Genomic DNA, 70,178 nt, shown 5'->3' on the forward strand with positions numbered 1-70,178 from the left:
ACATGCGTTTCTACATTTCTATCGGTACTATGTGTTACATTAACGCAGAATTACATCAGAACAGTCTGCAAAATGTAATCAGAAGAAAATGGATAAAACGAGTGGAACTAAGCGAGAGACATCGTTGTATACGCCTGTCAAACCAGAGTGCGTTTTGTTTAGTCCCACTCGTCGACTCAACGCAGACAGTCGGCAGAGTTGAACCTCTAACTCTCCCGACTGTCTGCGTCAATGTTTGCGTTAGTCACGATGAAGTGTTTCCGTATCGCTGCGTATTGTCGGGGAATGATCGGCGATGCTCTTGGCGTTTCCTTTTGTCGATAAATCAGGTTTCATTTAGTTTGTATCAACGAAATGAAAAGGTTCACTGAGAGAAATGATCGAGATCCCACCAAGAGGCCAGTGTATTGCAATTTGTTGTTACGTTTATAATGTTTTGTTTTGGCAGAAAAATAGACAGATTCAAATTCATAAAATACTCCCGAGAGATTCCCTAGTCAACAACTCGCAACGTGACCGTGTATTAACATTCGATAATGCCCGCTGCGATTTGATAATTGGCTGCTACGTAAAAAAGTGCCGGCACCTGGATACGAAGAGTTTCTCCATTCTGATTGGTCAAGAGTCTGTGTGCGCCTCGGCACTCAGGTCTCACCACGCACGCGTTAAGTCCATGGTAGAAGAATCCTAAGCCGTGTCCTAAACAGGGCTTGCAGAGGGCTCCCAGTTTAGTGTCCTGTATCTTACTAACTTTTTAATTCCAACGATATACGTACCATTTTTAGTTTTGCTGTATATTTTAAATGCATAAACAGTATGCATGTAAGTTTACGATCTTTTAAGATATTATAATGTTGATATAGCTTGGTGGTTACAGTACGGTAGATGAGACGACGGGGGTCGTTTGGTCAGCTTTGGGCGCACATACCGCCAGACAAGAATATATTAGCGGATATTGTCTGCGCTATATCAATCTGGCAGCCAAAATACAACTGCAATGCATTCATTTCATAGACGTTCGTAAACCAGCGAGATGCAGTCCCCATCCATGTGGACTAAGTCCCCGTCCCTATTATATATAGGAACCGGTAGCTGGCTGGCTCTCTGGCTCTGTGGTTCAATTCTGCTCTATATATAGAAATAATGTTCATATCCCGTTCATGCGCATGACAGACAAATACAGTATCGCCACTTAAAGCCTTCTCAAGACACAATGCCCGCTTTGGTTTCAAATGACAATACTCAGTGTTTCGTCTGGCACTGACTTTCCAAGGACGTCTCCGGGGTTATCGAAATCGCTGTTTCCGGATGGGTTATATCCCTCATGCGTCCATGCATCTAGAGAGTTTTCCAAAGTTTTGTCACGTGAAGGTGTTGCATTGTGGAAATCGATATATACTAATTTTTTATTAACATAAAACCGGTAGGATTCGTCCGGAATCATTACCTGCTACCTGTCCCTACGCTTGGAGGACGTCTGTGAGACGTCTGGAGACTACGTACGGGACGTCCAGCTCAGGCAAAATTCGCTTGTCAAGCTTAAGAACGCCCTGTCCTATTAAACACATTTGACTCACTGACAAGGATTTTGCATACCTAAAGATGTGATTAGATATTCTGCGGTTTATCTGCGATTTTCTATTATTTGAGTAAATGATAAAGAAAACATATACTTAACATAATCAAAATGTTCGAATATTAACTCCATTATTTTACTTAACTCCCTTTTATTGAACATTAGGGTACACTCGTATACAACCACCCTTGCTAAAACTAGACTTACTAGACTTTCATTCTCGAAACAAATCTGTTATAGACAACAGCACGATGACTTAATGGGTGTGCACATGGCTTTACCTACTTAGCAAAATACTTAATCTATCACTAATATTACTGGAACACAACAACGGGTAATATTGCACCAGGAGATATAAATTGCCTCATAGAAATTTTAAGTTACAATGGTGAGACGAAAATGAGAAGAGTTTATTTCCAAATTGCGATAAGTATCATTTTGATAACTTTCGCAAATGTACCCTCTGTTGGTTGCCTGCAGTCAATTTCAACAGCTTCTAGACAGATATAAATGACAACTTTAACGAGTCAACAAAGTGAAACAAGAAGTTTAGGGACAGATTGCACACTGCTCGTACTGTACACTTCCGCAGTATTTCATAATTGCGAATAAATTGCAAGTGTTTCACTTTGACACTTTGTCAAACAATACAACATTACATTACCACCACCCCGTAAAAAAGTCATGCAAAGCCTGAGCTGGCAAAAGCGATTCAATCGAGCCAACGGCAATTTAGAAATCTCACGAGACAGTTATATCACCAACCTTTACAGACAGCACAAGACAATGACATTGAATCTACGGCCACGAGCACAAAAAAGACACAATTTTGAGAACGGACCTAATCACCGCAATTAAATCGCACATTAAGCCGCAAGTACTCGAAGAGGTAAATACACGAAGAATCAGGCACTTTAAAGGAAACTACAGAAACTGGGAATTAACGCCTGCTTTATCAAAAATATATGCAGGACAAACCGTTCGCCGAGTTGAAAAAGATGTCGATTCTTATAAATTTTAGACGACTATAAAGGTCAAGTTCAAAACGGAAAAGCCCAGCGCCGAGACTAAACCAGGCGTTTTCACATGAACGAGTAAAAACAGCGTAGATATTTCACAACATCAAATAAAAGAATCGTTAAACCAACAAATAGCCATGCGTCTCGAAGACGTGGAATCTCGTGTGCAAGGAGGCCCGGGCTCGGTGTTTAAGAAAAGTCGTTGCATTTTATATCAAAGTGGTTAAGTATAACCCAGTAGGAGCGACTTACATTCAACTTCCAAAATATTTACCAGACAAGAAAGCAACCATCAACATTCAAAATAAAGAAGATAAAGAGTGCATTCGTTTGGCGTTAAAATTATATCCAGACCATGTCAAAAATCAACTCGAAACCAACCCAAATTTTACGATAAACAACGAGTGCACCTCGGCGTACACCAGAGACGACGGCTTAAATTTCACAAACTTAGACTTTCCAACACCCGTGTCGCAGATTACACAAATAAAATTACAAAACAACTTAGCCATTAACGTATTTGGTTACACGGAGAAAGGAGGCATCTACATACTTTATAAAACTAAACGCATTGGCAAGCCCATAAATTTACTCTACTTTACCCGAGGTGAAACGAGTCATTATTGGGAAAACTAGCCATAAACATGATCAAAAGGTTAGAATGTTAACTCAGTGTCAGTTCCTTTCGATTTTTGTTCAATTAGACCTAAGGTCATTTTATTAAACATTTAGGGTACACTCGAATACACTCACGCTTGCCAATACAAGAGTAACTAATGGGAATGAATGGAGAGCTATAAAAAGTTGTTTATTTGATTGACCTTATTTCTGAAAAAAATACACTTGAAGATGAATACATGAGGAGTTTACGGTAAATGGGCACCTGGCTTTGTCTAGGTAACAGCATAGGTAATCTATCGCTAATATTACTAAGACACAAAAATGTACAATATTGCACCAAGAGACACAAATTACCGTGATAGGATTTAAGCTACAATAGTGCCGTGAATATGGGAACAGTTTATTTCAAAACTCTGACTGTTGCCTACAATAATTTTTACAGCTTTTAGACAGCTAAACAAATATACAAGTCTACAAAGTGAAAAAGACGTCGAAAGACACATTAAACGCTGCTTAAGTTCGTCAATATTTCCTAATTGTGGAAAATCTGTCATTTTTTCAAGGAATAATTGCATTTAAAAACAAACCTTTTATTTGGATAAAAAAGACATTCTTTCAAAACACGCTTAATCTTTTATCTAAGGTGTCTAAAATATTTACAGCAACGAAGGGGGATCATATTTATTTACAGAAAAAGATTGAAACAGACAAATTTAATATTTTCCTTCTCGGTGCTATTGTCTAGCATCGCTTCACTCATTCTTCGATCACACTGCCAAAAAAAGGACAAAGGACAAACACAGGTTTTGTTCTTGCACGTTCAGAGTGTTTAACTGCTTTTGGCGTATTAAACTATCCAGACTATTTGTGTGAAAGGATTTTATTGATTGACGTGTAACCTTATATATAAATAAGAGCCTCCATTTGCAGAAAAATATTTCAAATTGATAGCAATTTTCTTCCTTTTAAACGTTTTGAAAGCAGCCGAGTTTTACTCTTCATTTCCGCTATCGACCAAAGCTGCTGTTATATACATCGATTAAACGTTTCACACTTAGTACGGTTGCTAAAATGTCGCGTGTGCTGACGTCATGACCACTAAAAGTTGTCATTATACTAACCGTGTGCACTAAAAACCTCGCCAATAAATTTATCCCCAATCAACCACTAGTTATCAAAATGGTCCCTAATCAAACTTGCACAGCTCAGGAACATTTGAAAATTTTCTGCTTTTCAAAAAGTCTGTCTGTTCCTCGACACTTAAAAGTACGAAATTCCTTATTTTTGGGTTGGGTTTGCAGAACTGCTGGAAAACAGAATTTTCATTTTTTTCAGTAATTTCACGTTAGATTTATGTTTACACATTTTTAGTAATAAAATCACAATTTCAACACAACATCGCTATCTACGATCTTTTCGTGCACGATTTCAGACCCAACCAGCGTACAAAATTCTGCCGGAAGTGCACTACGAGAAGTGCATAGAGAAAAGGATTGATTGTCGAGTTACACCACAACAAATAGTTCATTGCTGTCCAGGTGTTATGAGAAATGCATTCCGGGCATATGGCAGAAAGGATTGACGCAATGTAGAAAGGCAACCACATTGCTACGAAGACGCTTACCAGAACCGACAGTGTCACCGCTGCCTTCCTGTGCCGCTTGAATTCTTTACGTGTGCCTCTGTGAACTTGGTCGGGTCTAATGTTCTGTCTTGTTGTCCCGCCCCGTTCCCGAGTTTCCTTGACGGCAGCCATTGGACCCCCTGCATTGTCGGTCAAGCAAGTATCAGCCGGCATCTGGCTTTGATCTGACTGAAGATGGATAATTATGTCTTCAAGTTTCCCGTCAAACCCTGCGTTACTATGACCCTCTGCTGTTCTCAGGACAAGCATTTCCTGGGGAGGGAAATTATCGTTGCTCGCTCTTTGTTCGTCTGTCGACTGTTCTTGTGTGTTGCTCCCCTCTCGAAGTGTTGTTCTCGCGGTTTTGTGTCCGGCCGGCAAATCGCCAGACTGCCGAGGCTTCTGAAATATACCTTGTGATCTGCGCTTGATGTTGATGTATACTCGAGCATTGAAGTAGATTATGATCAGCAACGGAATGAAGAACTTGGAAACTATTTCAAAAACCTGAAAGCCCAGGCTTTCCAAAGATTCAAGTTCACAATCGTAGTCATAATCTATTTTATCACCGCCTGCCAACGGACCCCACAGAAAAGATACCGTGGAGTAAAACAGCAAGTTGATAAGCCATGACGCAATGATCATGCTAGCTGCGCGTTTGTGCGTCTGGAAGGAAGCATAGGCGAGTTTTTTGGTCAGCAACCAGTATCGATCAAGGCTGATGAAAATGATCGTAAAGACGGCAACATGGACTACGGTGTAGTCCAGAGCGAGCCATATCTGACAGGGGATCTTCCCGAAGGGCCAGTGGCCCAGGACGATCCATATTGAGTTCAAGGGTAGTGATATTGCACCAACTGTCAAATCGCAAACCGACAGATTCAGTATAAATGTATTTGCTACAGTAGAGCTGATGCGTCTGTCTTTGATGTAAGCAACAATTACAAAAATGTTCCCTATGACTGTCATTGTGGAGATGATACCGAGTACAATGGAAAGAGTTACCGTTCTGGTGAGACAAAACACCGGTGTTTCTTCACTGCAGGTGTTGGTGTCGGTATCATTCAACTCCCAGGACGATGCATTGCCCATGGAATCCATTTGTGCTGTTCTCAGTGGCTTTCGAACAGACTTCACATCTCAACTATCCACCTATCCTTCGTTCACCGCTCTCTTCAGCTCACTTGGCGCTTAGCTGACGCATTCCTTTTATAGCTAGAGACATAGGCCTACCTAGGGTTTATCAAGCCACGCCTCGTCGGTATATTACATCCTGTGTACAACAATGACTTTCTCGATTGGATTTGACTGTACAAGCAGTTGGTATTGCAGTGATTGACGACAGTTAATTTATCTTAATTGTGACACCTTTCTAAAGGTTCCCTAGGGAATTGGTAAATTAATTCAAACGATCTTAATTCGATGTCCTCGAGTGCTGGAGCCATGTTGATGGAAATTAATCGAGGAACCTCAACAACACAAATTATGAAAAAAGGCATTGGACTTCGCTGTCTTAAAATTGAAATTAAATCTGTCGTTTTGAGGGACGGCTTCCATTTATTGGTTAACGAAGAAAAATAATAAAACCATGCTTTACAGATAAGGAATTCATAGAGTACATTTTGTTTTCTTTAGCAGTTTTGTTTTCCCACTTTTGAAAATTTAGCAGTTGCTTGTTTTCAAACGGAAAAAAGCTGGACAAGTGGTTAAATATTTTTATTTGAAATGTTCGTGATAACTACTTCTTCCGTATGTTGGAAATCTGCATTCTGTGAATAATATAAACCAAACTATTCAGTTTCACCTGGAGTGAAGTTTATTTGCTCTTCAGCAATATTTTGTGCATACCCAAAACGAATCACTTGTGTTGAAGGAAGCTGATTTTCGAAACCAAACGCAACTTGAAGGAAGCTGATTTTCGAAACCAAACGCAACTTGAACTGTTTTAAAATTCCATGCTGTATCCACGAAGTAACATAGTCATGACCTATGACCTTCTCGCTTATTATTGGCGACGTAACATTGTTTATAATGCAGTATCTGCGGTATCTACACCGAAAAACATTACCCATCACCCAAATGACAGTAAACGATTCCACGTAATGGATAACTATTATTTGTGGTTTAAAAGGACTGCCTGCTGCTATTTCCCTTCAGGCAAGTAAGATGAAGTGGCGTATACAGCCTTTTGTGGTCGGGGGAAAGGGCTAATTCGAAGTCGAATGCGGCTTCGAGTAGTTCAATATGATTTCGGGGGAAAAATTCAAAATTCCTACTGTCTGTCGTGGTGTTGTGTTCTAAGGCCTTTAACGCTAATATTTGATGAATAGGTCTACGAATTACTTTCTTTCCTGCTCAACTATGAAGTATAAAAAGATTGGTCGTGGTGTTGTTTTCTAAGGATTTTGGCGCTATTATTTGTTATACTCAAACTCAAAAAGAAGGAAAGCGGGCAAACCATTTGGAGTGTGTGTGTGTACCACAGCTTCGATATGGATTTATTCACAAACTCCACCAGAATACCAACATATTGGGCAAACCGGTACATGAGGCAGCACCTGCGGCCACCTCGCATAAAACCATTCACATTGAGCTGAAACCTGTGCAAAAGTGATACCCATGACCACGAGAACTCCCCAAGGCACAAGTTCCAAGTAAACGCCAAATGATACCCACGATCACTGAGTCGAGAACGTCCAAAACGGCTCTTGATTTATTTAATACCAGGCACAATATGATAATTAGGTACTATCAACCTAAAGAACACAAGAGTATAATATTTACTAACGCTAGTTTTTCATGCATAACATAAAGAAAGAAACTTTTACGAATTGACCCGGTACTTGTTTTAAGAACTGTAATAAGTCAGTAACTTACATTATCATGCAATCTAAATTTCCCACTGCTGGAACATGCGGCCGGGTGTAGCCCGTGTGGAACGTCACAGGCTATTAGTAAGATACATATGTGTACTGGTATTAATAAATTGAACTATGATGTTCAACTCCCCATGGTCATGCCGTGTGGCACATCACGGCGCTTTACACAATTAAACTTACATTGATGTATAGACCAGGTAGCTTGTCTTTTTTTTTTAACAAACGAATGGTGTTCCATTCTTATTCCGAAAAACTGCCAAGCCATAAATAAAGCACAAAGCAGAAACGAAAAACCCAGCCACAGGGACCGGGAGGCCTATATGGGGGAGGAGGTGGCTAAGGTAAATCCACGTTGTTGGATCGCTCGAAGCAGCGACGAAAGTGGCTGGCGAAGCATGAGCGACGCATGCTGCTGATCAGCTCACTCGCATTGGCCTAATAAACCCATGGAGCTGAATGGCCAATGAATCTGGCGGGCTGCCCCCCGCAATGATTGGAAATCTCTGGATCTTCGTTCTGGCTCAATGCTCCACCCCATTTCGCCTAGACGCTACTATTACACGACAGGCGCCCTTCGAATTTCAACACACAATCTACACTCAGCACAAACATGTTTTCTTTTTTCCTAGAGTATAATGAATTTTATCGCTAAGGTCGATAAAATGTCATAAATAGGTAAACCGATTCCTTTCTTTCCTACTCAACCATGGAGTGTTTAAAAAAATCGACGGGGACTACCCCCATTCCCTCTGCTGAATACGCCACTTACACGATGGGTTAATTACTGCCTCAGAACAATTTCGACCAAAGCTTCGACTGAAACACGAATCCCTGAGGTTTTGGCTTTAAGGTTCGGTAAACACTTCTCCTGCTTCAGTGAAGCAAGCAAATTACTCTTAGATGGCTAAAAAAGGAAGGAAATTTTAGTTTTGGGCAATGTGTGTCTATTAATTTAGCCCTTGAATCAACATGTTACAAATCTAGAGGACCACGTTACTTTGCCAAATATGGTAAGTAGGGTGATTTGCTTTGAAATTGGCCAAATATCTGTTCTGATATAAAATAAAACAAGTCTCAAGTCTCCACTTCGGCTGTTCTTGCAATCACTGGGAGACTAAAGTCAGGCTAAACTCAGTAAGCCGTTTTGATGCAAGAAGATATGATTTACTGCTTATCCACAACGAAAGGCTAGAACGTTCTTCGTATCTCATCATCCGGATGGATCAAATGAACACTTTTTTAAAATTTAGTGAAGCCTCATTGCTGAATCAACAGCACAATTGTGGCACTTCTTGAAGCCAACTCAAGGAGAATTAGCCATAAGATTCATCTTCTTCGATCGGGCTATGTTACAATCAGTGTGAATTTGTAGACATAAAAAAAATGAGGACGCGATTACAGACGTTATCGAAATGGAGATGCACGAGCCAAATCCACACAGCCCTTTTATTTTCTTTTTTGACCAAAGGTCACAATACCGCCACGTAACAGCGCAAGATGGAGAACTTCACCGCCAATACGCACGTCACGGTAGCGGAACGATCGTGCACGTATGATCATGCCCCCGAAGACAACGTTCATTTCAAGCGCGCATGCGCACCTCATTTTCAGGAGACAACATTTTTTTTATGCAAGCAGATGCCGTTATAAAGCGGAGTTTTTCAACGACTGACTTTGAAAAATACCAAAGTGTAGAAGCATAAATAAATTTCGGGAGGATCTAAACGCTACACAACTAACAACACACAGTTTCCCTCCATCAGGAAGATTTTGAAATAAATGTAAATCTCAGAACAGTATATAAAGAGTGGATTTCCCAGACCCTCTCTCACAACGAAAAAATCGAAACTTGTGAATTTAATTAGAGAAAGAAAAAATCGTTTACAGACATATATACAAGGTACTGTAAATTGCAGAATACTTGACCTAGCTGTATATAACTAAAACACAAAAATACACAATATTTTACAAGAAGACATCAATTTCCGTAATAGAATTTCAAAAGTGCCAAAAGGAACGACGATGGATAAGGCACAATCTTCCTTTTTTATGTTTTCTTTGAACACACGCTTAATCCTTGATGGTAATTATTTGAAAATACAGCAATGAAAGGGAATATTACCATAAGGCCCCTATCACATTAAATAATTCAAAAAGTGAAATTTCTTTTTTCCTCTGGTACCGCCGTCTTGCACTGCTTCACACATGCTTTAATTCTACTATCTTGCAACTGAAAGGAAGATGTTACACAGGTTTTGTTCTTGCAAGTTAAGAGAGAGTTTTACCACTTCTCGTCCCCTTAGACCGTATTCAGACTCTTTGTTATGTAAGGATTTCGCCTATTACTCTCGATTGCGTTTAACCTATCAGAATTGACAACCCCCAGTTGCAGTCAAAATAGACGCCTAAAAAGTTCCACAAACACAAGGCAAGTTTAATTTCAAATGAATGGCGAGTTCATAAACTACCAACGGATGGTTGTTATTTTTCTTTTGAGAAACTACTGGGATTTTTCTGTCCATTTCTCACTTGGGCACAGTACATGTACAACATCAGTATGTTTTTACAAATGCACAGGTTGGCTCCAAGAACACTAACGATGTAATTTATACTACTTTAGGATGGAAGGGCCATGCTAAGAAACGGCGATCTCGTGCTCACAGGAAAAAATCACGATTATAAAGTCTTTTTACAGAGCAGATTTGAAACTAATGGCAAAAATGATGTAGGCCTAATAGGATTTTCTGAAGAAAATACTGAACAAAGCTGCTCCTGTACCATTTCAATGGCCCGCTCACACGTTTTGCCGCCAAGGCCATATTTGGGCATGCGTGCGTAATTATGAACTTATTAGTGAAAAAGCGTATAGAAAACGTGTGCAACACCTAAAGAGAAAAGTGGCAGCTATAATCTCATGTCAAGCGACCCCTGATGATGTCATTATGACGATTTCGTTCTGAAGCCCTCTATCATTTTACAAATTTCAATCGTTGACAGTTCTTAGGGTACAGTCAAACACAGTGACGTTTGCCAATAAAGGTGTTTATATCGTGAATGGGCAAAGAGTTAAAAGAAAGACATTCAAAAACAAATGTCTGAAAATCACTTAAAGGCGAGTGGCTAACGGCTGATGTGTGCAGGGTCTTATTAGGTAGCAGGATACTTAATCTATCCGTAATATTACCAAAACACAAAAATGCTCTATATTGCACAAGGAGACTGAATTGTCGTGTTAGAATCTAAGCTACAGTAGTGTAACGAATATGTTTGAAAAACTCGCTTAATCTTTGATGGTAAGCATTTTGAACAACATTCGTTATGTATAACTCAAAACAGAAATTTAATATTTTTGTCTTCAGTAATGCTGTGTAACATTAATGCACTCATTTTTCGATTCTATTATCTGGCAGCTGACATGGGAGATTTTACAGAGTTTTATCCTTTCACGTCCAGAATGTACGAGTGCTTTTGGGCCGTTGCAAAGTCCCAAAACCTAATCATGGTTTTTCACTCTTAAGGTTCTTGACCCGAAATTTTCAATAATGGTATGGGACGTCAGCCGCATTGGAGGAATTGGCAGCATGAATGATCTTTCTCCACCATTTGAGCTACATTATCGGCAAAATCTGAACTCGGACTTGTTTGTAATCCTTAAATACACTACAGTGAAATATTTAACACAGGATAATTATATGTTAACTCTAGCATAAACAGAAGTTAATTTCAAAATTGAACAACAAGTCTGAAATTCGAATATTGAAATTTCTTCACAATAAAATCATCATAATCACTGAGTAAGTTAAAGTTAATCTTCTCTTGCTTCAATTAGAACCCCCCCGCCCAAAACGTGTCCACACAAGATGCCCCAAATGAAATATAGGCAGTGCCGAAACTGGCCCAAAATTGCACACCGAAATTCGAGTACAGTGCCCACAGTATTAAATTACTATTTACAATCACCAGGAGTGGGAGGAGATTATCGGTAGTTCCCGCCCGTATTTGAAGGGAGTTTTCCTGGCTGTTTTTGTCAGTTGCTGGTCCGCAGTCTAGAACGTATAGAGAGAGCGCGCGAGAACTTTTCCGAACATTGTTAATAATCTCGTCCATGCAATATGGGAGGTAATTCCTTCAATAAAATTTTGATGACCAACACTTATGACCAATTAACATAACAAAGTTCAAAACAACACCAAATAGTTATAAAAACAATTTTACAATGGGGCACGACTTGGAGTTAGCGGAGGGAGACACAGCTGGATCCAGGTGACCAGGTTTCCCTACCGGCCTCTGATGATTAATAATGACAGCCCTCGTCCGCGGAGATCCCCACAATACTATGGAGACAAAGCATACCCTTATCTCTACTATACATTATCTAGCCCGCTAGAGTCCGAATTCACCTTAATTAGGACATCACTTATCATTTAATAGGTACACTGAGTGAAAGGAAGAAAATTTTTCAACAACTGGCTTTCTTCATCTGAATCTAAATAACTCAGCTGGGAAGAAAGTGACTTAAATACTTTCCTGTACAGACACACACCAAAATAAAAGAACCAAAATTCTTAGAGGTAAAGTTTAAGAAAGGAAAAAAAAGAATTTGCTCAGGACAATGCCCAATAAAAGTCACCGATATACCAATCGTGAGCTCTCAAAATCGCACCAATACATTTATCCCGAATTAAAAAAATAGTCCCTAATTGAATACGGTTCCGGAACATTGGACGGTTTTTGTTTCAAAAGGCGTATATTCCTTGACACCTAAATGTACTTGGTTCATTACTTGGGAGTTTTGTTTGTAGAACTGGTGCAAACCAGACATTGTGATTTTCAGAGATTTTTCTTGCAGATGTATGGTGGCACGTTCTCACCTGTAAGTTCGCAATTCCAACACGTATATGATCATTTCCTGCAAGATCTAAGTCCCAGAAAGCGTAAAAAATTCTGCCGGAATTGCACCACGAGAAGCGCATAAAGAAACGGATTGATAGTCGAGTTGCACCACAACAGATAGTTTACTACTATCCAGGCGAGATCAGAAACACATTCCTCGCATATGGCAGCAAGGAGTGACGCCACGTAGAAAGGCAACCACATTGCTACGAAGACGCTTACCAGAACCGACAGTGTCACCGCTGCCTTCCTGTGCCGCTTGAATTCTCGGCGCTTGCCTCTCTCTTGGTCTTGTTTACTCCTCTGCCTCGATGTCCCGCGTTTCTGGGTTTCCTCGACGTTTGCTAGTTGCCCTCCCTCGTTGTCGCCCAATCCAGTGTCAGCAGGCGGCTGGCTTTGGTGTGACTGAAGACGGATGGTTGTCCCGTCAAGTTCCCCATCCAACCCAGTGTTACTATGAACCTCTTCTGGTCTCGGTAAATACGTTTTCTGGAATAAACAGCGACGGGACCAAACGTTGCTTGGTGTGTTGTCGTTTATCGACTGCTCTTGTGACTTACTCCTCTCATGAATTCTTGTGCTGACGTTTGGTATCCCTACCGACAATTCGTGAGAATGCCGAGGCTCCTGAAATATAGCCCGTGATCTGCACTTGATGTTGATGTATACTCGAACATTGAAGTAGATTATGATCAGCAACGAAATGAGGAACTTGGAAATTTCAAAAGTCTGAAAGGGTACATTGTCGAAGGATTGAAGTTCACAATTGTTGTCATAGTCTATTTTATCACCGCCTGCCAACGGACCCCACAGAAAAGATACCGTGGAGTAAAACAGCAAGTTGATAAGCCATGACGCAATGATCATGCTAGCCGCGCGTTTGTGCGTCTGGAAGGTAGCATAGGCGAGTTTTTTGGTCAGCAACCAGTATCGATCAAGGCTAATGAAAATGATCGTAAAGACGGCAACATGGACTACGGTGTAGTCCACAGCGAGCCATATCTGACAGGGGATCTTTCCGAAGGGCCAGTAGCCGAGGACGATCCATATTGAATTCAAGGGTAGTGATATTGCACCAACTGTCAAATCGCAAACCGACAGATTCAGTATAAATGTATTTGCTACAGTAGAGCTAATGCGTCTGTCTTTGATGTAAGCAACAATTACAAAAATGTTCCCTATGACTGTCATTGTGGAGATGATACCGAGTACAATGGAAATAGTTACCGTTCTAGTGAGACAAAACACCGGTGTTTCCTCGCTGCAGATGTCGGTGTCGGTATCATTTACCATCCAGTGCGACTCATTACCCAGTAAATCCATCTGTGCTGTAGGATATGGCTGAAAAATATTCTATCACACACATACACAAGCTGTATCCTTCATGTGACCTCTCTCTTGCTTGTTTGCCGCTTAAATTAACTGACTTACGCGTTTTAATATACCTGGAGCCAAAGTCCTACCTGAGGCTTATGAAGCCACGTCATTTCTAATTATTTGATACAAATAAAGAAGTAAATTAAAAATGAATGGACAAACGGTTCCTGGGCTTGGACGAAGATATGACACACAACAGCCAATTTATTTAAATAAAATATGCGACGGACATTTAATATTTTCCCTAAAGAATTTGTCATTATTTTAACTCAAACATTCAAAACTTCACTCCATTATAGGACATGTAAAATGTGCAGGTGGGTGGTGGTGTGTGTGTGTGTTAGTGTGAACGTCTAAACGCCTTCAATCATGGACCTGTAACAATAGGTGACAATAGGGTCCACAGTTGCCAAAGAGTCCACAGTTGGAAAACGTGTACAAAACATATGGGAGGTCTTCCGAAAAAGCTGGAGTGTGAACAAAAGAGGAACAATAGGGAGTCCACACTTGGGTGTGTGTGTGAGGGGTCACTTTGCCCCGTCCCTCCTCCTGATTCTGCTCTTAGTAGTCGTGTTCCTCACGAAAGGTGTAGCAAATCATCAGTAGTTGCGTTATCAGCATTCTGCATCGCGCATCGCGCGGAGCGTTTTCGAGTCGTAAATCACATTATAAATTTCTTATTGCCATGTTTGCTTTTGCAAGGTGCTTCATTGAGCACCTTAGGATAAAAAGTAGACCGGAAAACCCCAGCATTTAATTTCTAAATACAAATTAAACCCAAATCAGTAAATTTTAAAAAACATTTTGACACGCTTAAAAATACGACATGTTAATATGATGAACACACTATTTCCATCTAATAAATGCAACCTATGTTTATGATTAAATATGTGGATGTGTTTAGCATATGCAATTATAAACCCTGTGCATTTACTACTTAAACGCCTAAACATGTGTAAAACAGGTTGAAACACTTTGTATACATTTTGTATACATTTTGACTGCACATTACTGGGCAGTGGCAAACACGTGTTCAAGTCATATGCAGTGACGTGAATAGTTGCAAGCCAAATGCTACTTAACATGGGAGCAAAATGGTTGAAAAATTATTGGCAGACCTTTTTTATTTTTCAGAAAATTATCACCCTACAAGATCCTGATATATGTATGCACGTTAACCTATAAGAATAGATGCAACTCCTTACAGTTCGATTTCTCTACATTTGCAACTAACATAATCCAGCAGAAATGTGTAAGGGACGCAAAAAGAAATCGAAGTGCGCATGCACGTGCGTGTACATACAGCGAATGCACCTCGTGTCTTCAACGCTGGGCGGTACGCGTAATTTTGTTCCTAGGAAGGTTGGAGTAACTATAATAAAATGGGCAAGGTTGGGGGCAATTATCATAAATGGAGCACACACCATTTAAGCATGAGACACAACAAAATTATTTTTCTAGCCGACTCGATTGGTAGCTCTATTAGAAGAGCGTGTTACGAGAGGGTTCGATCTATATGTAGTCCCTTTTTTCTTCAGCTCTAAAGAGTATTGGCGGAAATTAATGAAGTTCACGTTATCAGCGGCTTTAAACAGGCGTTTAATGTCCTGGTGATTAACACTTCACGTCTTAAACACATTCACGTCTAAACGCACTGCGTATTCAAGTGTTTAGTTAATGTATTTAGAATATAAATTTATCAAACGTTCTTGGGTTATACAGTGGAGGTAGACTAATTAAGGGAAAATTGAGCAAAGATAAGTTATCAAGATGTTCTTTTTGTATAAAGGTTGTTTGGGTGAAGGTTTACCCAACGGTCGGAAACCCTGTGCCCAGAAATGGAGAAATTGATATCTACACCAGTTTAGGGCAAACCTTGGTCAAAATGCATCAATTTTTACAATGTCGGCTAAAATCCATTGACGTCACGCTGGCGGTGCGACATTGGCAAATGACAGACAGTAGAAAATTGCACCTAATGGATAACTCTATAATTCATGGTTCAGAAATTACTGGGATGCAATTTACCCTGCTGGTAATTGGAGCTATTATGGCGTGTGGGTTAATACCTGGCAATAATTTTGACCAAACCTTGGACAAGTCAAGTCCCCAGCTGGACTAAATACATTCCGTTGGCTAAATTAAATACCAGAATTAAATTTTGACAATGCATTTCTACGAGGTCCTGAATTAATACGTCACAAGGTTGGAAATTTGACGCCACTTTGCGAGACGCGATAAATAGAGGTAGCAGGCAATGGGCAGTGCACACCAAAGCAGTCGCTACCAGTCTGCAGTGGACAGCGTGCAAATTATACATCTAAATTGCTCTACCTGCAGTTGACTGCGGAAATATGACAAGGAAGCAACAGCCGTCGACCGATATAAGGACGGAAGAACCAGGCATTAATATGGGTGACTCACATTGCAGTGCTCCACCAAGAGTTTGCCACAGACTAGGAACTTTTCAAGTCTACGGTTGACAACTGAGCCATAACTTACACCACAAAAAATACTTTTCACAAAACACCCATTTTCCCGCTCACAACGTAGTTACTGAATGAGACTCTCGACTGTTGTATCCCTTAATAATGCACTACGAAAAAATATTTCCATGACAACCTTTGGTGAAACACTGCCTAATGAATCACAGCAGACGCAGAATTTATATATCTCTGGTAATGTAAGGCAGTTACAACCCTATTAAAGAGTTTCAAAATTTGGACACATCTTTCACATTATGTTTGAAGTGTTGTTGTTTGAAGTGACTGCGCTGCTAAATGCTTTTAAACCAGTACCCATAACTGTCTGTAGTTACCATAACCGTGACGTAAATCCTAATTTCCACAATTAAAGTGTAGCTGCGATGAAATTTTCTTTGACCCAATTTTTTGTTTCTTTGTACTTTTTTCAACATGTGAAAACTGTTACACAATCCTATAGCGTTAAATGCATCTCATCAGTGGGGAAAAGCTCCTCAGCGCTTTACCACTATTATTACCCCTGCTCACTGGGCCAATTAAACACTCCAAATACAATCTCAGCTCCCAAACAAGTACCACAGCTCGACTCAGTCATTTTCGGCGCAAAACAGATAAACCAACCACGATAGCCATCTCAACCCTCAGGGTTACCCAATTTCTCCTGGATCGAGATGAGCGACAAAGTGCCCTACCCAAGGGCCCACGCACTATGAACCCAGGCAGCATTCGAAGCCGCAACCTAGGGCTTTACCCGCCGACTATGAATCCAGTAATCTGAACCACTTGGCCATGGCACTCCACACTCCACAACTTTCTTGTTCAAGAAAGCATTGTGTACACTGCTTACTTGTTTACCCCCTCCATGGATCTGGATCAACCCTTGCTTCCACCATCCTCTCAAAGTCTCTCATTAGAAGCTAGTACTGTCAACGCTTGTTGATATATTTGCGGATTACTTAAAGATGTCCTTAGATGTTCCGCAGTTGATCTGGAACTTAGCATTACTTATGCAAATAATTAAAGGGAAAACTAATTTAACAAAATGAAAAGGTTAGAATGTGTACTCAGTTCCTGTCAATTTTTGTTAACTTAATGTCCTTTTATTAAACATTTAGGGTACACTCGAATACAACCACGCTTGCCAATACTAAAGTTACTAGTGTGAAAGAGTAAAGAGTTATATTATTTACTTGAATAAAGAAAGACATTCATTCTTAAAAAAAAAACCCAAAAAACAACACTTGAATGCGACTGCATGACGACAGATGTGTACATAGCTTTGTCTAGGTAACAGAATACATAATCCATTAGTAATATTACTAAACCACAGAAAAGGCACAATATTGCACTAAAATACATAAATTACCTTCATGATATATTTTAAGCTATGTTAGTGCGAAGTATAAAAGGAGAGTGTATTTCCAGCCCGTGATAAGTGCCAGCAATTGACTGACTGTAGTCATTTTCTACAGCTTTCAAACAGCTAAACACAACTATAAATGAGTCAACATAGTGCAAAAGAATTACAGGAACACAGTTCCCATTGCTTTAGGCCCTCGATATGGCATAATTGTGGCTCATTTTGGAATTAACCCTTCAATTGATAAATCACATTCTTCCATTAATGATTTCTTTGAAAAACTCGCTTTATCTTTGGCTTACAGTCATTTGTAAATGTTTAGGACCACCAATACAAAATATACCAACCTGAAGACAAACACAACCTAAATCAGTCAATCATGGCAGCTTAGGTTTATTTTCAGTATTTAACCATAGTATATTTGTTAAACCTTAAAGTGACTGCATTTCTATAATTCGTTCAAATTTGGGTATGCAGCATAACACTGATGTTATGCACCACTGTAAAATCATGTTAAATAATCATTCAATGAGACAATGTAATGCAGGCCCAGTGACAATAAAATTCCAGGTGGTCTTAAACTTTTGCAAATACATGTAGCTGTAGTTATTAAACTAATTTACAGCAATGAATTAAAAGAGAATATTATTACATACAATAATTCAAAAATTGAAATTCGATACTTTTTCTCCTCAGAACTGCTGTAACCACTTCACTCATTCTTTACTTCAGTATCTTGCTGCTGGCAGGAGAGATATTACACAGGTTTTGTTCTCGCACATTCAGAGTATACGACTGCTTTTGGTGCATCATACCTTTCAGACTATTTGAGAATAAGGATTTTGTTACGTTTGGCAGTTACGTTTGACGTCAAATAAAGTACATCCTCCATTTTCAGTCAAAATAGACGAGTCCAATTTCAAATCAGTTGCAAATTCATAAACTATCGGACAATTAGTTTTTTGTTTACTTTTGTTCGTTTTGAAAAGCTGCTGGGTCTTACTGTCCGTTTTGGACTTACAAGCAGCGCCGCTGTTCTCCACGTTGATCACAACGATCAGCAATCATCTGAGCGCGGTTATGTAATGTGTATGCGTAACGCGATGAGCTCTAATAAAGTCAACATTGCACTAACTGTGCGTAATGAAAACCTCGCCATTATATTCATCCTGTATCAACCACGAGTCAGCATAATAGTTCCCAGGCTAATCAAACTTGCTCAGATCAGCTTTATAGGTACATTTGAGGATTTTCAAGTCTTCAAAAAGTGCATATATTCACTGACGCCTACACCTACCAAATTCATTATTTTGGGTTTTGTTTGCAGAACTGGTGGAAACCAGAAATGTTGATTGGTCAGAGATTGCTCTTAAGACTAACAGTGAGACATTTTCATTACAAGGTGGCAATTTCAACACGACAAGATCGCAATCCATGATCATTTCGTGCACGGTATCAGTCTCAACCAGCGTATAAAATTCTGCCGGAATTGCACCACAAGAAGCGCATACAGAAACGGATTGATCGTCGAGTTACACCACAGCAGATAGTTTACCACTATCCAGGCGAGATCAGAAAAACAGTTCTCGCAAATGGCAACCAAGAGTGATGCCATGTAAAAAGGCAACCACATTGCTGTGAAGACGCTCACCAGAACCGACAGTGTCACCGCTGCCTTCCTGTGCCGCTTGAATTCTTTACGTGTGCCTCTGTGAAATTGGTCAGGACTGTTGCTCTGCCTTCCTGTCGGGCGTTTCAGACTTTCCTCGACGGTAGCTTTGTCAGTTGCACATGTGACAGTTGCATTGTCGTCCAATCCAGTGGCAGCAGGCGACTGGCTTTGGTATGACTGGAGACTGATGGTTATGTCTTCCAGTTTCCCATCAAACCCGGTATTACTATGACCCCCTTCTGTTCTTGGAACGTGGATTTTCGTGGAATAATCGCACTCAACGTTGCTCAATCTCGTTTCGTCCATCGACTGCTCTTGTGTTGCATCTTTTGATATTGCCTCGTGATTTCTTGTGCTAACACTTGGCCCTCCGAATGACAATTCGCCAGACTGCTGAGGCTTCTGAAATATACCTTGTGATCTGCGCTTGATATTGATGTATACTCGAGCATTGAAGTAGACTATTATCAGCAATGGAATAAAGAACTTGAAAACTATTTCAAAAGCCTGAAAGGGCAGACTGTCCAAAGATTCAAGTTCACAATTGTTGTCATAGTCTATTTTATCAACGCCTGCCAATGGGCCCCACAGAAAGGCTACCGTGGAGTAAAACAGCAAGTTGATAAGCCATGACGCAATAATCATGCTAGCTGCGCGTTTGTGCGTCTGAAAGGTAGCATAGGCGAGTTTTTTGGTCAGCAACCAGTATCGATCAAGGCTGATGAAAATGATCGTAAAGACGGCAACATGGACTACGGTGTAGTCCAGAGCGAGCCATATCTGGCAGGGGATCTTCCCGAATGGCCAGTAGCCCAGGATGATCCTTATGGAGTACAAGGGTAGCGAGACAGCACCGACTATCAAATCGCAAACAGACAGACTCAGTATAAATGAATTGGCAACGGTAGCGCTGATGCGTCTGTCTTTGATGTAAGCAACAATCACAAAAATGTTCCCTATGACTGTCATTGTGGAGATGATACCGAGTACGATGGAAAGAGTTACCGTTTTTGTGAGAGAAAACGACGGTGTGTACTCGTTGGAGATGTTGGTGTCGGTATCATTCACCTCCCTGGCGGATTCATTGCCCATGGAATCCATCTTACCGGTTACAAAACACCCCACTGCTCAACTGTCCACCCATCCGTCATGTGATGCTCTTTCTTGCTTAACTGTCGCTTGACTGACGCTTGCCTGTTAATATACCTAGAGCCATGGTCCTTCCTAGGGCTTATCAAGCCACGCCGGGTCTATTTATTAGACGCAAATGACTGAGTAAATTGAATAGGGCAGGACAAATAGATTCCAGGCAAGGACGACAAAATGAATAACAATATCCAGTATGTGACGCACATCGAATTCTCGTCTGGAGAATTTGTAAATTATTTCAAACGCCCAAGTTACCATTTCCATTTTGATGGGCAGCGATGTGGACTGAAGTCGTTTAAAAAGCCTTGACAGAGCAAGGTGTGGAAAGGAAGCAATTAATTACAGTACTTTTACACACTCAGAATACGAAAAAAATTGATTTCATGTGCCTTTGATTTTTTTGCAATGGCTAACCCCATTTTGGCTGGGAACGTGTTAGTTTCTTCAAATGTTTATTTTCAAAGACATCACTTTGATAAATATTATTTAGTGGAGTGGTTGTTCCACTGGTGGCGGAACGATTTTCAACGGGGGGCGGGGGGAGTTGTGAGACCTTCAGATGTAATAGGCCAATCTCACCTCATTGTATGATCTGCAAAATGGATGTGTGTGTGCGAGGGGGCACTGGCCCCGCCCTCCGCGTCCGCCGCCAAAGGGGAGAATTTGACTTTAAGGGGTACTTCAGGTCAAGTCATTAGAAAAATAAAATGTTCCTCCAAATATAGTTGTTCATAGGTCCTACTGAGTGGAATGTAAAAGACATGTATGTATATACATGTATACTAGCTAATTACATGTAATTATTCGTAATAATTTTCTTAGGGTAAGCACATTAATTTTATCGAATATCATCTCTGGGGGAAAAAGTAAAAGTATGCAAGCCTAAATAGTCAATGCAAATATGTTACAATGTTTCCAGCTAGTTAATTATTCATATCCAGCTAATTACCTTTTCATAAGTGCTACTAACCTGCATCGAGTGATTTCCCCTAAGGGTGAAAGCAGACTTATTTTTTCCGAAACTCATTTCCAGGGGATACAGCAAGGTCATAAATCCAAAATATAAAAATGTACTGGTCTTCAATTACACTATTAGTTCAAAAATAGCTAATCATTTATTCGTAATCACTGCCAACTTGTGTTTTGGACAAAGATGGATTATTCAGATGTTGGTGTTTCTTAGTACACTTCTCAAAAGAATTAAAGGAACAAGAGAACAGAATGACACGCATGATTGCATGCACCAACATTGTCGAGTATTGTTGGAGAACCAATAGACAACACCTCACTGATTTTCACATAACTTTAATGCCTCTTGATCTAACGGCAGCCCACCATGACAAAAACATTCTGTTCTCTTGTTCATTTAATTCTTTTAAATAGTCTATAGAAGTAGGTTGAGTAAGAGTTTACCCAACAGATGAAGGCATGTGACCAGAAGTTAGGAAACTGATATTTACTCCAATATAGGCCAAGGCGTGGGTCATATTTGCCCATTTTTTAACAATGTACGAAAAAATCATGGACGTCACACAAGTAGATCTTCTTCGGTGCGGCAGTTGCAAATGATGATAGACAGTAGATAATTGCGCGTAATTGATAACATTATAACTTGTGGTCCAGAAAAAAAAAACGTAGGATGCAATTTACCATGCAGGCAATTGAAGCTATTATCGCGTATACAATGGGTTACTACTTGGCAGTAAATTTCACCAAACCTTGGACTGAGCCAAGACATGCCTAACGTTCTGGCGTAGGGGTCCGTAACCAAATCTACGGCTGACAAATTACATTCATGTGACCCCAAAAATTACAAGAATTTAATTTTGGACAATGCGTTTCAAGAGATACCTGAATTGATATGGTAGAAGTCTGGAAAATTGACTTCACTTTCCGAAATGTGTTAAAATACAGCTACTTCCTTTAACTTGACCCAAAAAAGTCCCAAGTCGACGTTTCAGCTATTCTGTTTTAGTAGGCTATGAAAGGCTAAATTCAGTTGTTTCGATGTATGACTCTGTAACTCCAGCGAAGAACGTTTCATGTATTTCATCACACGAATAAATCAGACAAACTCAACTCTCATATTTACCTACAAAGCTTCAACCAGCATTTCTAAGACAACAGTATAAGAAAAAACTGTATTCGTAAGGCAAACATTATTTAGACAAATTGTCAACACAAAAGGAAACTTACCAGCTTCTTGTAAATGCAACATTATCCTACCTATAACTCACTGCATTCACAGCGGTTTCGAGGAGGATTATGTGGAAATAATTGGTTTTAAACCAATAGTTTAGCGACTTTTTTAAAAATTTGTAGGTATGTTTGTGCAAGTAAATTCCACTGCTATATTTGAACTATGATAAAATGGACACTGAAAACCGTAGCGAATCTGAAATCCCCAAAGACTTGACCAAGCCGAGATCCTCTGTGATGTTGTCGGTGTGTATGCTTTGGATGTAGAGGCTGCACACGTTACTTGCCTCGCACCCTCTTGTGTCCACTGTTACTGTGAGAAACCTCGACTTGACGAATCTGTCAACCGTTTGTACAAAGCGTATCAGCTCATCTACCAAAATTACCCAACAGCCAACTTAATTGCCGGACTTGTTTTACATCGTTCATACCTGCATTATAATGAATGAGTCTATACGAATCTGACTACTGTGATTGGTGGAAATTCAGTATATGAAAGATCATGTCGCATATATGCAATTATGGATAGTCATATGCGTACCTCCGACGGGGTCCGATTGTTATCTGCCAGTTCGGACTTTAATACTGACTGGCGTTATGCATATGACACACGTTGTACGATAATGGCTATCAAATTAGGGCGCCTTTTATGAGAGTAATGTGACGTGACCTGTGTATAGGCTGGTGAAAAGATGGCTGACTGGTGAAGAGCAGCGTAAGTCCAAATTGATTCAAGTCCAGAAAACCCCATTCATGCACTTTTTCATGTGCGCGTCAACACTTGCGTCAAGCGTTGCGTATCCGTCAAAATCGCTTTCCGGGCGTTTTGTTCTACAAGGAACTGAGTGCTTTAATTTAAGTAGCGATCGAGATTGACAGTTACACACAAAGGTATACAAAATTCACAACCACCTATAGTCAAAGGAATCTCTGCAAATATTAGAATATTGAGACAAGCACCATTGGCAGTTACTGCTTGTGAAATTTCAAAATCTCGAATTTCAATGGCATTACGTTCAGTCGATTGTCGAAAACATTTCTCACTAATGAGATTGATATTTGCACCAGAGTCCAACAGACAAGATAGTGACTTAGATCCTAATAGTACATCAATACAACAGCCTTGCATTGTCCTATCTATCCCATGATCATTATTTACCCCTTTACCTACAACTCGACGACCAGATCTTTAGTTTGTATCACAAGTAAGAGGGCATCTTAGTTTAAAGGATACCCTTGAATGTGAAATCTAGAGTAAAACTCAAATTGTCTGTGACCCAGTTTACCATATCGATAACAAATCAATCTACTTATTTGGGAGTATCGGTTTAATGAATTGCCATTACAATACTGTAGCGAACGCCCCAGATTAGCTCCATCTTATATTTAACGGAATATTTAAATATTCAAAATTTAATAATAAGTCACTTGATGACGTTATCATGACGTAATTATTTTAGTATCATCATTGCCCTAAGGTGTTTCCTTGGTGTAATTTTGATGACGATCGGAAATAGCCGATTAAGCAAATTGATGCCTCGAAAACGTTTACAAAGTCAATGGGCTGAAATAAATATTGAAAAATCAATAATAAATTACTTGATGACATCTTCCAAAAAAAAAAAAAACACACACAACAAAAAGAATGCTTTTTTGGAAAATTGCGAAAACGCCAAAATATAATAATAATAACAACAACAAAAGGTGTTCCGGCTCTTGCAGCAACAGCTAATTAAGAGAATCACTACAATTGAGCATAACTGCACACTTCACATTTTTAAATATTTGTACTCGCTGTTTTATTATTTCTAATTCTTGATTTTCAAAGTAACAGTGAACATGTAACACCGGTGCAAATCCAAAGTTGATGGTCAGGCAAACCATTGCAAAACCGCTTAACGGAGTGAAAAATATTTATAGGCCTACATCTGGTGTCATAATCCAACCCAAAATATGAACGACGCTTCAACCATGTCATTATTTGTCTGCAGTGCAGTCGATATTCATCTTTTTTATAATGTTAACCCTAACCCTCTTGAATCCTTCACCTGTTGGAGGATTGAGGAGGGTTAGGGTTAATGAACAGTCACAATTCAACCGTGGGTCGGGTCACACTTAACAATACACAATACAGTTATAGTCATGCGCAGTAACATACAATGACGTCAATTGGGGGGCGGGGGGGAATTCCCAGTTGGCCATCTCACGCTTGGATGCTTCAAAATAGTTGGTAGTGTTGGGATTATTCGAACAAAGGTAGTCACGTTGATACCTCTCTATTGCAGCAATATTCGCCGTCAATACTTCCGTGTGGTAAAATTTCCAACAGTGAATTTCATCTTCTCAAACCAGGGGAAAGACAGATTCTGAAGTTTTATTCAGACCTATTTGCCGTTTGGCGTGATCAAAGCGCAGCCCAGAGGCTCGTCATAGGAGACAACAAACGCAGTTTGCGAGGTAAGCATAAGCATGCAGGTGGTGGTCAAATAAATAAAAGTTTAAAAGTATCAGCATATGTAATGTTGGTGACAAATTCAACGCTAGAACCTGTTTGCTGCTAAATGAATGATGACTACCGTTCCATTTCTTATCAAGCAGACGAACGACTTTTTGAAAGGTGTAATGCGTCGGTGACAGGCCTTCCTTTATTTTTAGAGCGATGATTAAGAAAAAAAATAATATTAGAATGTATGCAACAATTGAAAAAGTCACTACTCATGGCTTAAAGATTTTGCCTCATGTTTAAGGAAATCAAACACAATCATGACAGATATACTTGTTGGAATGCAAAAACGTTTGGTCTGTATACAATGAAAGAGGAGTATTGCTGTAGAATCGCCAAAACTTCAATGTTTGAAATGGTTTACTTTCCATATTTTAAATGCCTACCGGAACTTAAAAGGCAATCATCTCTTTTTTAGTTACAGAGAAGTGATGAAAAGGCTGCGTTCGTTTACATCTGACGCGGCAACCATTTTGATACTTGGTTATGCTTTTCATGCAACGAATAGAAACTATACCGGTATCCATCAACTTCTGTATGCTGTCAACATTAGACTGGCAGACATGATTGCATTCGGAAACCCCGTAACATCCTAAATCGTGTTACGTATGCACCACCAATGCGGAAGACTTGACCAATTTTGTGGAAAGAAATACTCATTGTGGTCCTGGGTTTCAGGCAGGTTTAGCTAGTAAAGCAAATCGTCCCAATCACCGGCACCGTACCGCGCATATCAAGGCAGCGTACATGCAAGCCGCTACACGGCACGCAAGGTCCGATTCCCTCGCTTTAGTCAGTACAAAGGAAGACATCCAAAACTGCTGTTATACAGTTACAACAGTTCACCTATATACTAGAGGCATGTTTTTGCCTGTTCGTTCAGTAAAGTTCTCAAAACAACGAGAATATCCATACATATATGTTGAAATTTGAAGAAAACACATGGCTTATAACTTTTGTGTAAACAACGGTTTATCCAGCTTATAGGTGTTGGGGGGGGAGGACTGAAAAAATAATGCAGCTTCAGGTAAATCAAACATGACGTTCGGGGAGGAAAAAATCAAAATCCTTGCTCACGGTTCCTAAGTTATTGCTTTTATTCCATGGTGTTGTTTTCTAACGGTTCCTTTGGTACTATTTGATAAATATACCCATTATTTTCTTTCCTTTTTCACCAATTAGAGCACTCGGGAAAAATGCATCCTTTTCGATGTTTACAATTTGCTAAATAAGTAGCTATTCCCTCCACGGGGTTTCTCCTTATCAGCTGACTGAGTTGTATGTTTTGAACCTTTTATTTTTAAAACATGAAGGTTTTCAAAAATGTGTGTGCTCAATAACAGGCACTTTTTAATTAACAGTGCAGTGATTTCAGGAATTAGGATAGGCTTACATGTAGAAAAATGTTGACAAGCACTAATTTGGGGAGGGAGCCTTAAATAATAGCACTCGTTGTACCGTACTGTGAAATGTTGAAATTTTTGGACGACCCCTAATTGCAATATGCATTGCAACAACGTGTGTGAGCCTGCCTGGAACTAACCTTGGCCCAAGACGTCAGTGATCGATAGTTGTTTTATTTCTGTTGAAGAGCACCCCCGCACAACTAGTTTTTACTTACTCTCACTAACGTCTAAGGAATCTTGCAGGAATGGGGGTGCGGTCGTATTCAATATTTATTATCCTTGGTATTATAATTATGTTCATGTACTTCAAAGTTCGAACAACATGGCGGCTTCACGCGAGCAAGTACCCTGTCGATAGTGTCTGGTTTTTGGGAAGAGATTAGAGACATGCAAGACATATTTTTTCACTCCATACTAGACATGAAATTGCCGCTCTTCTAAAAGATATCATTGGGGACTACAGTTGTGCTGCATTGCATCATGTTTGCAATATCTGTGGCAGAGAAATTGGGAAAAACAAAATCATTGTCTAATGCCTGACACCACGCAAGAAACACGTTGTCGTTTTTTGCAACTCAAAAACAGCACGCTGGGCCTGATGAAGCTACTAAAACAAGCGACACGTGCAGCAAGAAAACGACAACCAACTTGCAGTTCGGGTACTCCGTCCTCGAAGGTTAAAGGTCTACATGGTCTCTAAGGACACTTTAGTCAGCTGGGAAGGGCATACAAGCCGTACATGATTATGGGTCATCAAGAACAGCATCCTCTGTCATGACCCACGCCTACTCCGTGCCAACTCTTTACGAGCGTCTGTGCTGTCTGTGTTGACAGGACTGCAGACAGCCATGATGCATGTGACCTTACCAGGGTGCATTACTCAGGTCATCGGAATTTAATATACATGCAATTTAGCGAGTGCTGATTGGTTCCCTGGAAAAGTCGAGGGAAAAATAAAGAACAAGTTAAAAGGCTGCTGCAAGATTCCCAAGACGTTAGTGCGAGCTGGCGCAAAGTATAAATATGAGTCGTTGGGGGACTTGCCAGCTCCAGCCTGTGCTCATGTTATGAATGCAATACGCAAGGAGTAAATCTACTTTAACCAAATCGAACCCTGTTATATCTCGCTCAGGTGTAGGCAGCTTGTGTCTTCCCCACCTGTACAGATTAAATCTATTGGTGATTTGTTGTCATTGTTTTGGACTTTGGTGTGAAATTACTCTCAAAACGCTAGCGCCTTAAGAGTTGGCGCTTTTTTCCAGCCGATTTTCAGGTGCCGATGCGATTGTAATCATTATACACACCGGGGTGACTTGTATTTGCGAACGTTTTCGTTATTACCTTGCAACCACAAAACATTTAAAAATATTTAGTTGAAATGCATTTGATGAGAAGGTTTAATAGCGTTCGTGGCATAAGATCTGGCAAATCTACACTGTACACACTCCACACCGTGAGCACAAAAATCCTTTCTCACCAAACGACCTTATTCGGAATGGTGCATGTAATCGGAAGAAGAACTATTTTTTCTGGCCTTCCTCCTTAATTGTGTCCTTCCTCTATAGCCTAAGTAAAACCTAAAAACAGACCAAAAAAGAAAAAACCCAAAAAAGAAATATCAACTCTGCGGAGTTACGCATTTCTAATGTATTAATGTTTGTCAGGAGTTTGTAGATAAAGACGACCTGATGAATGGGATGACACCTCCTTGATTTAGTCTCCAACTATCCCCATCCACTCATCCCATCACACAGTTGGTGTTTGCAAGTGCCGGTTGTGCTGTGTCCCATTCACACTTGGACCTTTTTGCCTTTTTTTGCCAAACCAAGGCCTCAAGTTTTCCGTTCCGGTAACTGTTGTTGGATCGATACTGTACAGAACGGTCCTTTATATCTTGCTCCATGCAGCCTCTGATGAGCAAACGCGCCAGCCGGATACCAGGTTAGCTAACCAGTCGGCGGAATGGTTCGCTAGCCCGGACGGCCCCGAGTATATTTTATTTGTATTCGGTGTGCGAAATAGAAATTCGCTTATGAGATCTTATTTACGACCTCATACGCGAGAACTTCACAAAACGTTACATCGAAACTCTTGCAATGTGCTTAGGGAGATTTAAACTGAATAAAAATCCGCATAAGTATGGTAAATAATGCAACTTGAGTGCCAAATTTAAAATCAAGTGGTTGTTAAGATAATACAATATTTCCATTATGACCTATCGATTTCTTTGACCCTCACTTTTCTGATTTTAAAGGTACTTCTGAACAGTTAAACAGACATACGACTGACCAGGAACTAAACCTACAAAATCTACACAATTTCATCTAGCTAGCTTTATTTTAGACCATCCATATATTGTTTAATACGCGTTTAAAATTTGTGCCAAAAAGGAAACAAACCGCTTTTCGCGAATATTCCTTGGACAAAAATCACCGGCTTTGCTCATTTAGTCATTATTCCTGATTTTGTAGAGTGAGAATTCATGCAATCTCTACGTAGTTTTGGATGATATGGAAATGCACCCAGTCGGGAAGAGAAAAAATACCCAACACAAAAACTCACCACATTTCTCCGCTACAGTATGCTTTGGAAAATTCCGGAAGCTTCATTGTTTTGAAACATTGTGCCAAAGGGTAAACAAAATCTCATCACGAAAAGATTTTGGTACATAAACACTTATTTGGCTCATTCTACATGTAATTTTATTTCCCAATTCCATTATAACGAAATACTTTAGAAACGCCTCAAATGCTACCATGGTTGCCTTGAATTGTTATTTCCAAAAGTGAAAATAGCCGAATATTTCGTACAATGAAACAGCTGCTTGCATGGCACGAATCTACATACAACAGTCATTAGGCCTACGCATGCGAATTTCCCCCAAAATGGCAGATCAACATTTTCCCGATGAAACATACGTGGCCGTGCCCTTTCACGCTTCAGAAAACCTCAACTTCCTGATCAGACATGGTATCAAAGCGAACTCCTTTCTATAAGCGTGGGTGTGCTGAAAAGATCTACGTATAGGCGCGCATGTGTGGGGAACAACAGACATATAAATGCATTGACCGCCAGTCTTACACGTACAACCGTGATATTGAAAAGTATGGGCAAGCAGTGGGCGAAACGGTGGACGGCAGAGGGCATTACGCGCAACGCACTTACAATGCCTGCATTTGTTTATGTGACCGGACGTGGGATTCTAGGCCGCCTCTGGTAGTGGGGTGGTAGGTCCATCCTCCAGTGATAGAAGATGAGGCACTCTCCCTTGACTGATTCCCCCAAAGAATTCAGTCGGAAACCGGATGTTGATTTAATTGATTGATTGATTTAATTATTATTTGTGGCTTTCATCTCATCAGCTTCTTTCGGTAAACATTTCCCTGTATGCAAAATTGTTGCGTAAGTGGTTACAACCAAAGATATTTATTGTATGCAAAATACAACACATTTAATATACTTATACATCTAGTGTACACAATGTTGTAAAAATGTCAAGTTGAAACATTGTATCAACACTCTGTGGTAAATAATTACCCTGGTGTGGTGGCTTAGCAGTGATGTAGCCTAAAGTGGTGCAGGAACCCTGTGGCAGGCAAGTTCCCCAAAAGCTTGAGCTAATACAAACATAATTCACATTATGGCATGATAAATACTATTCTTAACTACAGGGATTATAGAACTGCAGTATGAATACTTGTATAGAATGCACAGCGCATAAAATATAGACAGCGTACCCCATCTTGTAAGTAAGCACACTATGAAAAGCAATGGCCGCGCGACCCACCGATGCGAGTCGTACACAGCCCCAAGCTCCAGACACAGCGCGGTGTTGCACACACGAGGCGTACAGCGCACACCACGTCCAACGTAAATGTAACGTAACGTGCTTTGTGTGTATACATATACACGTGTATAACGTATGCCACACAGCAATCTATCGCAGAAGAATCCCCAACAACATGATCATAAAACCACTCAAAAAGTGAATCAAAATCCCACTATCCTTATGTTATAAGATCAACTGACATGCTCTATAATGATCAGCGGTTATGATGATGATAAGCCCTGTGAGGGTACTTAACCACAAAAAGTACAGAAAGCGAAGAATTTTGGAACAAAACTTTCTTACCTGGGCGTTGCTCGATCAGCAGCGAAATGGCCGCACCCGAGAAAGTTCTCGAACGACCAACGCCCACAGCCATAAGGCACTGTTCATAGCGAGGATCCCGGACATATTGCTCCGCCATTCATAAAAAGTGTAAATGCGGATCATTCCAAACCCAAACTAAGGTAACGCATTGGAACTTCCCATGGAACACTAGCAAAACAATGTTTACAATTAGTTAATTCATAATTGAATGTCAATTAAGGGGTATAACCTTAATTGGGACATAAATCGTGATTCCAAAAGGACTGTTTGTTATGGTGAATGTTCAGGCTTATGTCATGGAAAGTGTAGAGTGGTTTTCGGGCTGCATAATTAATTAGATAAATAGTTTTCCATGCGATAAATTAGAACTACAAAGTACTGGTCACTACATTTACATGTGCTTCCAAAATGCCTTCACCTCATATGCTCTTCGGTACTGTTATCTCTTTCCATCAACTGTTGCAACCGCATTGTTTTGGATCCCTTTGGGCCAGATTGAGTAAATAGAGGATAGCAATAAAAAAATGGCTTCATGGAATTGTATGGATGGAATTCTTGTGCGTACATTTCCTATACCGATCAAAGAGACCTAAACACGAAAAGTAAAAACAGTGTAAAATCGTCAGAGCATTTTCAGTGTTTCCAAGTTTTTGGCATTCACCATTGGAGGTACCCCACGACAAACTCTATTCATTCAGTAAAACTAATAAACACATAACGTAGTTACACTACTCACTTTGAACGTTTGAACGCACATGTCGTGTAGATTCACTGCAGGTCTTCCATTTCCAAGCCCTACGTATATTCCAAGTCCTTCGATAAATCAAATGTTTCCATAAATGCATGGCACAGACAGTCGATCAAACTGCATTAGGTGCTCCAAATTCAAATTCATTTAGGTTTCGTCCTTAACTGTGAATTTCACTGAGCTGTATTAATAAATATCGCAGTCGAGATTTGAAGCTCATTCATACCGAATCGATATAATTACCATAAGCCTTTTAAGTTTTTGTTCATTCTTCAATGTGAGCTTATTATGATGATTTTTATATTTCATTAAGCTTTCAAAGAGTGTTTTTAATTATAAAAAATATTTTTATACGCTATGCATCCATGTGCGACCAGACGGACATGTGTATGAGATGGAAAATTTGGAAAACTAATGGAAGTGGATCATTGCTTGGCTGCTTTAATGCCCATAGGATTATTTGCCATCTCTTATGACCAAATCAGAATGATTGATTTGTTGTACATGATCTGTATTTATTATTACAGAGTGATCTATATCATCCACTCTGCCAAGTGTCCGGTATCGTGTCCTAGTGTCATGCCTACCTCCCTTGTGCACCATGCATCTTGGCTGGTACTCGGCATTCTAGTCGTGTCGTTGCCTGCTTGTCACTCCCAGAATGAACGAGTTGTGCGTCGGCTTACACTGCCCTACGCTCGTAGTTCCTACTTATGTGGTAAAGTTCACGGATTTCGTTTTATCAAGGCTGTACTTCAAGGGGAAAAAGCTTTTTTTATGTCGTAGCTTGCACTGAAACAGCAAGTACACATTTCCATTTTTTCACTGGACTAGGCCTAATGCCCCCTTTGCGATGCCCATGCTGAGGTCATGGTCTATTTTCCAACAGTACAAACTATATATTAAACCATACCAAACTTCAAATGACTACTGTAACATTACTTCATTTCTGATCTGAAATGAGGTATTGCAGCATACTGATTCCACTTATATCGCATTTACTTGAAGGGGGTCACTCTTTACATTTACGCTCTTCCAAAAATAAGTGTTGGATTTCATAAATGCACGTCCACCCGGACATATTTGTTTGTTTGTTTGTTTGTTTTTAATCCAGAGTAATGAGAACAAATAATTCTAACAATAATTTTAAAATCAGGTTCTGAAAACGACAAAATTCACCTTTCTTTTACTCCTCCGTTTAACAAATGGAAAAGCTACAGTTTGGCCTTGGTAAGTTAGAGATAATATTGACAATTTATGCTGATTATCTTTCAGATATTTCTTGCTCGGCAACCGCAGAGGGACTTACTGAGGGCAATTATTATCGCACCCTGACATTAATCGATGGACGACTCTTCGTGGGGGGAAAAGCTCAGCTGTTTTCCTTCGATACCACCAACCTGAACACGGTGAAGCAACTTAAAACAAACAGCACAAACGTTGACCTCTCCTAATCTGTGTATCACTGGCTCATCCAAATCAGTGACAGACAGTTTGTATATGTTAAAATAGTTGATTTGTATCAGGCAGTGTCGCAACACCGATCAAAACCATCACAAGTCTTTTCACAAGCGGTCATAAGTAACTAAGTGAACAATGACAAAGTAATGTTTTAACTGCTCATTTGAATAGCTTGCGAATTGGTTTAAGACTGAATGACTTGTGACGGACATAGAGGGGCTTGCAGGTATGAACCCGACTACAGATATTGTGTCAAACAAGTTTAGCAATAAGATTACTTCATTAGAGGACCTAACCTATCTTTCAACCTATCAAAATCGAAAACTATTCTCACCTGGATCACGTTAAACCGATATTGGTTTCAACAAGAAACTGTAAAATGCCACTCCCATTTTCCACTTCATAGATTGAATCCGTTCCTGTCGAAGGATCGTGCGTCGATGCCAGTCTCGTACGTAGAATATCTTTTAACTATTGCAATATTCACTTTGCCAGTTTGATATTTTAACTTTAAAAAATAATATTGGAACCTCAAAAACAGAGGAATCTCGTTCAAGCCTTAATTTTTGAAAATGGTTAGAAGACACACAATCAATTTAACAAGATGGGCGAAAATATTCTTTACATTACGTTTACAATCGTTTCGATTCTGCAGCATGTTATTTTGGCAACTCCTGTTTATGGGATTGGGGTTGGTATGTGATAAAATAGTTTATGTACAAAGGTGTGAGAACAAGTAAACTTTTGCGAATGTAAAATTGCTTTGTGAAGTGAATTACACATATTTGGGGTCAACATGCAAATGAAGGTCAAAATCAGAAGCGTAAAATGAGTGGGGCTGGCGAACAATAAGCAGCTATAGATTTCGATGGCGTCGATATCAATGTACACTGTTTATTATACATGTACATACTCTGGCTTTGGAATAATGAAATATGCTTATGAACGAACATCAATTGTAATTGTCCGCCATTTTATTATATGCAGAGTGCTGACAGTCCCTCTCGTTCATAACTTCGTCGTTTTTGATTGATCTTACAGTGTGAGGATAACTACATTCGTGTGATCCAAGAGCTACCGAACGGAAATCTGCTCGAGTGCGGCACCAATAATGCCAATCCCTACTGCCAACAGAGGTCAACTCAAAATGTAAGGGCAACACTGCCATGGATCTCTCTTAAATGGGGCAAATACCAACGATTCGATTGAAGGACACATAAGCTCACTTAACCGGGAAACTAAAATAAAAGTATCACTTCATCAACAACTGTGAATAGCAACGCTTGCAGTCATTATTCTGGTAGCGACAAAATGTGAAATTTACACCTAAACAATTGAATTGTAGAGTTTTGGAGGTTAATTTTTTGACAAATCTCATCCGGTCTCCAGATTATTGATTATTATGATTATTAACAAACATAAATACATCTACGACTCTTGTCAATTCATCTGTCGTTGTAAACATGGCCGAGCACTGTCTGGTATCTTATTTCTTTTATGTAGGTCGAAAATTGCCTCTCTTAACACTCACTTTTTGGCGTAAGTTAATCACAGAGACCTTATTTTATTATCAGAATAATTTTTGTAAAACCTTTTTCAGTTATCGTCAATCGGACCCATGACCTCAATAGACCGAGCAGCTAGTATCGTGCCCTTTATCTGGAACCAGAATTCTACTGGCTGGTTACTCACCGACGGTAACAAACCACAAAGGCTTTATGTGACTTCTCTGAGAAGCTGGCTTATAGTAACAATATGTTCTGTGCTGTATCTGGAGCAGGCTTTGACTTTGAACCCTGCAATCGTCGAATCTACTTGGAGTGTTACTTTCACTTGTTAATTGTTTACTGTTTTTCTTTTTGTTACTTAAATATTGTTTAGACATTTTCTCGATTGAAACTTACGTGGAAAATGAAATTTATAAAGATTATCATAAAATAATTTGATCCGACGTGATACTTTGCTTTAATAGATTCATTCAGATCTGGTCAGAAAATAAACATTATCAGTGTTATCTAATTTCCGTTTCAAAAATGCTATTGACAAATTGCTAAGAAAACGGTTTCATCCAGATCCTGGGTCTTGGTTATTATATATTCTGTTTCTTCAACGTGGTTTAAATGGAAGGGATAAAAAAGATAAAAAAGACACTCAATTAACTGTCTCTCCTTTCTCGTAGAAAGACACATATTGGAAATGATAGACATTGGTATGAGCTAATTTATTTCAAATTCGCATACGTTGTTTACACACAGATCTTAAAATATTGGTCGGAGCTGAGTTGCAGCTAATAGCTGGTGCTCCAGGAAGACCGGCCATCTCCAAGTCAGTGCTACAGCTGGATTCATCTCAGAATTTGATGAGCATAAGTGTGGCTCTATCGACTAAGGATGAACTCACTGTTTTATATGCAAATGGTAACCTCCTGAAAAAAATGAAAGAATTTAGTACAAACACGATAAAACTCACATCCTGCATTTCCAGCGTTATTTCTTCAAGTTATTTAGGGAGGGTATGCTGGTCTGTCTCTGATAAAGTAATGGCGGTAGGCCGCACATTTTCAAGATAAGTCGTCCTTTCATAGCATGGGTCTTTAAATACACTCTGATAAATACACAACAGAAGCTGGTAAAGCAAGAGAATTTATTTCTCGTGGTAAATTGACAATCATACATTTCAGTCAACTGTTGATATTAGCTTTATTGAAGAGGTTTTTTGTCAACAGGTCCGCCAAATCAGCAGTTTGTTGGGGACCCTATCAGCTATAATGGACGGATCTACTTCTTTTTCCGCGAAGTGGCCGCCGAGTTTGTCGTTGATAGAGCTATTTATTCAAGAGTCGCTGTCATATGCGAGGTATATAGGATTAGCATTTGCAGTTTTATTAGGATCTCCTCGCCCCTACTTTCTCCCCCCTTTCTTTTCTTCTTATCCTTTGTCATTCATGTAACGGGGAATATTCTTTATGCTTTTCAAACAGGATGATTCAGGAGGTAAAGAATTCAATGAACGATATGGCAACAAAGACCTCGTGACTTTTGTAAAGGCGCGGTTGGAATGTTCCACAGGCACAACATTTCCATTCCACTACAATGAAATACGTAAGTCTTTACAATATGCCTCATTAAGGGTTTGCCTTACCAAGGAAAAGTCATCCTTTACCCTTGGCTTGAACCATCTCTCAGTTATGCTTGTGTGACGTCATTGTTCCTTTCGAACGAGAACCGAAGGTTAGAGTTTGTTTAGCGCTGGTTCAAAATGGCGAAAAATTGTATAATTTTTGTTTCCTATAATTGAATTACTCTTTCACATTTTTTGGTTACATACAGTGAATCGAAAAAGGTATTCTCTTTCAAAATGATAAAAAAGAGATCAGTACTGTTAAGAAATATGCCAAATAAGGAGTGAAAATGACGTTCATTGCTTCTTTGCACTTTGGTTCTGCTGTCTCAGGTTCTTTGCTTGTGGCCCGCCAACATGTTCCTGATTATTGCTTTGAGGTCACAAACATGTTTCTGTTTAGGGTTTGCCAGAACACGCCCCAGATTCAAGTAAAAATGCTTGAATGAAATGGAATACGTATGACAAGCTCTGCCAATGCATTCCTGTATTAATTAATCCAGATGCAGCCGTCGTTGCTGTACACATCGGCATTTCATTAGACTTATGATCAATTAGCCTTTGAAATGGATTATAATACCCATTAGTAAAATATATGGGGAGGGGAGGGTACGGGGCACGTGACCCCCAGCAGTCGCCCAGGCTCCCTGGTGCCCCCATGTGCACCCATTTGAAATCTATGAACAATGCAGCTACAGTTTATTTTATTGTGGTACCACTGTAACATATTATGATAATTTCTCCTTGTTTGCATCGACAGAGGATATTTACTACTCCAATGACTCCAAAGTTGTGTTTGCAGTTTTTGCTACACAGCCGTAAGTAAATAGTGACATTTCATAACATAGTACCTTGTAGTTTTCCACGACTAACAATTATTAATGCAAGAGAAACAAATAAAAGGGGAGAATAACTTAATCAACATTTGTGTTTATTTTGTCTGAATGATGAGTTTTTAGCCATACTTGTGCCAAGGAAAGAAGGGGAAATTTTGTCAAGGGAACAACCAACGGTGGTTAATATTTTTCCTTAAATAATTATTGGGAGCAATGATCGGTTGCGTTAAGTAATGCAAATACCTGTAAAAGAATAATAAAACCAACACACCATAACCACAACTTGCATAATGATGTTCGGGAAAATGTTGTTCAGGAAATGTATAGCAACTCCTTGTAGGCAAAATTTACTCCTGGAGTAGCAGGTCAAAGTTATTCATCCGAACTTAACAGACCTCTGCACTAATAAATTCATAATTATGCACGTATGAGCTTGAATTTCGTTGGCGGCAATAAGCCGGTCATTGAAAACGTACATTGATGATCATTTTTTTTTTTGCTCAAGTATTCTGTCTTTGTTCAGATTTTTCTTCAAAAAATTCGATTAAATCGTTTTTTCATTAGTCTCTAATCCAATCGGGATTTTTAGTGCTTTGTAAAAGGACTTTACAATCGTGTTTTTTCCTGTGTGCACGAGCTTGCCGTATCTAAGCCGGTCTCTTTTCGTGCTGTTTTATAGCGCATGCATGCATAATCATGAATTTATTAGTGAAAAAATTTATAAGTCAATGTACTGATGACGACACACTTTGTTACCTGCACAAATAGCGGCCAGTAAGGCCCAAAGTCCTCTGAACTTTATGGAAAAACACGCACATAAACAATGTGTGGCGTCATTAGAACAATATCCTAGAAGTTTGCTCACAGTACTCAGTATTTCAGTGGTTGCTTTCACTAAATTTAGAACGTAACAGCCAACTTTGAAACAGTACATTATGCTGCAATACGTTCACACCAAGCAGTGTTCAGCGGTCAATCCAGTTCTTTTTTTAAGGAGGACATGAATGAATGAAATTGGCTCTCTCTCTTTCGATAGTGGTTCATGGCCCCAATGCCCCCCCCCATCTCCCTTGAAAAGATTATACAACCTCCCAGCTTCAATTGTCAACTGTAGTCCAAACATGAGTGAAAATTCACTTCATCTTTGAGTGCAAGCCCTAATAGGACATCGATGGCTCTTATAAAACTCCCCACTGGTACAACCAATTCCACCCCCATCGCTGTTAAACCTAACATCGTCGTTCTTCAGTTGATCAGAACTTCAGATTTTGTCTTCCTTTCTCTTGAATATTTTGAACCCCAAAATCGTAGGCCTGAAGTGGCGAGTTCCGCTGTCTGTGCCTACCGGTTGGATGAAATCGAGGCTCTGTTTCTCAGTACGAGTAAATTCAGGGCGCAGTTTAGTGATGGCGAACTCTGGAGGGAGGTAGACACAGAACCTGTGACTCCAAGACCTGCACAGGTAGATGTAGGTCCTTAAGGACTGCTGATATCTTCTTTTTGGCAGAACAGTCTGGAAGGCATGTACAAACCAGGAATTCCCAAGCTCTCAGATAACCAAAGTAAACTATGTCTACCATTCTGAATGAACAGTGGTCTCCCTGTTACGTTGACTGTAGCAAAGCATTGGAGGGGTTGTTAATGTTACATAGTGTGTCTTTCAAAACACCACAAGAACTTTCTGTTGTCTGTTAACCAGCCCAGCCCGACCTTACCCACCCAACTCCATCACTAGCCCCAACCCCAACCACATCCACAAACCAGCTCTAGCCCACCCAGCCAAGACCCACTCCTGCCCCGCGCCTTGTTAACATCCTTATGCTTCTGCGTTCATATTTTGGCTCATGTTTTTGTTTGATGTAATTTTCTCTTTTATTTTGTAAAATACGGTTTTGTGCTGCTTCACAGATTTGAATTTATTTATTTGGACAATTGTATTCAGTGCCCAGATACTACCAGTTATACCGATGCCCAGTACTCAGACATACTTGGTAAGATGCAGCTTATGTTTGATACAGCTGCCAACAAGCTTCACTATGAGAGCCTAGGTGGCGCTAGAAGCAACCCGCTGCTCATGATAGACGGAGAACGTTTCACACAGATCGTTGTGGATGAAAATGTCACCCACAACACGGATGTTATGTTTATTGGTACAGGTGAGTGCGATCAGTTGTTAGCAGTTGTGCAGAGCAGGGCAAATCGATGTCGACATAGAAACATTATGAATTTATAATCAACCATTAATTACTCCCTGGCTAATGAAAGCTTTCGTATTCCTCTTTAAACATCATGAGTCAATGCTTATTCTTCTCCCGTAATTTTAAGCCAGATCCAGCCATCCCACAACGAGTGTTTATTCAAACATACATGTACGTTGTACACATTATAATTAATGCCACGACGACGGAAGACGGCTTCCAGAACTTGGGTATGGTTTTTAAACTTAGGTCACGTTGAATAGAACTACATTACGGGGCAGCTATCTTGTTCTACCATTTAAGCAGTGTACCAAAACTGAGGCTGGAAGAAAAGTGGTCTGTTTCCTAGTCTCAAAATATGTAAATTTCCATTGGTTTTGTAATTTGACTCACAAGGGCAAAACAAATATGACATGATCACGATAAAGGTTTTTCCTGGTCACATCTTATGTAAGTTCCAAAAATAATGAGTGCAGAGATAATCTTCTGTTTAAAATCCGATCTTTTCGTTGGCTGACTTTTCAACAGAAAAAGGGACGGTTTTGAAGGCTTACCTGAAAGACGACCGATCAGAAGCCAAAGTCGTGGAGGAGATTATATTGAAACCACACAGACTAGTAAGGCTAGCTATTCTGTTTTTTTCTTTAAACCACATGCAGATTATACAGTCCCCATAATTTTGTTTTAATTCCAACCACCACCTCGGTCCATCCAAGTACGGATGCGGAGAACTGCAATTGTAGTTGTCTAGCCAGATGCATTGTTGCCTTCCACACATGAAATCTGCATGAACAACGAACTGCATTTCAGACAAAAGGCTCTCGATCTTGAAAAAATGAAATGATGGATACAGACAATTCATCAGTCTTACAGACAGTATCACCGATGACTAAAATGAGGGGAATTCGACGAAAGTGTAAAAACCAGGCACTAAGTGGGGTGAAAAATACAGATAATGACGAAAATGGGTCCCAATGAAAAACAAAGTGAATTTCAAAAAAGTTTTCCTCCTAGAAGTAATAAACTTTTTTGTTCATAAGAGTTACTAGTCGTTCATGTGGCATCAAAGTTATTTGAAGGCAAACCCGGCAAAATTGTGAAAATTAGACACAAAGTTAGGCAAAATACCTATATAATCTTTTCATAGTTATTCTCTGTCGTTAATTGACAGTTTCCTCGTCTTGATTATTGTTCAGAGATATTTCTAACAAAAAGCTATTAAAATATCACTATTTGATAGATTCTTGGCAATTTATTTACACACAAGGTCTTCAAGGGAAATGGTGGTACAAATCCTTTAAATGGGTCATCACCAATAGAACGGACAAACTAAATGCACGCACAGTCTACTGGGACTGAACATACGTGTGCTCTCCGTAAAAAGATAACACAAAATGAGCCACAAGATCATTTCTTGAACGTAATTTTGTAGTAGTTCAAAGAACAGGCTGAGCTCCATTATTGTGACGCATTACTCAGTTTGATATCCTCAAGAAAATTTACTCTGCACCAGATGCTTTCGAAGGTATTTCCTTCAAAAGTGGCTCCGGCGACATTCAACTGATTTTTTTTCGGCTGGATCTTGCAGTTGAAGATTTTACTTCATGTGGTTTTCTCGGTAGACCCCCGTATTGACCATGCTGAAGAGCTTTGCTGAGCAATCAGTGTTTGTTGGAACCGACGAAGGTGTTTACAAAGTTCCATTCCAGCATTGCAGAGACTATGCATCGCTCCAGAGCTGTGTGGATGCTCAAGATCCGTACTGCAGCTGGGAGAATGGAACGTGTTTGTATTCAAGGGAAGGTTGAGTTTAATAAGGGTGTCAAGCCGTTGAAAGGTGTCTCGGTGATTGCTTAATCTTCAACATTTGTAATAAGGCAGTATATTTAATATAACTGCTTAGCAAACCAAAATTTAATATCCGAAGAATGCAATCATCACAATGCCATGATCTTCAAGTCTTGACTTTTCAGGTGCTCGTACAATATGGGCCCGTTCGTCTTTTTTTCTCATGGATAATAGCGAGCACAATGCCTGAGTTGACTCGACTTGATAATTATGACAACTGTTGATCAAAAGCATTGTGATTTGATGCTGAAATTTATTTTGTCTTTCTGACTCGGATGGTATTTATGAAAAGTGGAGAACATATTTCCTAAATTAGATAATTAGTTCATATCTTTTAGCAAGTCCTTAGTACTGAATGAACCATGAAGAGTTTGCTTGATCCAGAAAACGATTTTACAATTGTGACCCTTTGATTGCTATTTCATTCAGACAACGAAACATTGCATTGTATTTCATGTATTTCATTCAAAACAAGTCGCATTTTCACTTTGTTTTGTCTGTAGATTTCCGGATATCTGCCCCCCAACACCGTGCAACGGTAATTACCCAATGTTTTGATGTTTTGTGCTTTCATAGTAAAACTGTTTCTCCACCCTGAGCCTCTAGGCTGTCTGAAAGGTTGATAGAAAGTTGGAGCAGAGGCTGGTGGGTTATCCCATGAATGCTAATGGGTCGACGAGGAAGGCTCCTGAAATGATCTGCAACGTCAAGGAGAAGAGTTACAGGCTGGCTGACGAAAGCTTTCAGTTTGGTGCACAAAAGCTAGCACGAATTGCTTGCACGTATACTTGAAGATTGTTAAGATGGCCGAGGTGTTTCCTCCTTCATTCAGCCACTATATTACATATTGGAACATACCGAGATAATGAGAATAATGATTGTGAATGAAAAGGATGTTCTGAGACTGTTTACTTTGTAAACAGTAAAGAGTTTTTCAAATACTTTTCAATAAATTCGAAATTGCCTTAAGCACGAAGATGTTGTCATTTCGATAATAGACCGTTTCTGTTTTATCAGAAAGTAGAATCATCATCCAGAATTGTCCAAGTTCGCAAGTCAGCTATATTCGACATCTGCATTTCCCCAACCATCCCTTACACCTGTACGTAACGGCTGAAGCTGCCAGGAAGGACAATCTTAGTATTGTGAAGAATGAAATCACTTGCCATCCGTGTGCCAGTTTGCCGTACACCGAGAGCAGATCCGTCAGTTCGGGCAGGGAGTTTCTGGCCTTACACATTAACGGATCATCCGAGGAGCGCGAGAACTGTTCGTGCTCTCTGGTCCTGGCGATAGAATGCGGCGCGACCAAGACAATCAATTTCAACATCACTGTGGATGACTCCGGTAAATTTGAAAAGTATCAGTGTCTTTGTATGTAAAGCGTGGTAAATCAAACTTTCCTCAAGAATACAGCCAATTTCAGTTGACCAACACGGGTGGCACTGCCGATTAAATTTCCTAAACCTCTATCACCTACGTGTGCTAAACTGTATCCACCTTTCCAGATTGTTAAAACAATTCTCAAATGAGTAAATCATTGGTGTATTTCTCAGCAATTAAGTTGATTGATTTGCGGGTGGCGTTTTGGACAGATAAAGAATAATACACACTTTTTTCTACTCACCAAAGTATTTATTGATTGTTTTCTTACAGATCCTGTCTTGGACACAGAGTGCCTTGAAGATGTTGCGGATTTTGATTGCGAAATTTCGCGCTATAAATTTCAGTTCGACAAGTGGATCTGTAATCAGGTATGTCTGTATTGCAAATGATAACGTCCGTTCGGTAGAAGGCGTTATACTGAGGGGGTATATGCCAGGATGTGCTTGATACCAATTCGAAGGGTCAAACTGAATAAATCGAACTGGATATTCACTTGCTTGGCAACCATTATTCATCAGGCTGCCATCTATGGCAACACTATTCTGGGTAGACATATCAATAGATCTCAGGATCCCTATTCACACAGAAATTCTGGATTTGAGGAACTATTGCATTGTACCAAGTCACAGCATGTAGCTTATTGGTCAAAGGGGTATTGACCGGATGCCTTCCTACTTCTACCGGTTTCTAATTCTGACCGTCCTGATCAGACATTTCCATCATCTCATTTGTCTATGAGGGATACGATTATCTGTCTCTAATAGATATTAATTTGTCTACAGAAAAGGATACAGAGAAAAAATAACCCCCCCAAGACGAGTATAGGTAGTGCGGTCATTTCAGGTCGTAGTTTTTCTTACTACGTGGTATGACTTAAATAGGCTGTAAACGACCACCTACAAAATGAAACGTAAAGCACATGCCCTGGTAGTGTGGTAGAAACGTTCTTGTTGAATTGGGGTCCGAAAGAAATTCAATCTGAAACATGGATCTTTGACGTCTTTTACAGGCTAAGTCTTGTGGCTTAGAGGAGCTTCATTCTTGCAAAAAATGTCCTTGAACTCCAAGGCAATGATGTAATTTTTACCACCGACTGGTAAAAGGTTTTGCGCCTTCCCGACTTATCAGCAGCCACATTTGTTGTACTGAGAAATCTGTGATAAGAATCCTCAAGGTAGATTTTGTATATTTTTGATATATTCTGTTGCTTAATATAAAACAAGTATCTTGTCCTTATGATGTGACCCTTATTAATTAATTAATGGTAGCATTGCAGCTTTCTCACGTAGAGGAATTATTTTGTAACTGTCCATCCAATATAGTTGAAAAGCTTTGAGATATAAATTTGACTACGTATCATTTCCAAAAATTTGTACATTTCATTTTAACTAATGCTACTCGTCAGTAGAAGGTCTTGTAGGTTACATGTTGTTCGCATTCATATACTTTATTTGGTAATGCTGCTTTTAATGACATAAAACAGGATTTTTGGATTGTTACAATGAGTACGTATGGTGGAACCCATCGTGACATTGACTGTTACATTTTGATGACACAAAGACTATTTTGACAAAAATGCCCCCTTTATCAGTTCTTAGGCTCGCCATACACGTAGATTAACTTTCCGAGGAGTTTCCTTAATATTGTTATTGATTTTTTGTTGATACATTCTGGTTGGTCGTTGACCGTCACCAGTTTTAATCAGCAAGCGTCATTTGTTTTGTATGCTAATCGAACAAGGTTTGTTGAAATCAAGATGGCAACCCACTAATCGTCTTAAGTCGAGATGGGGGGATTTTCTCATTCGAGTATTGGAACTTAGAATTAAAAAGAGTACTTATTTTTCATTGGTTTAAATTATCACTCTAAGATTGTCATCCAAAAATGTGGGCGTTTAAATTTATTTCACAGATTTCTTGACTATGATTAGGTAGTGCCAGGTTTTTTGGCTGGATGGAAAGGTTGGGTCTTTATGATGAGTTTTGTACTTTATTGACTCTCAATCGAGAAAAAAATTCAAAAAATAAATCTTGTAAAAATGAACTCGAAAAATGTATCTCGTAAAAACACAGATATATTTTGAAAATCCCTTTATATTTTGGAAAAATCGTTATCACAGACCTTTTTTCTCAATCCTTATTTAATGGAATATATTTTTTCCACTTATTAATAAAGAGATATACTTTTCAATTACGTTTTTATGAGATATTGAAACAAACTTGAAAATATACATCTCATAAAAACGAACTTCGACAAAATATACTATACTGTTTTAAATAGGTATACAATGCCTCTATTGGAATCATAGTTAAAAATTAATGCCTTTGTACATTTTATTCCTTTTCAGCTTGTGGTGGTGGCTTAATTATTAACCGTCAAAACGTGAGACGCGTAAATTAAGCTAGTTAATTACAGACAGTTTCAGTCATTTGAGTAGTTTGATTTAGTTTGTCTTGTCGACTGCCTCTGTTGTATTGCTGATATTGATATTAGTTAGTGCAGCTTGTGGAACCGTAAGCCCTCTTTAGTTTTATGGAACAAACATGAGTTTTCTATAAGTGCAGAAATCAATTGTAATTGGAGTAAATTAGATAAACGTATTCGTCAAAGGACTTGGAGGACACCTGTGGAACCACTGTATGGGTGCACTTAGTGGAGCTGGTATTGTGAAGATGCCTGATCTTGTTCAGTCAAGGACACGTCTATAAGTAGTATAGACGGAGCAAACCGCACCCCCATGTGAGGGGTTTTTTGGTGGGAGGAGGTGAGGGGGCCTGGCGGGGGTAGGGACGTGAGGGGGAAGACGAGCGGCAGGCGGCGGTGGGAAGTGGCGCGAGGAGGGAGGCGGGCGCGCGGTCGGGTTGATGAGGGGCGTTGACGCGGGAGGAAAGGGTTGACTCGGGGGGTGAGAACGAGAAAGAAGAAACGATGTAACACGGGTGCCTAAAACCAACCGGAATTCGACGGAATTCCTTAAGTGGTCAACGGGCAATGTAAGGGGTACCTTTTTTTTTTGTTGTTTTATTACACTTTTTAACGCCATTACAGAGAGATTTACTAGATTAATCGGTAAACGTACACGCTAAGAATGACGTAGGAAACGTTACCATGTAAGGGAGACTTTTTTTTGTGTGTGTTTTTTGCGGCTAGTACCCTTTTTTAACGCCAGCACAGAGAGGTTTACTAGATTAATCGGTAAACGTACACGCTAAGAATGACCTAGGAAACGTTAACATGTAAGGGCCACTTTTTTTTTTTTTTTTTTTTTTGTGGCTAGTACCCTTTCTCAACGCCGCTACAGAGAGGTTCGCAAAATTAATCGGTAAACGTATACGCTAAGAGTTACGAAGGAAACGTTACCATGAAAGAAAATGACAAAGTTCGCTTAGTGGTTACTACACATCGACGGAAACATTTAGTTCACGTTGTTACTCGTTAGAGCCCTGGCAACCTGCATTAGGATAAAGTCACTGTCATACACCGACGTGTCTACGCGAGGAAAATGCCTCCGAATGAAATCATTCACGAGGACGTCATTGTCCAATGTATCCGATGAGAACAAGTTGACGATCTTGTCCAAACGCAGACCCCGACAACGCTGTAAGAGGAAGAAGATGCAGTACTGCCCGCAGACGGCGGACAGCGGTCCTTGAAGAGGGCGGCGATTGTGGTGAACGTGATGGCCATTCCTCCGAAGAAAATTCTTCACCCGTTGCAGCTGTGGCGGCTGTCCGTAAGAATCGAAGTACTCGGCATCCCCGTCTCTCGTAATATAGATGGCCACCCAGTGTTGGCCGGGTTTGGAGGCCGGATCAGTGTTAAACACCAAACCGCTAGGTCGCGGTAAGTTACCCCGAGGCAATCGGTCGCTGGCGAAAACACCCCTGAAAAAATGCTTGGTAAAGCGGTCACGCTGGAGGATCTGTGTGATTTCGCGGCTGTCCATGACCACGGTGATTAACTGGCGTAGTCAAAGATTACGTTGCGGGCCCGGTCCAGTTCGATGATGTTGTTGAACTCGGCGTATATGATGACGTTAATAGTCTCCCGGAGTGGCTCCGCAAACTGCACCTCCAGCCTCAGGTTGCCCCGCCTCACGAGACTGTAATGTCCACCCGCCGTCAAGTCCGGGCTGAGATCAAACGCAAACAGTGTGTATCCGGAGCCGTAGTCGTCACGAGTGATGGCGTTACCCTCGTCCTTGTACATTTTATCCGTGCCCGAGAAGAGGGTGTGGTAGGCCCTGATGTAATTGCTGCCAGGCTCGCCAAATCGGGGTTTCAGCGGCGAATAGGGTATCTGATCGCCATCGACATACACGGCGAAAAACGAGATGTTCATGTGTTTGAAATTGAAGGGGTTTTTCCCGTACCGTCCGTTGAAAGCTTCGTTGGTCACACACCCTACCACGATGCGATGGGGTAGTTGCCCCAGGAACACGTGATCCTGACTGAGGGTGAGGTTACCACGGGGCACTGACACCATTTTGCACAGATTGCGCCTGATAGGGTATTTGGCGGTGCCCTGCGCCAACGCCTTCGCGTGCCCTAGCATGACGGCCGAGCTGACTTTGACTTTTCTCACAAACAAGGAGGCGTTGAGGATGACCACTTTGTAGGCAGGGCTCGGGCCGGCTGCCATCAGGCAAAACGCATCACTGCTTCGGATCAGTTTCAATTTGACGTCAACACCATTCAGCATGTGCTTGTCTTGGAAGAAAATGTCACTGTGCAGCGGCCCAATCATGTCAACGACGCCGCTGTTGTTGGTGTACCGGGCCCGCTTTTTCAGCCCGGCGTTGGCTTCGTCATCCGTCGCCCGCGGGTCGGCGCTGTCCATCCGGCCCGCAGTATCCTTGTAAAACAGCCCCGCCGTGAGTTGGGACGTTTTAGCATCCGCGCCGTAGCTAAGCAGCGTCTCCAGCATGGCACGGTAGGGGTAAGTCGGGGTAGAGGGCGAGATGAGGCGCTCGTTCAAACTGACGTCGATCTGGCTGAAAAGGGCATGCAGAAACAAGTTGACCGGGCCCACGCGATCGTCGTCCGTCAGGTTGGAACCGTCTGCCTTGGTGATCTTGGCCCTGACGTACAGCTCCGTCTGGTTGAGATCCAAGTACTCCTCGCCAGAACCAGGCACGAAAAACTCGATGGGCCCCCCATCCGTGATGGTGGAAATGGGATGATACTCTTCCCACTGTCCTTTTTCGATGCTTGTCTGCGTGGGAGGGACGGAGAAGATATCAAGTTCGGACTTGGCGCACTCGCAGGACTTGTCGTGCAGCAGCGACATGGCGGGGTGCTGGAGAGGGTGTTGCGAGCGAGGGACTTAGTCAAAGATGTCTCTCGACCTCTTCACTTTCCTGCCGGCTGAAGAAGTGGGGCGTCTGCCGCGGGCTTTCCTTTTTATAGGTCGTCGCGAGAGCCGAGATTCTACACCACGAATGGCCGTTTGGGCGAGATTGCGTCCGGCATGCTTGAGTCTGCCTTTGGCAGCGGTCTTTATACTTTTTCCCTCTAGGGCGTCTTGTGCGATCCCCACACCCGCGCGCAGAGCCTCGCGTCCCAACGTCTTAGCCCCTTGCTTCAGCAGGGGCACGGCGGAGCGGAACAGCCCGCCCAATATTCCTCCTAGGCCATATCCTCTCTGAGTTCTGGGACCGGTAAACACCGGATGACCGCGACCCACCTGACCGACGTAATAGTCCTCGTAATGCTTGACGTTGGGGAGGAAATAGCGAGTCATGGTTCTCAGTGGAGGAAGGTAGCCCGCCGCCTTCGAAAGTGTAGTTTCACAATGACTCTTCCGCTCACAAATGGAATGGGCTTGCCAGTGTCGTCCCTTATATCGACCTCGATCGTGTCGATGAACTTGTGCCTCAGGGGAACGTAGTGGGGACTGTCGTAGGTTTTGGTAACGATGTTCCCATACTCCCCGTCAACGTTCACGATGCGCAATAGGGGGGCGCGTGTGTCTCCTACGGTCTGGTATTCAACTACGTTGGAGTAAAGAAACATCGAGTAGAAGGGACGAAGATCCACCGCTCGCTCACCTTTTCTGGTTCCCATCACGGTCGCGCCATCATCGAAGCCGAGTAGGGCCGCTAGTCGCCCGATCAGTTTGAGCACTACCCCCTGGCCCGTTTTGATGACGACCTTTTGAATAAATTTGTTGTAGGTAAATCGAACGAGACCGTCATGGTCGATGGGTGGCTCAAAACTTTGCAGCAACTCTTCGGGTATCGCGTAATATCCCTCGGGTATGTGGTGAAAGTGGAATCTGGAATCTTGCCGTCCGGCGGAGCAAGCTAACACAGTGCCCTCGGTTACGTTCAGCCAGCGGTGGGGATAGGTGACTTCGGCCAAGGCCACTTCCCAATCTCCTTCGAACGTCAGCGGGGTGGGTAACCTCGAAAAGAAATGACTCAGCGTGTTGTCTGGATGGACGTCCATAGAACTGTTGCTCGGGAGCGTCACGTAAAATGAGTCCGCCATGGCGGCAAAACACGAGAACAATGGGGGCCGAAGCGAGAGCGAGTGGAACTTTATAGTTTGTGTAGTCCAGGTACCCAGCTGTTAAATTTGTCCGGGTATCCCAACCACTTGACGAAGTACTCGTTCTTTCCCCCCCGTTTTCGCCGACGGAGTACCTTCTCCACTTCATACAGCTGGTCGGACTTGATCACTCGTTGTAGTTCGTGCTCATAAAACGTTCCGTCCAACTCCTCGCCGTCGTAATCCTTCACCCGGTAAACTGGGGGAAGGCGCGGGAGTCGATCGCTGATAGTAAAGAGTTCCGTGGTCCATCCGGGAAGATACCCCTTCCTGAAGGGTCGGGCCGCCATGCTGATTCGCACCGTGTCTCCCAGGCTGAATTTGTAAGAGACCGGACGGGGCGCAGAGTCGGCAGTGGAGTAGAGAGTATGCCACACCCTTTCCGCATTTCGTTCATTCACGGAAGCTGGCGCCGACTGGATGCTTCGGTGATAGGCATGATTGTAGGCGGTCACTAGTTTCGGCAGAGCATCGATGTAGGTCCGACTGCGAGATGCTGTAAAGTACTTATACATCTTTGTCTTGAGCGTCCGGTTAAACCGCTCCACCACGCTTGCCTTTGTTTCATTGCGGGTGGTAAAAAAGGCGATGTTATGCTTTTGGAGGAAGGACTGGAACGCGCGGTTGGTGAATTCGGTGCCCTTGTCCGTCTGCAGCGAGAAGGGTTTTCTTCCGCTCTTCAAAATAGTGGAGAATCCCTCGATAAGAGAGGCGGCGGTTTTATTTTTGAGTGGAACTGCCCAGGCGTACTTTGAGAGTACGTCGATGCACGTTAGCAGGTACTTAAAGTCGGTGTTGAAGCGACTTAGGGCTCTCATGTCGACCAGGTCCGCCTGCCACTGATGATCGATTCCCCCGACAAGGACTCTGTTCCGCTCAAAGCGCTTCCGGACTGGTTTGTGCAACGTGTAAGTGGGTTGCCGACTAAGCCAGGTCTGAATTTGCCGCCGGCTCAGGTCTTTCCCGTCCTCTGCGCCAGCACGGTAGACAGCCTCCACACCCCCCATCGCCGCGGGGTGTTTCGGGTCGTAGTACACCCGGTTCAGGTACGTCTCGGGCGGCTCCATCGGTGAACTCCGCGGTTTGGATGACTACCCTTCCGCGACAGCACACACACCAACAGCGTATTTTTCTTGCGAGCTGCTCCAAACCGCAACCCGTCTCAGGCAGACAACGTTCCATGGTGACAACGCGCCAAATGAGTTTGTGAGGGCAACGGGGGGCCTATTAATACGGCGTCCACTTCGGGCTCAGGCGCACGGGTTTGAGGGATGGGGTCGCTTTCCGCCGTCTGTTAGGGGTAGATTGTAGATGAGAGGCCTCGGCAAACAGGCGGGGAAAATCGTAAGACTCCTCCTCAGCCGGGTCCTCTGTCAGGTGTAACTTCACTTCAGAGCCCTTTCCCGGGTGTGACGATGGGTCTCTCCTCGGGGATGCGAGCGGCATGCGCTCTAGCTTGGGGGGTTGTTCATCATCGTCTGGCCCCTTTGTTTCCAACGTCATGGTCAGCGGCGCTGTCCTCTGTTTGTTCAGGTTGACGTAGCGATGAAGCGTCTGGTGGTACAACTTGACTTTTGCATCGTCAGATAGATCTTGCCTGTCGAGAAGTTCCCTCATGTCTGTGTCTAGGCTATGCACCACTCGCGTGGTGGGTGTTTGTTCCAAACGCCGGGCCGACTGCAGCTTTAGAAGAGTGTCTTGAGGAACGAGTACCATCTTTTTGGCGTGTTCCATGCTCACTTGAACAGTAACCCACCTAGGGCGCTCAGGACCGGGGTGAGTAAAGCTCCAAGGAAACCCCCCCTTTGCCGTAGGAGTTTCTTCTTCTTTTGCGAACCGATTTTTCTATCACCGAGAACCCGCAGATGGCGTTTGTATTTCAGCAACTTCTTTTTCTCTGACGGTTTGAGTGGAATGTTTCCGTTTAGGACGTTCAAAGCGCACTCGCATAAACAATGGAGGAGTTCTCTGTTGGCCCCTTGGATGATGCCCTGTCGTTGCTTGTCGCTGCCCCGGGCCAACACGTGAAGGTAGGGCGCGTTGTGACGCACGCGCCTCGACATCTTCGAATGAGCACAGTCGGTCTCAGCTTCCCGCATTTATACCTTTGGAACGTATACGACGGGATATTCTCCCGGCAGGATGTTAGTCCTCAGTCTCAGTCTTTCGGGCGTATCGGGCTTCAAGTCAATGAAGAGATAGCCATACGGAGCTGAAGTGGCGTCGCGGTAAGCCTCCATCATGTACTTCATCTTTGACGGGTACATCTGCCTCGCCAAGTGGTTGATTTGTGATGCGTCTCTAGGATTTTTGAAGAGAATCAAATAATGGGCGTTCAGACTGATGGTGCGCATTTCTTTTCCCTTGTAAAACAAGTTTTGGAGAATGAGGATGACGGACATATTTCGGTGGTGGCTCCCTTTGGTGAACAGTTCGGTCACCTTAACATTGTTGCCACTTTCAGACATGAGGTCATCTATCACAACCAGGTTTCTCTGCCTCCGGTCAAGGCTCGAAAGTAAGTCTCCGGGATAGCCCTCCACAAATCGTATTTGAGGCACCAGACTAGCCAGATGGTCGTAAGCATCTTGGTACTCTCCGTAGCACCAAACGATGTTCTCGGGTGGTGGATCGATGAGCTTATCCCCCTCGGCAAGAATGAGACGTTTCACAAACTGGGTTTTGCCGCTCCCTGTCGGGCCCGCAATCACAGCGGTGAAGGGATGCCTCAGTCTCGCGTCCATGGACCAAAATGGTGCCCCGATTGCGGGCGGTTCTGTTTTATAGCGAATGGTGGGCCGTGTTCGGGGGGGGGGGGGTCAGGGTTATATCTCCAGGTAGGTGGTGGAGATGCCGTCGTCCGCTACCTTTCTCTTCGGGTAGAGGTACGTATACGCGCGTTTGACTTGTTCGTACGTGTACATCGATCCGTCTTGCCGCATGCGAAATCCGCGGTTGACGCCTTCCCCCACCACTTGGCTTTCCAGCGTGTCGAGGTATTTCCTTTTCGTGATGTTGTTTGTAGCCCTACTGAGCCCCTTGCAGCTGATCTTGTCTTTGGCCCCGAAACAGTAATACGTCTTGCTGCACAAGGCGACGATGCCGTCCCCCTCCCACTCGACTTTGAAGAGCCCGGGCGTTCTCTTGTCGTAAGCGCGATGGGCGGGCGTATCGTCGCGTGGAAACCAGTCCGATTTTATTCGCTGGTACTCCTCTCGCAGGTCGGGTTTCACGACATCGTCGAGGCTTTTACCGGCTATCGCCAAATAGGCCGAGTCAGTGTCCATCTCACAAAGCTGGAAGTCGGCCGTATCTACGAATTTCAAGAGAAAGTCAAAGTAGAACTGCAACATTCGTAATTTAGCGTATTGATAGACAAAAAATCCAATCTGCAAAGGGAGTCCCAGGCGGATCGCCGTCTTGTTCATCTCAACTTCGTACAGGCTGTCCCCTAGCGTGTGTATCGCTCTAAAGTGCGGGTTGTTAACGAGACGCATCGCTTCCTCGTCACTGCCACAGACACGCACATCCAGATGTTTCTCTTGATTAGTCACGGTTTTGCCGTACGCCGAGTTTCCCAGGAGTTTCATCGTGTCTGCGATGATGGCCTTCGCCGGATCAGCATCCCCCTCCCTCCTTGCATCGCTCACAGCCTCCCCGAACGGTCGGAAGCAGGGGGAGGATCTGTACTGGATCGCTTGATAGACGCGGGTGACTTGGAGCCCATGTTGGAGGTACCATTTTAGCAAGGGCGTAGCCAACAACAACTGCTTGCCAAACATGCTTCCAATGAGGCTTCGTCGGGGAGTCTTCATCAGTCCCTCCCTCTCAGCGTACTGGCGCATGTGTTCCCCGATATCTTCGCGACTGATGTCGGCGTTTTTGAAAATGGGAGGCATTTCGGCGAACCGTTCCCGGAGATGGTTGGGTACCTCGATGTCGCATTCAATTAGCCCAAATAGGTCTCCGTCCATCACTCCTTTCAGGATGCGGTTGAGATCCAGGCGCTCCTCCTGCAGGGGTAGCCGTAACGTTTTGAGGAACTCTGACGCCTCCCGATTCGATGACAACAGCTCCAGCCAGGCACATTCCCAGATTTCAACCAATCCGTGTCCCTGGGAACGGATGTAGTCGGACATCGCTTCGGTCTCCTCCCGTAGTTCGTCGCGCGACTTCTTCCTGACGGTGTTGTTCTCTCTGGGGTTTAAGCGGCACCGGTGACCGTGCCAGAAGCACCCTTGAAATTGGTAGACGGTATTGGTTTCTTCGCAGAATCCATCCACGGGGATGCGACGGGGACCGATGCGCTTCTCGCCGCGGTTCAACTGGTGGCGGATGAATATTCCCCCGGTGTGCGCCATCCATTCCAGCCACTCTGAAGCTCTGACCGAGTATTTGTGGCTTAAGACTGGCCTGAAGCCTTCTTGCTCCCTCCTTCGGAGAAAAGTCCCGACCGGCATGGGCTGCATCAGAGACCACAAGTAGAGGGCGTTAGCGTCAAAGCCAACGATGTTCTCGCAGGTTTTGGGACCGTCGCGAATGAGAGTCTTGCCACTTTCATGGTACCTGTGGAACACGATGGACGGACCACCCACGATATTCTTTTTCAAGAGATAGTACAAGTCCTTGTTCTCACAGTCTATGAGAGAGAAGCTAATGTCTCGTGGTAACGTCAGGAACAGGTAGTACAGTGACAGGCCGGGCACGGATATAGCACACTTGAACATGTCCATTTCCCGCGCTTTGTAAAAGTCAAACATTTTTTGTACAGCTTCAAGGAACGGGGTGACGTCCAAATTGTTGTACCACACCAGGAAGTCGCGCATTGTCTCCATTCCCCGCTCCCTCCAGATGCGATGGCAGTGCGCGTAATCCTCTTCAGAGATGTTGGCCCCCTTTAAGGTACTAAAAAAGGCATCATGCGACGGAAGCTGTGTTTCGTCGAGCTTGTCCACGCTGGTCATGTAGTCGTACGGGAAAAACCCTTTGGTGTGAGAACAGTCGTACGCCTTTAAAAATTTGTCGTACGAATAACCGGGAGCCAGGTAGTTCGAAATGTCTAGAAATTTGAATTTCCGCGTTTTGAGGCACATGTAGCACCCGGCCCGCTTAGTCGTCATTTGAATTTCATCATCAGCAGCAAGTAACAATCGGTACAAATGTTTCTTAATGACGTTGATGTCGTACTTACTGGAGTTGAATCCGATGACCGGAATTTCGCGCAGGTAGTCGTCCAACTCCTGACGCAGAGTCTCCAAATGCGCTACCATAGCATGCGCACCGTCCGAATCCAAGGGCTGTTCGTCTTCCAGTTCGTGGATACGAGTGAACACATCCTCAAACAGGTACAGCATGCACGAGTAAGCCTCGTCACCAATCTCGTACAAGTAGTCGAGCATGCGCTTCACAAGATCGGTTGGGTCGCCCTCCGTCACGAAACATCTCGCCTCTTCGAAGCCGCGGACGTTGCTCGCCACACTGACGCTGAGGAGTTCGTGGCGGTTGCACCAGGACAATTTTCCCGCGTCGGTCTCAGCTTCCGCCACCCTGTCAAAGTAACATTCGAAATCATATGTAGCGCGGTAGGGAAAGTACTTCAGGTCTTCCTCGATGTCGATCCCTACCTCCTCCAGTTTGTCAAATATCGACTCTCGCAAGGCGTAAATACCCCCAGGAAACTTGTGCTTCACATTGACAACGCACGTGGGCTCATGGCGGTGGAGGTTAAACGATCTAGTGAACACTGTCCTACATTTCTTGCACTCGAAGGATTGGCTGTACGTGTCCATGTCGCAAATGTACGAGAAGTGTTTACCGTGTAGGTTCATATTCAAGGTAGTTGGGTACCTTCGAAGCGATCGACGCACTAACCTCACCCTGGGTGCCTCATTCGCAGGAGCATCGCCAGTCGGTGGTTCTAGGCTGTACACATGAATGTTTACCTCAAACATTACTTCTGCCGTAGCCAAATCATCCATAGTCACGCCCTCGGTGATTCGTCGTTCCGTATGGCGTTCGAACCTTTCCACCAACCGTCTTGTCGGTGTTTCCAGCGCCCCCAGAGTCGCTCCATGGTGGCGGGCGAGACATCTGAAGAAACACAGGTTGTCGGTGTACCTCCCACCCCGATGGGCGTGGTGCGTGAGACTGTTTAGACCCGGGTTGTTGCGAACGTAGTGGGGTAGGGAAGTGGGAGCACCGATGTAAAAGCGGTTCATTTTGTTCACGTAAATGGCCATGTTTGTCGGCATTACCACGGTCCATTTCGTGTCGGGTCTTTGCTGTTTGACGTGCTCCAAGACGTCTATGTCTTGTAGACGCGCCACCAAACCATCAGCATCGTTGCGGGACGCCACCGTGACTGCGGCGGGAAATAACGTTGCGTTATTGTGCGAAGGATGAAAATAGCGCAAATCTCCCGTTTCCAGGTGGCGAAGGATGAACCCTAGCGAAACGTTTATTTTCACCCGACACGTGAGCCTTTGCAGAATGCTGTCCATGATCCGACGATAGGAGGCCTCTGGGCGATTCAGCCGTACGTTGTAAATGTCCTGCACGACTCGATCAACCCGATGGTGGGTTCTGATCGCGGACCAATGCTTTCCGTACAGTTCATCGACTTCAGGGTCTCGGTTATCCCCCATTCCGCCCGCGAAGTTGACCGGGTCTTCTTGCAGCGGGTCCGCGGGACGGCCAATGTACAGCCTGACATTAGCGAGCAGGAACGAAGTCCACTCCGGAATGAACTCCCGAAAATACGCCTCAATGTTCTCCTTCTGAAAGTTATCGATGAAACGTTCCGCCGCTTGGGGATTTTCGAATGCAACAGGTCGGGGAAGGTAGCGGCAGGTGTCCGGTTCGAAATATTGCACCGCACCAGTGCCGGGAAGGCGAAAAATACCCCCGAATGAAATGTTTACCGAGTGCTCACTGGTGGTTTTGGAGAGAAGTGCTTTAGCCACCGTCTTATAGTCTCTGGCGGTTCTCACCGTACGAATGTTAAACACATCCTCCCCATCGCGCTGGCTATCGGAGTGGTTCGACCGAATGCTTGCCCAGTTGTCTCGCACCGTACGCGTGATGACATCCTCTCCCTTGAGTGGACAGTCTGTCGGATCCTCCTCGAAGATTCCTTCTCGAGGTTTAGGAGCCCGCTGAAAATGGACTTTGGTGACGTGGCGCTTTAGCGAGTCCGCCCGAAGAAACTCCTTTCCGCACACGGGGCAACGGTGCTTTGTTCTACCAGCTGCGTTGGCGAGTCGAGGTTGGGGTGGGGGCGCGCTCCAGTGGCTGCAGCCGGGCTGGTTGCTGTCGGTCACGGTGGTACGAACATCCGGTGCGAGCGGCATGACCGTTGTCTTGTTCTTAGGCTTGGGTTTTAGGTGAAGGCGATGTAGATGACGCTGCATGTTATCGCGACGCTTAAAGGTTGCACGGCACTCGGGACAGGAAAAGTGTTTCTGGATGTCGTGCGAGGAGGCGTGTCGCCGCAAATGATCTCGCCGCACAAACTTTTTGTCGCATTTCAGACATTCAAAAACACCAGCCGATTTCTTGACCTTTTCCCGCTTATCGCGAAGAGGAGAAGCCACATCATTGTCGGGACGTCTGCCACCCTATCGACATACAAAAGAAGAGAGAGCTGGCTAAGCAGCGGGTAAAAAAAACAAAAACAAAAAACAAAAAAAAACAAACAAAAAAAAACTTAACAAAGAAAGAAACGCAAACAAAACAAAAAAGATTCAAACGACAAAAACACAACGCACGTAATGAGACAAACACCGTTAAAATACGTAAAACAATATCATGAGGAGAAAAAAAAAATAACACCAATCCAAAACGAACATCGGCCACTTACATTGCCCAAAATATTATCGGCGATTGACTGAATCTCCTCCAACTCGCTGTTTGTATACTCAGGACTCTCCCACGGTTGAGGCGTTTCGGTCCACTTCATAATCTGTTCCATTTGACTATCGGTGTAGTCCGGACTTTCCCAAGGCTGAGACATTGTCGAACGTATTGCAGGTTACGGTATGCGGGCGTAAATACCACAACTTAAGTTGGTTTGAAGACAAATGATTTGAAGAAGCAGCGACAACCGGCTATATAGCGACCTTCACGGGCGATATGGAGCGCACACCCCATTCGCCAAGCACAGATGGGTGATACCGCCCTCCCACCTTTGCTCGTCCGAGCTGACCAGTACAGTTGGGCGAGGTCGGGATGGTATTGCTATTCGTGAGCCCCCATTGTCCGAGCGAGCGCAGACACGACCGGGCATGTAGGCGATGAGCCGTTATCGACTTTCCATTGTCCGGGCGGTCCTGCACAGATGCGGGTCGGCGGCTCCGTCGAGGTCTTAATGAGTTCCTGGGCGCTGAGGCTTGAATGGAATGACCATTTATGAGTTCCCTTTGTCCGGGCGGTCGCGCGCGGATGTTAGGCTGTACTTTTATGAGTTTCCTTTGTCCGGGCGGTCGCGCGCGGATGTTCGTCAAGGTCTTAATGAGATTCCTTTGTCAGGGCGGATGTAGAGACACGCGTGGGATGACCAGCCCGGCGATGACCATTTATGAGTTCCCTTTGTCCGGGCGGTCGCGCGCGGATGTTCGTCAAGGCCTTAATGAGATTCCTTTGTCCGGGCGGATGTAGAGACACGCGTGGGATGACCAGCCCGGCGATGACCATTTATGAGTTCCCTTTGTCCGGGCGGTCGCGCGCGGATGTTAGGCTGTACTTTTATGAGTTTCCTTTGTCCGGGCGGTCGCGCGCGGATGTTCGTCAAGGCCTTAATGAGATTCCTTTGTCCAGGGGGGATGTAGAGACACGCGTGGGATGACCAGCCCGGCGATGACCATTTATGAGTTTCCTTTGTCCGGGCGGTCGCGCGCGGATGTTCGTCAAGGTCTTAATGAGATTCCTTTGTCCGGGCGGATGTAGAGACACGCGTGGGATGACCAGCCCGGCGATGACCATTTATGAGTTCCCTTTGTCCGGGCGGTCGCGCGCGGATGTTAGGCTGTACTTTTATGAGTTTCCTTTGTCCGGGCGGTCGCGCGCGGATGTTCGTCAAGGTCTTAATGAGATTCCTTTGTCCGGGCGGATGTAGAGACACGCGTGGGATGACCAGCCCGGCGATGACCATTTATGAGTTTCCTTTGTCCGGGCGGTCGAGCGCAAATGGTACACTCCAAAACACTGGGCAGTTACAGTGTTGGATGAGTCAAACCAGAGACTTCCCCCATCATACGTCCCCGTAGCATAGGTATATAAGTCAGTTTCTCTTGAGTCGTTTACCCGACAATTTATCGCCGAACATCGCTCACCATGCAAACCAGCAACAGCTTTCCAACTTCATCGACAGCCCCGGCAGCTACCGTGGAGGAGCCCCTTCTGCGTGAAAATCCCCATCGGTTTGTCATCTTTCCCATCCAATACAAGGTATGTTACCACTTTGATACCGTTCCCCTTTCCCCGGCTCGGTCCCACTCGGTCCCTGCCAAACTACCGTGGTCGTGTTGAGCCTGATTTTCGTTGCGATTTGATAACTCGTTTCCGCTGTCTATCTCCTTGACTGTTTCGGCTTGTTTATCTTGGGTAGATTCTCGACAATTCACATGGTACTGCCCTATTTCCCCGGTTATTACAGGACATCTGGGACATGTATAAGAGAGCCGTCGCTTCCTTTTGGACAACGGAAGAGGTTGACCTCGCAAAAGACCATGAACACTGGGAGTCCTTACAACCCCAAGAAAAATGCTTCATTTCTTACGTGCTGGCGTTCTTCGCTGCGAGTGACGGCATAGTCAACGAAAACCTCGTTGAGCGCTTTGCACAGGAGGTGCAAGTTCCGGAGGCCCGTTGTTTCTACGGGTTCCAAATTGCCATGGAGAATATTCACTCCGAGATGTACAGTCTCTTGATCGAGACATACATCAGAGATTCGGCCGAAAGGTAATTTGAAACACTACGACAAAATACCATACCAAAAAGTCAAAAAGCCCCAAAACCAGTCCACCCAGCACACCATACCAGCATCATTTTCATTCACTCCCAACTGTTGTACTTCCAGGACCTTTTTCTTCAATGCCATCGACACATTACCATGCGTGAAGCGGAAGGCCGACTGGGCGTTGAGATGGATTACCTCCACCGCCGCTTCGTTTGGGGAGCGGGTCGTAGCGTTTGCGGCGGTTGAGGGAGTTTTTTTCTCCGGATCCTTCGCCGCCATCTTCTGGCTGAAGAAACGGGGTCTGATGCCTGGGTTAACTTTCTCCAACGAGTTGATCAGCCGTGATGAGGTAGGCCTCGGTACTTTGATCCAGTCCGTTTGGTCTGCGTTTGTTGGTGCCTTTTTGTTATTGTTGCTATTTGCACCTAACGATTATAGCGCGAGACTTTCAACCCAGTTCATGTTGGTATTCACCATTATCATACCACAGGCACTCCACTGCGACTTTGCGTGCCTCATGTTCCAGCATCTGCGACGTAAACCGACGGTTGCACGCATCCAGGCGATTATTGAAGAGGCAGTGTCCATCGAGTTGGAATTCCTCACCGATGCCCTTCCCGTCGGTCTCATTGGTATGAACGCCGAGTTGATGACTGAATACATACACTTTGTGGCTGACCGCTTACTGGTCGAGTTGGACTGCAGTAAGGTACGTGTACATGTACAAAGATTAAGGCGCACAAACACACACTATGGACGTGCTCGCCGCGTTCAACTCTTCCTCTCACTTTGCGCTTATTCGTGTACATTCAATTTTTTCATGTGCTGCAGATATGGAAGGCTACCAACCCCTTCCCATTCATGGAAAACATCTCTCTAGAGGGAAAGACTAACTTCTTCGAAAAGCGGGTCGGAGAATACCAAAAAGCCGGGGTCATGAGCACCAAAGGAGAGCGGTTTGTGTTCACATTGGATGCCGAGTTTTAATTATGCCAGTTTTTCCCGATTTGTGCTAACGCAGTCCCCCCCCCCCTCCCCGCTTCAGTCCGTCCTTAATCAATCAACATTCCGACTAAAAAAAAGATTGAAGACGCACTTTCCAGGTTTTACATGCGGATTGTGGTTTATTCAATTACACTATCACGTTTACACTGACCTACAATGAGATTTATTTTAAACGTACAGTTATTACAGTGCATGAACAACAAAGAAAACTTTCAACACTCATAGTCAGTCCATAAGCAATACGATCAAAACATGTTAACAGCGGTTACCAGCACTACAGAGTTTAAAGATGCGTGTACGTGTACACAGTAAAACTCGACTAAATTCTTAATCCTCTACAATGTCAACTGCGTATTGAATGATTTCGGTTGTGTTATTAAATCCTCTGTCCAGAAAAAAATCAACAATCTGGTCTGGTTTGTTCTTCCATTCATTTACAATGTCTTGTACGAATGTATTCAAAGTACTGATCATGTCCATTTCCTGACCGGTGAACTCCGCGGCGCCCAACAAACTGATCGTAGCGTGAAATATCGGGCGTACCCTGTTCGTGTCCACTGACCGCCATGCCTCCTCCAGGAACTCGCCGATATATTCGTGGATGCGAGACTCAGGACAGACTCCATAAAATGTACAGGCATGCTCGAACAAGCTCGGCCAGCCCTCTTCACAACCCTCGCAGCCGAGTTGTTCTTGGGCGCGATTCACCAGGCGGAACATCTCGTCCGTGATGAGTTTTGTCAAAATCAGACCGGTGAGTGTTTTAGACTTTTCACGCCTTCCTCTCGTGATCCTGGAAGAGGTTTCTGCGATACACAAATTTCAAAAGAAACATACAAACTTACTTTACAATCTCTAGACATTCTCGATGGCCTCAGTTATAGCCTTACTTTGAGTATAAAGGTTGAACCATTGTTCTGCCGTCAAGTTCAGGCCTTTCTTCCCCGCTAACAGTTTGGTTTTGGACTCGTTGTAGTAAAATTCTCTGATGTTCACGTACACCCGGCCTTTGAAGCGTTTGACGTTCACGTAACGCTCACCTCCAATGTGGAATTTGACGGCGTTGTTGTCATTCTCTTGCTGTTCAGGGTCCGGAGCAAACTTCCGCTTCTTGATGTCGACGTTGGTGTCCACTTCCTCCGACACTCGCTTCGCACCGGTGCTGCCTTTACCCTTGATGTACGGCGGGCGAGAGTAGTCGGGTGATGGGTTACCGGAGAGTTCCGCGGCTGCCGCCTCCAGCACGTCCAGCTCGGGTCCGCTGTTCCGGTTCTCCTCATTCTGTACCGGCGGCGTTGAAGGCAAAGTCCATCGGCTCTCTCGGCTGTAAATGTTGAAAAAATACGATCTGTTCTCGGTAGCGCTGAAGCACTCACGCCATCCTCGTACCACTTGACCATGCGTCAGTTTTGACGCCCCGTCTGGCAGGGTGTTCTCCGCTCCGCTTGGCGGGGAAGTTGTCGGCTGGCAAAATCCAGATGGTGCGGCCATGTCTTCGTCGTAGTGATTGCTCTAGGGCTATGTTAACGCAGAATTTCTCTCTTTCAGATGCAGGTAGGCCAATGATGAACGCCCGCATGCGAGGCCGAATATATACACCTCAGGGTACCCGTACCTCTTTGCGCAGGTCCTGACTCGATTACACGGCGACCACTCACTGTCCGGCGATCCACCCACCTTGCTTTTGTCACTGGTAGGTGACCGGACGCATGCGCTCATTCGGTCGCGCTTCGATCAATCCGATCGTCGTCGGTGATGTGAGGGTGGTTCGATTGACTAATTACCTCCCGCGTCACCGCCCCTCATCAACCCGACCGCGCGCCCGCCTCCCTCCTCGCGCCACTTCCCACCGCCGCCTGCCGCTCGTCTTCCCCCTCACGTCCCTACCCCCGCCAGGCCCCCTCACCTCCTCCCACCAAAAAACCCCTCACATGGGGGTGCGGTTTGCTCCGTCTATACTACTTCTATAACCACTTATTTTTTGAATTGTTTACAATAATACATTTTCCGGGATTATTTTAGATGCTGTAGATTATAGCCTAGGGCTCTTAAAGAAGAAAAGCCACATTTAAGAGGCTGTGGAATAGCCTCTATGATGCCAAATGAAAAGAGGCTTAGGTATTGCCCGGTTTTATTTAAGAGGCTGTGGAGTGTTGTTTAAACAAGAGAGGTATACATTTTTGTGGTGTTGTTTAAGACGCTATGGATTAGCCCAGTGTTGTTTTAAATAACAAAGATTTAGGTATCACCCAGTGTAAATTGAGACGTTGTCGATAATTCTTGTGTTATTAAATTTAAAGTGTTACCAATACAACCTGGTGTCAATTAATTATACGCTAAAAAACTCCCCAGACTTTTTCGGTGGCCGTACTCTCTAGTCTGTCACTGTGCGATTATAGACTGAGCTACTCTAGCACGGTGACTTCGTGTAAAGTAGGGATCACGTCGCCAAAATATGAACTGACAGTTCTGATCCCCACCTCGTCGAATTTTCAAGATTTTGCACGGTATTCTCATCAACTAACACTGTGAACAGCATAAAGTAATCGCTCTGACATGGCCGACTGGTTAAGCTCGCTGTCACCCGGTCGTCAGATGGTGGGTTCGAATCCCAGTGGCGTCTTTTTATTTTTCCAATGCTTGCTGTTAGGTAACTATAAGAGACGCCAATTCACCCTCGTCAAACACCAGCAGTACCTTAGCCTAACGGATAAGCTCTGCGGCTGGCACTGTCCGCGAAGTCCAGGTGAGCGCCTTAGTACAGGTTCGAGACGTATGGCCGACTCGGCGGCCAGGGCTTAGGGGCTTGTCTCGTTTCCTCCCTTGCATGGCCGCTCGACCCTTTTTGGGGTAACATGGATGGGCAGGGAGGAAGTGCGGTGGGCCGGGAACCCCGAGAGCCCAGAAGAGTCCTATATGGAAGCCGGTAACTGCGATTCCTTGCGAATTTCAGGAGTCCGTGCGCCTGAATGCTTGGTCAACACCGCATAACTTTTGCTTTTTTTTTTTTCACTCACCACGCCTTTTTTTTTTTCATTCCGCTCAACCCACCAGACAATTTGATAGGATTACACTGAGCTAAAGGATTACTGCTGATTTCCTTCTATTTATAATCTAAATGCCCTAAACTTTCGACGATAAAACCGGTTTCAAACGTGTTCGGGCCCATTTCTTCTAAGTAATCTGAATAAAATAAAAGAAATGGCGTGAATCTTTCATCATTGATGGATCAACAGTAACAGATCCATAGGTGGCATACTAGTCCTGCAGCACTTGCCTCTTTTATATTGATGAAATATTTTTGTCACTCATTTCGTCCGCTTTCAAGAGCAGAGTAATTTGACATTTTCAAACACAAATCCTGGCAAAGATACGTACCACTTGTATTTTGCATTACTCTTCTTGGGTCACCCCGACGTTGCAACAAAAATACGTAGCAATCGCCGCCCTTTCTTGTGAATGCTCGACACATCACTGGTCAGAAAGGTCTGCCCCCAAAAGACAACTGACCTCCAAAATGATGAAAAAAATTCAAAACAAACGAAGAATCCGTAGTTGTTGGGATTTCAACAGCAGAAAATGACGTCGAGAACCCAAGAATGTCAAATCGGTAAAGCTTTTGAATTGGCCCGATTCTCGCCGCAAGAGCTGCAGTCAACCTCTGTCTCGGGCGCACAGTCCATTCACCCCCCCCCCCCCACGGTAACCCACGCTACCTTTAAATTTTGATCTGACCGAAACCCAGTGTCATTATTTGTATGATTATCCCGTGCCTCATTGGCCATAAGTTTAATTATTATCGGTATTCCAGTTACAAAAATGGCACGGCAAAGAGTCGTCTAATACTTAGTCAAGTACGTCCCTTTCGAACTCAAATAGAGTACATGTACTGTCAAAGTACACTGCCATTTCTGAAAAGTTTCTCGAAATCAAAAGTGTAGTGACCTGACTGCCAGTTAGGTGCATGAAAACGGCATGATGAAACCAAATAACAGCGTATTTGGACTGGCCGTAAAAGTTCGCAAGAGTTTTTGTTCCAAGAAATGAAACAAATTCACCCGCAATTGGTATTTCTACTCCTAACCATATCGTGTGGTGGGAGGGGTGTTTATCAACAATCCTGAATGGGCAGGTGTCCCTTAAAGCCACGGATGAAACTTTTTTCATAACGTAGTTTCGGAATAATTTTCAAATAATATGCTTTTAAACGCATTGCTCCTTGTACTCAATAAACTACCAAATGACAAGAATACCGCAAATAACGGGCGCCCTCGAAGGATAGATTTTGCTCGTTTTATTATCTCCTTGTGGTAAACGTGACGCCTCTTTTTTTAGTTGAAAGCACGCCCACTGCACAGGCACTGCGCACAGGGGTGCGTTCTATCAAATGGCTGTATTTCGTTGTATTTGTGAGCGAGTTCATTAATATTTCAATCCCACGGAGTTTTTACAATAAGACATGGCAAAGTGGATCACAGAAATAGTTCTATAAATCCCGAATTCGGGACCGACAGTTTGCAGTTCGGGGTATTTCTTTCGCAAAAAGTCCCAAATTGCGGGCCTATATTGGATAGCGGCGGGCAGCTGGATTCAGAGCTGAGCGCATAGTTTTACTACTATTTTGGGGGTATCTTCGGGGAAAGGCGAATACAAAAAAAATTCAATCTTGAATTTCCAGTGAAAAAAACGAAAGCCAACCTCTTCACGAGAGTCAAGAGGCGGCGCTAGTTCGGCCTGAATTTGCACTCTTTTCTATGGGCGCGTATTTGGTGTAGTGCAATCACAGAGTTACGTGCATTGATATAATACATGTATTACGATCGCCGTTCACAGGCAACCGTGGAACCGGAAGTTAACGCGCAACTTTAGCGACCGTCCGTCCAGTGGGAGCCTGCAAATCGTGGCACGTCCGCCTTCGCACAAATGGCAACGAGGTTGCTAAACGATCTCTGTGCTAGCCACGGACTTATTATACGCCTGTGGTGTCAGCGCTACCGAACGCCGCGGGATAGCATGCGGGCCGGTGCCATATCCGAGAGTGATAAATACCTGAACTTCAACAAAATCCTGAAAAATCTTCAGGCTTTTCTTAGGCATTCGAGACGCAAATTTCCCTTCAAATTATTGGATGACTTTCCAAGACTTTTTTCCCCACGGAAGGTCACCCCGAAAAAGCAGTCGGGAAGCCCCTCCACAGTTTGAAATATCGATGCCTGCGCTTCCCGAGAAATGGACCGTTTCAGGCACCGATTTATTCCAAATCCCACTCCCAGACAAGCTGGCATCCGTTGGCTTGCCTAAACCTGGCTTTTCTACCGATCTTGCAGTGCATGGTCCACAAAATGCTCCGTTTCCTAGAGGACTTGAGTGCATACAAACTGTGAGATTTCGGCCTTCAGAAATGTCTCACTTGGGGCGATCTCAAATTGAAGATGTTTGGTCTTTCTTGACCATTATCAAACAACGGTGGGAAGCGTTGACCAATATTTTATTTGGAATAATTTTGTCGATATCTGCTTTCCGACCATATTTCGACCAGGTTTGCTGACTGTCAGCCCTGCAAAAATTAAGTTATGGTCTGACACGTAAATGGTTCTTTTCTAGGAGCTGACACGTTTTTCTAACGCCTAGACATTTGCAGTGAATGATTGCACGTCAGCGATTTTTATTTCATCGTGTAGAGCAGAAGACGCAGGATATTTCTTTTGATGTGTAATTTGATGATATCTGATCATTTCATATACATTTGATAATTTGATGATAAAAATGTAAGGGCACAAACGTGGCTGTAATTAAGAGGTTGAAGATTAGCCTAATATTATATAACCAGAAGAGGTATATGACTATCCTAGTGTTATTGAAGAGGCTCTGTAAAAGCTGAGAGTTTTAAGTCAGGAGAGGTACCGATATCGTCTATGTGTTAATTAAAAGGCTGTGGAGGTGTTATCAAATTAGACGTGAGTTTTCAAGTGTAACTTATTGAGGGTTGGTAGATAACTAACTGAGCGCCTTTCACATAATGAAAGTACTAAGAAAGATCGAATAACGCATTTTGGAGTCTTATGAGAGAAACTTTCTGTTATACGCAAGGTTGAAAAAGACGAATTCATTTCTTTGTACATGGCCCTATATTGAAGAGACTTTCGGCAAATCTTCAATTTTGTCATGTGCATGTTTGACGTCAAGGCAGTGACGTCTGGTACACCTGTCTCCTGTGGACACCGTGTTTTCTTTAATCAATCATGATTGAAATTACTCCAGATGTCTGTCCATTTCCTATAAAAAAAAATCGCTTCAGAAAACATGGTCCAATTATTTTGTGGTTTTTGCAAGTCAAATATGCATGAAAGGGATCCTGTGTTATCAGTGCGCTTCTTCCACATAAGTGCAGTTTTGTGATAGGACTTCTGCCGTGGTGATTCGTGGCCACCGTAGGCGGAATAAGGTGCCCTAGAGAATCATTACAGACACAGCCATCCCGAGAAGGTCGAAGTGGAAGAGTTACAGGGTCACAAATGCACATCAGACAATTAATAAAACCAGCCACATACATACTAGCTGTCCAATCTCAGTTTAATACATTGGGCCAAGAGACCTTTCTGTAGTGACTCCTCAACCGTGAAATCCTTTGCCTGCAGCTCAGTTGAAATAGCTTATGCCTGTTCCCAGGTACTGAAATTCAGACCTTTATTGTACATTGGAAAGGCAGGTTCCGCATGTAATAAACCAATGCTGTAACAGTCATGCGCAGTGGCACACACGTGCAGCGATGCCATGTCACTTTTTATCCCCGGCCTTCTCAAGCTACACTACACATGTAGGCCTACTTGTCAAAAGTTGACCTAGTATTGGAACAAAAACATTCCAAATACATGCAGTACGTGAATATTCTGTTAACTTTACTTCCGTGTGTAAATGTTTGTATGAATATGGTATGTTGAGGCCAGGAAGATCGAACATACATTATTCGTATGGGTTTGAAGTGACGTTCATCAGTCCAAAAAACTATAAAGAAGGCATATATATAAAAATATGTTTAATTGTTACAATCAGATCACTCGAAAATGAGAAATGGTCATCATTATGCAAGTGACAAGTTGGATTGGAAAAATTGTTTGAAATTCGGTCAAATATTTTCTCTCAGGCTGACAACATCGGTTTTGGAGACTTTAAGTGTAAGAATCTTGTATGAATGTACCAAAAAGGAATTACACAGCATTAATTTATGGTGTCACTGGAACATTCTTTACTAATGTATTTTTCTCACAATGTTTGGCACAACTATGAAGAATTTTGGATTATGATGGGAAACTTGAAGACAGGTCAGTATTTTCCTTTCTGCCCATGCAGAAACAGTGTAGTATCATGCGTACATCCCTTGAACGCCTTGTATGTTGGCTGCTAGTACTTTGCGCATTTATCGTCTCGGTGCCTACATGTCACTCTCAGAATGAACGAGTTAAGCGCCGGGTCCTACCACCTTACCCACGTACCTTATGCTTAAATGGTAAGTCCGAATCATGTACTCATGTACTTTAATCTTCATGTACTCTTTCGCTGAGAATCTACACGGTAAGCTGCAGATTGTTTTATCAGTCATATATGTACATGTACGCGTATTGGGAGCAATCCCTGCATGACGAGTTCATGTGCTAGCCTGCTAAAATGAAAAATTCATTTCAATCATTTTTTGTAACATGTTCAAGTTCCTGTGTTTTTAAACATAATGCAATATGATTTTAATCTCTGCAATTTTAAATTTTTAAATCACATGTTAACTCGCAGAGTTGAGAGCTTTCCTTATTATTATTATTTATTTATTTAGCCATTCCTCATAAAAATAACAAGAAAGGCGCGGAGCAGCAAAAGTAAAATTCTATGATCCAAGGACATGCAGCCCCAATAAAACAAATATTAATTGTTCCCTATGGCAAAAGAAGTCAACGAGCAACGCACCAAAACCTCCATTGGTAGATTTCAAGGGCTTTTGTAACAAGAATAAATTTTGCTGACAAATCTCTACGCGGTGCACTCTCCCTCAACTTTCTGCCTGTTAATGTACTTGTATAAATTCACGTGATGTACATGTCTTTTGGAGTTTTAAATTAGAAAAAGTTTACCTTAGTTTAATACCCTTGACAACTAAAAAAATAAACACTGACATACCAGACTGGTTGAGCATCGGACTGCAGCTTACCTTACTCCAATTATGCAAGTCAGAAATCGGGTTATTAAAAAACCCAGTTTTATAAGGAGAGAGAGAGAGAGATACTGACAAGGCACCTTTTAAGCTTTGGATAGGTAGCTTTCTTTAACACGACTAAGTTTTGGTGGGCCCCAAAACCAAAGTCCCAGAGTCCCAACAGGAAAAACCAAGCCCTACCAAAATTTACCACTGATTAGTAGGACCATTGCATGTCGATACTTTTTATGTTGCCATCCACTGCGACCATTTCCCCGTGTTATCGTGCCTTTCTGTTGTAGTTTCCAGATACTACCAGTTATACCAATGCCCAGTAATCAACCATACTTACCAGGGCGCAGCTTTAGTATGATACAGCTGCCAACAAGCTTCACTATGAGAGCCCAGGTGATGCTAGAAGCAACCTTCCGCTCATGATAGATGGAGAACGTTTCACACGGATCGTTGTGGATGACAATGTCATTAACGACACGGATGTCATGTTTATTAGTACAGGTGAGAATATTGCAATTTCTAACATTGTTCAGTATAACGATTGATTTTTTCCCAACTACGTAACTGAGATTAAACACCAGCAGTTGAAACTTTCAATAAATCCTTTTGCAATTTGAAAGTTTGTTATGTTTATCAGAACTTATAGCTGAATCCACCGCCAGGCATTGATGCGGCCCGTTTCATAACTAAAACACCATAATTACTGACGCCGCTACAGTGATCGGCTAATTTCTCATTTTTTAAGGTTGGTTAATTATTCAACCTTTTTGGAAAGATCTTAATATTTCATGCAAAATTAATTTAATAAATCGTTGATTTCAGCGTTTAAGTAGTTTTCTTATTTTTCTGTCTTTTCTTGCGTTGATTTTCCTCAGAAAAAGGGACCTTATTGAAAGCTTATTTGAGCGAGGACCGATCGAAAGCCAAAGTCGTGGAGGAAATTAGTTTGAATTCAGGCCAACCAGTAAGCCATTCAACAATTTTATCACTAACCATCACTTGTAAATTTTTGCCTTAAGCCCACTGTCTGTTTTGTAACAATAGGTTTTGTAACAACAGCTTTCGCAGAGTTCCTCCGCGGGCAGCACATCGACAGCCATGAGGCGTTGATCTCCTTCGACGTAGTGTCTTTGTTTACCAACGTCCCCATAGATGGCGCTTGCTGTGTGGCCCGTCGCCGCCTGGAGGAAGACCCTGAGTTGCCTGACCGGACAACGCTCTCCCCTACTGAGATCGTCTCCCTGCTAGAGTTTGTCCTGCGCTCCACGTATTTCCTGTACGATGGAGCGTACTACGAACAGACAGACGGAGCAGCTATAGGTAGTCCGGTGTCAGCGGTTATTGCCAATATGTACATGGAATTGTTCGAGGAGGAAGCCCTGCAGAGCTGCCCACCCGACTGCCGTCCTACCCTGTGGAAGCAGTACGTCGATGACACCTTTGTCATTGCACCACGGGATCAAGCCAGCCGTCTGCTCAACCACCTGAACAGTCTCAAACCCAGCATCCAGTTAACCATCGAGAATGAGCAAGACAACAGCATCGCATTCCTGGACACCATGGTCCACAGGGAACCCGACAGCGGCCTGACCAGCACCATATATCGCAAGCCTACCCACACCGACCAGTACCTGGCCTTTGACTCACACCACCCAATGTCCGTCAAAAGGGCGTGGCCAAGTGCCTACATGACCGCGCCTCACGCCGAGTCACCAGACCACACCACACAGCCGCCGAGAGACGCCGAGTAACCGCTGCCCTCACGGCGAACGGGTATCCAGCGTCAAGTTTTTAAACTAACAAATACTTAATTTTTGTCTTCACTTTCTATACCTAGATTGCAGGCTTCGGGAAATAGCTGCAGAACAGTGCGTTCGGTAGCAAGTATGAATTTGCAAACTTATTTTTTGTCTAAACACTACCACTACCACTCTCCAAAATGGAGCGTCAAACTGGCAC

The 70,178-nt window shown here is 43.0% G+C and overlaps 8 protein-coding genes across 9 annotated transcripts; 3 read left to right on the plus strand and 5 right to left on the minus strand.

The window, feature by feature from the left end:
• Positions 1-7,300: 7,300 nt before the first annotated feature.
• LOC110990220 (muscarinic acetylcholine receptor M4-like) lies at positions 7,301-14,086 on the minus strand. The gene is made up of 2 exons (XM_087137418.1): positions 12,835-14,086; positions 7,301-12,053 (listed from the first exon to the last, which is right to left on the minus strand). The coding sequence occupies exons 1-2, from the start codon at positions 13,933-13,935 to the stop codon at positions 11,997-11,999; spliced, it is 1,158 nt and encodes a 385-aa protein (XP_086993544.1). The 5' UTR covers positions 13,936-14,086; the 3' UTR covers positions 7,301-11,996.
• Positions 14,087-17,040: 2,954 nt separating this feature from the next.
• Positions 17,041-20,605, minus strand: LOC110990238 (muscarinic acetylcholine receptor M4-like). The gene has a single exon (XM_022255129.2). The coding sequence runs from the start codon at positions 20,603-20,605 to the stop codon at positions 19,271-19,273; it is 1,335 nt and encodes a 444-aa protein (XP_022110821.2). The 3' UTR covers positions 17,041-19,270.
• A 4,476-nt stretch (positions 20,606-25,081) lies between these two features.
• LOC110990233 (semaphorin-5B-like) lies at positions 25,082-45,213 on the plus strand. 2 transcript variants are annotated; one of them, XM_087137207.1, is made up of 18 exons: positions 25,082-25,309; positions 32,190-32,380; positions 32,938-33,071; positions 33,530-33,574; positions 34,165-34,272; positions 34,724-34,820; positions 35,379-35,540; positions 35,849-35,979; positions 36,104-36,224; positions 37,004-37,061; positions 38,391-38,541; positions 39,022-39,235; positions 39,806-39,894; positions 40,900-41,073; positions 41,627-41,663; positions 42,143-42,472; positions 42,782-42,879; positions 43,521-45,213. In XM_087137207.1, the coding sequence occupies exons 2-18, from the start codon at positions 32,242-32,244 to the stop codon at positions 43,569-43,571; spliced, it is 2,139 nt and encodes a 712-aa protein (XP_086993333.1). In that variant the 5' UTR covers positions 25,082-25,309; positions 32,190-32,241; the 3' UTR covers positions 43,572-45,213. The 2 variants fall into 2 exon arrangements, with proteins under 2 accessions (XP_086993333.1, XP_086993334.1); XM_087137208.1 differs by having other exon boundaries at positions 40,900-41,036; positions 41,629-41,663.
• A 1,255-nt stretch (positions 45,214-46,468) lies between these two features.
• LOC147798990 (uncharacterized protein F54H12.2-like) lies at positions 46,469-47,800 on the minus strand. Its single transcript, XM_087136769.1, has one exon. It carries the CDS (start codon positions 47,798-47,800, stop codon positions 46,469-46,471), a length of 1,332 nt encoding a protein of 443 aa, XP_086992895.1.
• Positions 47,801-51,881: 4,081 nt separating this feature from the next.
• LOC147798991 (uncharacterized) lies at positions 51,882-57,073 on the minus strand. Its single transcript, XM_087136770.1, has 2 exons — positions 56,921-57,073; positions 51,882-56,678 (listed from the first exon to the last, which is right to left on the minus strand). Exons 1-2 carry the CDS (start codon positions 57,071-57,073, stop codon positions 51,888-51,890), a joined length of 4,944 nt encoding a protein of 1,647 aa, XP_086992896.1. The 3' UTR covers positions 51,882-51,887.
• A 796-nt stretch (positions 57,074-57,869) lies between these two features.
• On the plus strand, positions 57,870-60,029 carry LOC147798992 (ribonucleoside-diphosphate reductase subunit M2-like). Its single transcript, XM_087137211.1, has 5 exons — positions 57,870-58,506; positions 58,715-59,019; positions 59,138-59,366; positions 59,508-59,726; positions 59,849-60,029. The coding sequence occupies exons 1-5, from the start codon at positions 58,393-58,395 to the stop codon at positions 60,002-60,004; spliced, it is 1,023 nt and encodes a 340-aa protein (XP_086993337.1). The 5' UTR covers positions 57,870-58,392; the 3' UTR covers positions 60,005-60,029.
• A 320-nt stretch (positions 60,030-60,349) lies between these two features.
• Positions 60,350-61,868, minus strand: LOC147798993 (uncharacterized). Its single transcript, XM_087137212.1, has 2 exons — positions 61,063-61,868; positions 60,350-60,828 (listed from the first exon to the last, which is right to left on the minus strand). Exons 1-2 carry the CDS (start codon positions 61,511-61,513, stop codon positions 60,350-60,352), a joined length of 930 nt encoding a protein of 309 aa, XP_086993338.1. The 5' UTR covers positions 61,514-61,868.
• A 6,770-nt stretch (positions 61,869-68,638) lies between these two features.
• On the plus strand, positions 68,639-69,970 carry LOC110990219 (uncharacterized). The gene is made up of 2 exons (XM_022255099.2): positions 68,639-68,720; positions 69,264-69,970. Exons 1-2 carry the CDS (start codon positions 68,639-68,641, stop codon positions 69,968-69,970), a joined length of 789 nt encoding a protein of 262 aa, XP_022110791.2.
• The last annotated feature ends 208 nt before the right edge of the window (positions 69,971-70,178 follow it).

The sequence above is a fragment of the Acanthaster planci genome, linkage group LG05, assembly GCF_054643075.1.
Source record: "Acanthaster planci isolate LZ-2023a linkage group LG05, COTS_SCS, whole genome shotgun sequence".
In the NCBI taxonomy this organism is placed as follows: domain Eukaryota; kingdom Metazoa; phylum Echinodermata; class Asteroidea; order Valvatida; family Acanthasteridae; genus Acanthaster; species Acanthaster planci.

What these genes read in the sequence shown, in the direction of transcription:
- LOC110990220 (XM_087137418.1), bottom strand. Translation starts at nt 13,935, where the DNA reads ATGGATTTACTGGGTAATGAGTCGCACTGGATGGTAAATGATACCGAC. An exon ending in CGGTGACACTGTCGGTTCTG is followed by an intron (nt 12,054 to 12,834) that starts GTAAGCGTCTTC and finishes TTGTCTCCATAG; the next exon opens with TATTGTGGGGATCTCCGCGG.
- LOC110990238 (XM_022255129.2), bottom strand. Translation starts at nt 20,605, where the DNA reads ATGGATTCCATGGGCAATGAATCCGCCAGGGAGGTGAATGATACCGAC.
- LOC110990233 (XM_087137207.1), top strand. Translation starts at nt 32,242, where the DNA reads ATGCCTACCTCCCTTGTGCACCATGCATCTTGGCTGGTACTCGGCATT. An exon ending in TCGTAGTTCCTACTTATGTG is followed by an intron (nt 32,381 to 32,937) that starts GTAAAGTTCACG and finishes ATTATCTTTCAG; the next exon opens with ATATTTCTTGCTCGGCAACC. An exon ending in ATGGAACGTGTTTGTATTCA is followed by an intron (nt 41,074 to 41,626) that starts AGGGAAGGTTGA and finishes TGTTTTGTCTGT; the next exon opens with AGATTTCCGGATATCTGCCC.
- LOC147798990 (XM_087136769.1), bottom strand. Translation starts at nt 47,800, where the DNA reads ATGTCGCTGCTGCACGACAAGTCCTGCGAGTGCGCCAAGTCCGAACTT.
- LOC147798991 (XM_087136770.1), bottom strand. Translation starts at nt 57,073, where the DNA reads ATGTCTCAGCCTTGGGAAAGTCCGGACTACACCGATAGTCAAATGGAA. An exon ending in CCGATAATATTTTGGGCAAT is followed by an intron (nt 56,679 to 56,920) that starts GTAAGTGGCCGA and finishes GTATGTCGATAG; the next exon opens with GGTGGCAGACGTCCCGACAA.
- LOC147798992 (XM_087137211.1), top strand. Translation starts at nt 58,393, where the DNA reads ATGCAAACCAGCAACAGCTTTCCAACTTCATCGACAGCCCCGGCAGCT. An exon ending in ATCAGAGATTCGGCCGAAAG is followed by an intron (nt 59,020 to 59,137) that starts GTAATTTGAAAC and finishes TTGTACTTCCAG; the next exon opens with GACCTTTTTCTTCAATGCCA. An exon ending in AGTTGATCAGCCGTGATGAG is followed by an intron (nt 59,367 to 59,507) that starts GTAGGCCTCGGT and finishes ATCATACCACAG; the next exon opens with GCACTCCACTGCGACTTTGC.
- LOC147798993 (XM_087137212.1), bottom strand. Translation starts at nt 61,513, where the DNA reads ATGGCCGCACCATCTGGATTTTGCCAGCCGACAACTTCCCCGCCAAGC. An exon ending in CGTCAAATTCCACATTGGAG is followed by an intron (nt 60,829 to 61,062) that starts GTGAGCGTTACG and finishes TGTGTATCGCAG; the next exon opens with AAACCTCTTCCAGGATCACG.
- LOC110990219 (XM_022255099.2), top strand. Translation starts at nt 68,639, where the DNA reads ATGATAGATGGAGAACGTTTCACACGGATCGTTGTGGATGACAATGTC. An exon ending in TGTCATGTTTATTAGTACAG is followed by an intron (nt 68,721 to 69,263) that starts GTGAGAATATTG and finishes TTGTAACAATAG; the next exon opens with GTTTTGTAACAACAGCTTTC.